The sequence below is a fragment of the Triticum urartu genome, chromosome 7A (genome assembly GCF_056163025.1).
Source record: "Triticum urartu cultivar PI428250 chromosome 7A, HENAU_Tu73, whole genome shotgun sequence".
NCBI lineage: Eukaryota > Viridiplantae > Streptophyta > Magnoliopsida > Poales > Poaceae > Triticum > Triticum urartu.
In genome coordinates, this window is record NC_141879.1 from 305648585 (window position 1) to 305720673 (window position 72089).

Here is a 72089-nt window from a genome sequence, read left to right on the forward strand (position 1 = left end):
GGGCCGCTAGTTCAAACCGGTGGGGGGGTACTTTTGTAACACACCCTACATTTTGGACAAGCGCGTACCTATGTCATGCTTCACCCCCTCCCATCGCCCCCTTTTCGCCATTCGAAATCCCAGGCCGCCATAACCTCTCCGCTCCAGCTGCGAAACCCCACCCTCCTCTGTCCGCCACGTGACCGCTGCCTAGCAGGAGCCTCTTCCCCGACGACATCGTCCACCGCAATAGCTCGACGTACCTTGTCCACCTCCCCAGATGAGGATCCGTCGTCCATCTCGCCGTCCCACCGGTTCAGCCGCCCCGTCCTCCACCTCCAAGGAGCTGCTCCAACGATCGCCTCGTCTATTGCGGCTGCTCCATCCCCACAGCGCCGCCTTAACCTGCTCCACCGGAACCACAACATCCTCACCGACTCCTCGGACGAAGCCGAGGCCTCCTCGGCGCCACCAAAGAGGTTGTACACTCATCGCATCGCACCTTCTCCTTAACTCGACCTCCCGGCGCCGACGGTGCTCCATCCCGCACCCCCATGGAGCGGCTACCTTGAAGCCGGCGCCGCGGGCGACATCTCCACGGCGGCTCTCCCCCAGTGCGAGGCCCCTTTGGCGGCGGTGTCCATACCAGCCGGATCTGCTGCTGCTGCTCCGGCTCTTGCTCGCTCGCTCACGCTGCTGCTACTGCTCCGGCTCTCGCTCGATCGCTGTAGGATCGAAAGTATGTCTAGAGGGGGGTGATTAGACTACTTGACCAAATAAAAACTTAACCTTTTCCCAATTTTAGTTCTTGGCAGATTTTAGCTATTGTAGGACAAGTCAAGCAATCATCACACAATTCAAGCAAGCATGCAAAGAGTATATTGGCAGCGGAAAGTAAAGCATGCAACTTGCAAGAATGTAAAGGGAAGGGTTTGGAGAATTCAAACGCAATTGGAGACACGGATGTTTTTCCCGTGGTTCGGATAGGTGGTGCTATCCTACATCCACGTTGATGGAGACTTCAACCCACGAAGGGTAACGGTTGCGCAAGTCCACGAAGGGCTCCACCCACAAAGGGTAACGGTTGCGCGAGTACATGAAGGGCTCCACCCATGAAGGGTCCACGAAGAAGCAACCACCCATAAAGGGTCCACGAAGTAGCAACCTTGTCTATCCCACCATGGCCATCGCCCACAAAGGACTTGCCTCACTAGCGGTAGATCTTCACGAAGTAGGCGATCTCCTTGCCCTTACAAACTCCTTGGTTCAACTCCACAATCTTGTCGGAGGCTCCCAAGTGACACCTAGCCAATCTAGGAGACACCACTCTCCAAGAAGTAACAAATGGTGTGTAGGTAATGAACTCCTTGCTCTTGTGCTTCAAATGATAGTCTCCCCAACACTCAACTCTCTCTCATAGGATTTGGATTTGGTGGAAAGAAGATTTGAGTGGAAAGCAACTTGGGAAGGCTAGAGATGAAGATTCATATGGTAGGAATGGAATATCTTGGTCTCAACACATGAGTAGGTGGTTCTCTCTCAGAACATATGAGTTGGAGTTGTGTATGTGTTCTGATGGCTCTCTGCACGAATGAAGAGGAGGTGGAGGGGTATATATAGCCTCCACACAAAATCCAACCATTACACATAGTTTTCCAATCTCGGTGGGACCAAATCAACAAACTCGGTCGGACCGAAAAGGTAAACCTAGTGAACGTTAGAGATTTTCGGTGGGACTGACATGCAACTCGGTAGGACCGATATGGTTAGGGTTTGGGCATAACATAATCTCGGTGAGACCGATTACACAAACTCGGTGAGACCGATTTTGGTAATTAGCTAACCAGAGAGTTGGTCAGGCAAACTCGGTGGGACCGATTTGCTCTTTCGGTGAGACCGAAAAGTTACAAAAAGGGGACACTGAATTTACATTGCAATCTCGGTGGGACCGATTCGCTCTTTCGGTGAGACCGAAAAGTTACGAAAGGGAAACAGAGAGTTTGCAATCCCATCTCGGTGAGACCGAGATCCCTATCGGTAGAACCGAATTGCTAGGGTTTGGCAGTGGCTTATGACAAGTGAAACTCGGTGGCACCGGATAGAAAGAATTGGTATGACCGAGTTTGGCTTAGGGTTTAGGTCATAAGTGGATATGGGAAAGTAGTTGAGGGTTTTGGAGGATATCACTAAGCACATGAAGCAAGAGGCTCATTAAGCAACACCTCATCCCTCCTTGGTAGTATTGGCTTTTCCTAAAGACTCAATGTGATCTTGGATCACTAAAATATAAAATGAAGAGTCTTGAGCTTTTGAGCTTGAGCCAATCCTTTGTCCTTAGCATTTTGAGGGTTCCACTTTCACATCCATACCATGCCAATCATTGAGCTTTCCTGAAATAATCATCTTGGAAGAGCATTAGCTCAATGAGCTATATGTTGTTATGAATTACCAAAACCACCTAGGGATAGTTGCACTTTCAGTCTCCCCCTTTTTGGTAATTGATGACAACATATAGATCAAAGCTTTGACAAATGATAATAAGCATGAAATATATCGTCGCTTTGAGAAGTATGTGACAAGTAAGAGCTCCCCCTAAATTTGTGCATATTTAAAATTTGCTTTGGACTGCAAATGCACAAGGAGTTAGAGTCATGGGTTACTCTTCCATGTCACATACATCTTGGTGGAGCGCTTAAAATGATAAGAATGAAATACATGCACTCATCACCAAGAATAGTGAATGATCACATAAGATAGATAAGATAATAGCATTAAGCAAGCATTAAGTGTAGCTTATGATCAAACACATGATCATCAATGTCTCACAAGCAATGACATAGTATCTCAAGCACTCAAAAGCAAACAAAGTTCGAAAAACCACCAAATAAAGCAAGAGAGAAAAAAGCAACACTCTCTCTCTCTCGAAGCCTATGATCTATACATTTTCTCCCCCTTTGGCAACAAGTTACCAAAAAGTTCCTAGAAAATGCATAGTGCTAGATCGACGCTCAGGCTTGATCTTCAGGTGGTGGTGGAGTCCGGATCACTCCAAGGACGAAGGCTTCTGTAGACGCTGAAGTAGACGCTGGAGTTGGAGCTGAAGTAGACGCTGGAGCAGGTTGGGTTGGTGCTACGGCTGGAGCTAAGGCAGTTGCTCTTGTGTCAGGAACTAGCACTGCAGACGACCTCGGACCTCGTGGCACTCTGGCAAAGGCATCAGTGGTTGTCTTCCCTTTCCTCTCCTGCATATCATCTTGGAGCTGCTCCACTGCAGTCTGAATCTCTGTCACCTTGACATCCAAGTCATAGAACTTTTGTTCCATGATTCTCTCTAGGCTTGCCTGGTTCTGAGTTAGGGTGGCTAGTATTTTCTCAATCCGCAGGGTGGATGCAATCAGGTAACCAAGCTGCTCTTGTTTGGTTTTCAAGAAATATTCAGATGCCTTCTCTTGAGTTGGCATCTTGGCAGCTTTCTCCTTCCTCGCCTTCTCCTTCTTTGCTTGTGCTTGTGCAGACGATGGTTCATTCTCAGTCATCACAACTTGATTGTCCTCAAAATCTGGATGGATGGGCAGGTGTTCCTTGTCCAATAAGTATATGCCTGTGCCCATCTTGGAGTTGATGAGCTCCTGAATTTGTGGGGCATAACCACAACTCCTCTTCTGATCAGCTGCTGTCCTCTTAATGGTCTCTACCATGAGGCTCATCACCTTGAACTTCTGTGGCACATCAAAGATATGTAGCAAGTTGATTGCATGGCCTCTGATCATCTTGTGATCACCTGACTTGGGCAAGAGAGTGTGCCTCAAAATCCAATTGATGGTTGGCAGCCCTGACAGAAGGTAATGTACTGAGCCAAACTTGAAAGTTTCAAGAGCTTCATTTGGAATTTCCTTGTACATGTTTGACATTGAGTTATGGTCCATCTTATTCTTGGCATATATGTCCAAGTCATCATCATGCTCCTCTGGGGCATTAATGAGCTGTGCCCACTCAGCAACTGTAGATTGGTACCTTGTACCCTCAGACATCCATGTGATCCTCCCATCTGGATAAAAATGTGTTGTGGAGTAGAACTGCATTATAAGCTCCTCATTCCACTTTGTGAGCTTCTGCCCAACAAAGTCAGCTACTCCACAAGCTATGAAGCTGTCATACACTCCAGGGTAGTGTTCCTCATTTTCTTTCATGTAGGTCCAGTCGACCCATCTCATGTCACAAACAATGGGCTTCTTGTCCAACAAAACTGTCTCATAGAAGTCCTGTTGGTCCTTAGTGTGGAACCTGTAGTCAATAGCATTCCTCCTCCTTGAAGCATACGGATCTGCTTCTCTCCACTTCCTCAGCCCTGAGTCTCTTCTGAGCTTCATGTCCTCAGCCACAGGATGATCATCATTGTGGTCTGGGATCTTGAGCTTGAGCTTTCTGAGTACTTGCTCTTCATCATCTTCTTCTGCAGCTTCGGGCACCGGGGCCTTGTTCTTCTCAGTTGCAGGTATGCTCCTTGTATTTCTCTTTGGTGCAGACGTGGGCTTGGAGGCAGCTTTGGGTGCTTCTTTGGGCTTAGATGTGGCAGCCCCTGTCCTGATAGCATCACCCATAAGCTTAGGTGCCTTAGGTGCTGGTGCAGCAACCTCTTCTTCTTCTTCCTCTTCCATGATGGAAGCCTTTCCAAGCACTCTGGCTACGGTCTTCTTGACCCTTTCCTTCCTTTTCTTTCCTTCAGCAGCAACTGGCTCTTTGGGTGCAGGCTTTTCAGTTGAAGCCCTAGCCTTTGACATAGGCTGCCTGCCTGCTGGCCTTTTGATTTTCATCCCTGGCTTTGTGCCTTGTGCTGGCTCGACTCTCTTTGATGTGGCTTCCTCTTCTGCCACATAATCTTCATCCTCAGAATCTGAAGTTCTCTTCTTCCTTTGTCTGGTGGCAGCTTTTGGCAGATTGCTAGGAGTACTTCTGCTGCCATCATCTGAAGAGCTTGAGGGACTAGTGCCCTCACTCATCTGCACTTGCTTTTCTGACATGTTCTCGCTATCACTCTGGTCTGACATGATGAACAAGCTGACTGCTGACCCTGTGAACAGTTTATAGATGAGGTAGAATAGATGAGCATCACAAAATGCAGAGATTTTTGCAAAAGAATGATCCAAAAACTTAGTTTTAGTTTCCCACTGAAAGCATCTCGGATCTACCGATTTTCAAACTCGATGATACCGAAGCAGTTTTTGGAACCTAAACTAGTGAACTCGGTCAGACCGAGTCACAGTTCGGTGGCACCGAGACTGCTAGGGTTTCACAGAGTTCCAAAATCGGTCACACCGATAAGTAATTCTCGGTCAGACCGAGTCTCACTTGTGCAATGGCATAAGCCAAATCGGTGGGACCGAGTTTTTCAACTCGGTGGGTCCGAGATGGTTTCGGCGGAAACCTAAACCTAGAATTTTCGAATCAAACCTAATCTGTGAGTTCATTGACTGGATAGAAGTTTATCAAACGTGGCTAGAATCAATATGATCACAATGTGCTAGGAATCGGATTGGGGAATAGCACAAAGATCGAGTCCATGCCCTAGTTTGGCGGAGACTCGCTACGGCGGCAACGGCGGGGTAGAATTCCCGTTGACGGCGACGGAGACCAGCGACTGGAGGCGGCTGGCGGTGAGAAGACGATCCGGAGACCACGTTGGCAGAGCAGGCTATCGCGCGGGCGAAGGGGTTCGGAGAAATTTCCAAATTTTGCCCGTGACTATATATAGCCTGACCCTGTCGGTGTGACCGAGTGGAACGACTCGGTGGCACCGAGATGCAAAACTGTATACAGTTGTTGCAACTCGGTGTGACCGAAAGGTTCAAATCGGTTGCACCGAGATCGAAAACCTAGATCAACTTAATGATCTCGGTAGGACCGAAAGTAGGGTATCGGTCAGACCGAGAATCATAAAGAGGTTTTGGAAGTTTAAGTCGGGACTCCGAGCGCTCCTCACACAGAGTGGTTCGAATCTGACTTGATCAAATTTTGTGATGTAGCATGAATAGAGTTTGAGACGAGAAAAGCATAGATAGCTAGAGGAGGTTCTTAGGCATTCTTGTCCATCCACTTGGCAAAAGGAAATAAAACCAAACAATCAAAACAACAAGTGGATGTCCTCGAATGAGTAAAATATGCAACCAGCATGCTCACACAATAACATGGCAAATGAAATATGTGACAAGGCATGCACAACCAATTCTAGCATCTACCAAGCAATTTGCGATGACAAGGTCATCTATATATGAGTATATTGACTTAGGAGTCAAGTGAGAACACTTGATCATAGGTCATACTCATCGTTTAAGCTCAAGTGGGGTTACCACTTTTACATAAAGCATTGTTGTGTTCACATCTTTAGAGTTGCTTTAGCTCAAGTCTTAGAGTAAAGCTCCCCCTAGATGTGATATCCCCCCTTAGAGGGATGAACTAACCTCAGGTTTTGTCGATGATGACTTCATGTAGATGTTGAAGATGTGGATGCTCAATGTTGATGTAGATCACTTGGAGCTATCCATTTGAGTGAATTGCACTTTCAATACCTACATGGGTTAGTCCCACAAGGAACAAACAAGGATATCCATAGACATAGAGTGATGCACACACAAGATGATGTCCATGAAAACTTTTAGGTTACCTTGTCCCTTGTCTTACCAACAAGAGGGTTTGTGACTCCTTGAACTAGTGCAAGATGTGGAAGTTGATTGCACTTGTTCTTGCCAAAATGATAAGAGTGAAGTATGTTGGCGGAGTCACCCTCAAGAACTCTCTAGTTCTTCTTCTTTTGGATCCACACCATCTTGATGGGAATCCTTGGAATTGTAGTCGTACTTGATGAAGTGGAACTTGAAGTAGTCTTGGGAATCCACTTGACTAAGGTCTTAGGAGCTTCTTCAAATGCATCAATTTCCTCTTGAAGCTTGTCCTTGCCTTTTTGCTTGTAGTCTTGTGGTGGAAGATCATCTTGAGCTTGTGTCCCCTTGAAAGAAGCATCATACTTCTTTTGTTGAGGAACAAACTTTGTCTTGGGGTATTGATCTTCTTCCCACTCAACTCCATTGGCATTGAACTTTCGTTCAAAACCAACACCTTGATTCTTCCGGTGCATTCCTTGCTTGCGCACAATTTCCTCGAATTGCTTACTCCCGGCAAGGCTTTTGTACACTCCTTTCTCTACAATTCCCTTCAATAAGATATTTTCTTGCTCAAGTGTAACTTGGCTAAGAGAATCATTAGTGGAATCAAGAGAACTACTAGAAGCAACAATATTGGATTTAGCATGATCATTGTTACTGCTAGAGGAAGAATCTTTCTTGTTCTTGTTACTAGACTTGACTTGAGGCATGTAAGTGGATAAGAGTAAACGCTTGGCAATGTAAGAAGAACTTTTCTTGCGGAGATCATCATTGATTGCTTTTAAGAACTCATGCTCTTGCTCAAGATTGAGCTTTTCAAAGCGTAATTTCTCATGAGCTCTTAAAAGTTCTCGATGATCTTCGAAGATAGTTTCATGAGCTAACTTAAGAGTGTTTAGTTCTTTAGTTAGAGCCTCAATCTTCTCCTTATCATTGTCATTCGTTTTATCTTGATTAGCATGTTTAATTGACGTTTCATCATAGTATTCATCACTAGAGTTGTCAACAAGCAAATCATCACCTAACAAGTCATCTTCATCACTATTGAAATCAACATACTCGGGGTGTGTTACCTTAGGACCTTTGGCCATGAAGCATCTTCCAATTCCTTCATTTGGTGAGTCAAATATGTCGTAGGAGTTGGTTGACACAAGTGCTAGACCGGCAACACCTTCATATTGAGTATCTTCGGAGTCGGAGTAATAACTTCTCTCGGAGTGACTGTCGGAGTCAGAGCCGGATACCCATTCACCAACATGAGCTTGATGTCTTCGTTTTGTGTAGCTCCTTGATGATTTTTCCTTCCTTTCCGAATCCTTGCTTCTCCGTGAGTATCTTCGTTCATAACGATCATCTCTACTCCTTCTCTCTCTTGGTGGTGATTCTTTGCTTCTTCTTTTTGGAGAATCTTCTCTTCTCTTGTAGGGAGCCGTACACTCATTGGAATAGTGTCTGGGTCTTCCAAAACTGTAGCAGTTTCGCTCTCGACTAGAAGATCTTTTGTCATTGTAGGACCTTGACTTGAAGCTTCTATCTTTGCTTCTACTCTTGTAGAACTTGTTGAAGTTCTTCACCATTAAGCTCAATTCTTCATTGAAGTTTTATTTCTCACTTGATGATGTAGGGGCTTCACATGAGGCTTTGTAGGCACCACTTGATTTGTTGTGAAGTTCCTCTTTATCCTTAAGTGACATCTCATGAGCAACAATTCTTCCAATCACCTCCGTTGGCTTGAGATCTTTGTAATTGGGCATCATTTGGATCAATGTGCACACGGTATCATATTTTCCATCCAAGGCTCTTAGAATCTTCTTGATGATGAATCTATCGGTCATCTCTTCACTTCCTAAGCCGGCAATCTCATTTGTGATGAGAGCAATCCTAGAGTACATTTCAGCGACACCTTCACCATCCTTCATTTTGAACTTGTCAAGTTGACTTTGAAGCACATCCAACTTGGATTTCTTGACGGAGTCGGTACCTTCGTGCATATCAATCAAAGTGTCCCAAATTTCCTTTGCATTCTCAAGACGGCTGATTTTGTTAAATTCTTCGGGGCACAATCCGTTGAAGAGAATATCACAAGCTTGAGCATTGTATTGCAACATCTTTAACTCATCCGCGGTAGCTTCACGGTTTGGTTCTTTCCCATCAAAGAAGTCACCTTGCAAACCAACACACACAATAGCCCAAACGGTGGGGTTATGTCCAAGAATATGCATTTTCATTTTATGCTTCCAACTAGCAAAATTAGTACCATCAAAGTAAGGACCTCTACGGTGATAATTTCCCTCGCTAGACGCCATACTCTCCTAGGTTGTGAAACCAAGGCTATGACCACCAAAAGCTATGGAGATCAAAGCAAATGGAGACCAAGGCTCTGATACCACTTGTAGGATCGAAAGTATGTCTAGAGGGGGGGTGATTAGACTACTTGACCAAATAAAAACTTAACCTTTTCCCAATTTTAGTTCTTGGCAGATTTTAGCTATTGTAGGACAAGTCAAGCAATCATCACACAATTCAAGCAAGCATGCAAAGAGTATATTGGCAGCGGAAAGTAAAGCATGCAACTTGCAAGAATGTAAAGGGAAGGGTTTGGAGAATTCAAACGCAATTGGAGACACGGATGTTTTTCCCGTGGTTCGGGTAGGTGGTGCTATCCTACATCCACGTTGATGGAGACTTCAACCCACGAAGGGTAACGGTTGCGCGAGTCCACAAAGGGCTCCACCCACAAAGGGTAACGGTTGCGCGAGTCCACAAAGGGCTCCACCCACGAAGGATCCACGAAGAAGCAACCACCCACAAAGGGTCCACGAAGTAGCAACCTTGTCTATCCCACCATGGCCATCGCCCACAAAGGACTTGCCTCACTAGCGGTAGATCTTCACGAAGTAGGCGATCTCCTTGCCCTTACAAACTCCTTGGTTCAACTCCACAATCTTGTCGGAGGCTCCCAAGTGACACCTAGCCAATCTAGGAGACACCACTCTCCAAGAAGTAACAAATGGTGTGTAGGTAATGAACTCCTTGCTCTTGTGCTTCAAATGATAGTCTCCCCAACACTCAACTCTCTCTCATAGGATTTGGATTTGGTGGAAAGAAGATTTGAGTGGAAAGCAACTTGGGAAGGCTAGAGATCAAGATTCATATGGTAGGAATGGAATATCTTGGTCTCAACACATGAGTAGGTGGTTCTCTCTCAGAACATATGAGTTGGAGTTGTGTATGTGTTCTGATGGCTCTCTGCACGAATGAAGAGGAGGTGGAGGGGTATATATAGCCTCCACACAAAATCCAACCGTTACACACAGTTTTCCAATCTCGGTGGGACCGAATCAACAAACTCGGTCGGACCGAAAAGGTAAACCTAGTGACCGTTAGAGATTTTCGGTGGGACTGACATGCAACTCGGTAGGACCGATATGGTTAGGGTTTGGGCATAACGTAATCTCGGTGAGACCGATTACACAAACTCGGTGAGACCGATTTTGGTAATTAGCTAACCAGAGAGTTGGTCAGGCAAACTCGGTGGGACCGATTTGCTCTTTCGGTGAGACTGAAAAGTTACAAAATGGAAACACTGAATTTACATTGCAATCTCGGTGGGACCGATTCGCTCTTTCGGTGAGACCGAAAAGTTACGGAAGGGAAACAGAGAGTTTGCAATCCCATCTCGGTGAGACCGAGATCCCTATGGGTAGAACCGAATTGCTAGGGTTTGGCAGTGGCTTATGACAAGTGAAACTCGGTGGCGCCGGATAGAAAGAATCGGTATGACCGAGTTTGGCTTAGGGTTTAGGTCATAAGTGGATATGGGAAAGTAGTTGAGGGTTTTGGAGCATATCACTAAGCACATGAAGCAAGAGGCTCATTAAGCAACACCTCATCCCTCCTTGATAGTATTGGCTTTTCCTAAAGACTCAATGTGATCTTGGATCACTAAAATATAAAATGAAGAGTCTTGAGCTTTTGAGCTTGAGCCAATCCTTTGTCCTTAGCATTTTGAGGGTTCCACTTTCACATCCATACCATGCCAATCATTGAGCTTTCCTGAAATAATCATCTTGGAATAGCATTAGCTCAATGAGCTATATGTTGTTATGAATTACCAAAACCACCTAGGGATAGTTGCACTTTCACTCGCCCAGCTGCTGCTGCTGCTCTCCCCCTCGCTCGTGCTGCTGCTCTGCTCCGATTAAGCCACACTTCAGTCGACTGAATCGACTTTTGGGTCAGTCGATTTTCAAGAGTTGGGGGGCTCGCAGGAGTTAAGGAAGAACCACCCGCAGCGGGGACGGGGGCTCACCAGAGAGGTACCCCACTGTCTATCTTAGGGCTCAGGGTGGGGGCGGGGGCCTAGAGGGCTGGCCGGGGTGGCCGTGGCGAGTTGTTTCGGGGCGACGAGGCGGCGCTGGGGCCGGCGGTTCGGCCGGTGGTGGCTGGCGGCTCAGGGGGGTGCGGGTTGAAGATGAACTGCAGGCCTCCCTAAACTACATGTCAAGTGCCTCTCTGCTACCATTGCGTTCAGTTTCGACAGTAGCATTCAGATTCCACAGTAAATTTCAGTTTCAACAGTTATGTTCAGAGTCAACAGTTTTTACCTCATTTGTTGTAGTCAGGTGGTTTATGGTGATGTTAATTTTACATCCATTTTACATCATCTATTGGAGATGCTATTAGAATCCCACTTGAGATTGACGATGTCTGTCTTGTGCTGCTTCAGCCTTGACGTCTTACGGCTCACCGGAGCTGCTCCAACGACAGAACGATCGATCACAACAGAGCAGTGCCCTGGACGCCGTCTACAGATTCCTCAGATCTTCCTCCACACCTTCGACAGCCACCTCTGCCTCAACTGCTTCAGCGACCAACCTAATGATGCTGAGGTCGACACGGCTACAGCAAAGAGGTTGTACACTTGTTGCATCACTTATTGCTATACATTCACGTCGATCCATTAGGGCTATTTTGGTTCAACGGAAAAACGTCGATCCACTGGTTGTTACCATCACTCAAAATTTCTGCATGCTCTCCTTACATAATCTCACCATATTTTTTCGTATGCATGTCAGATATTGTACACAGTCATGCTAAACATGTAGAGAAAAAGAGAAGAGTTTTGTGCGGCAATACAATGTCATGCAGACATCGCTCCATGGTGGGTTCAATGGCAAACCCTCCCCACCCCTCTCCAGATTGTAATCCAGAGGAAGATATTTGTTCTGAGGCGGATTCAGACGCCGCTGACCACTCCTATTTACCCCCAAGGTGTTTGCTCTACCTTCGCATGATGATGTTAGTCATATCATGCATATGTTGCCTTGCAGTGCGTACTTTTGACATTGTATATGTCATCTGCTTAGTTTAGACATGTTTTGTAATGCCACTTGTTTAGTTTCTATATCATATATGGGAATTATGCAGTCTCATGTCTTTTAGCCAGCCATAATATATGTGAAATGTGCAATGCCATCCTGTTTAACCAGGCATCATATATTTGAATGATATCTTGCCCATCCTTTTCTTCATTCCATTTCCATTTGTCGACAATGTTTGTACATTAAACTACTCTTCCTGTGAATCAACCATTTGGGTGGGAGATGGAAAAATCTGGAGTGAAAACAAGGCCTTCAGAGCAGACAGTGCTACCTGTCGAAGCAGATCTCTTGTTGGGTCCCGATAGCTCATCAGAGATGGATTCAGAGACAGATGACCAGTCCTATTCCCCCACTGAGGTGTATGCTCTAACTTGGCACGGTTATACTACTCATATCATGCATACAGTGTCTTGCATTGCATAGTTTAGACATCATATACACAATATTCAACACCATGTTCTTAGTTCAGACATCATATCGAATGCCCTCTGTTTAGCATATAAATCACATATGTGAATTAAATGATGCGATCCTGATTACTTAGATAACATGTAGGTGAATTATGTCATGCGATCCTGTTTAGTTATTCATCATATCTTTGAATTATGTTATGCTATGCTATCCAGTTTAGATAGACATGATATATGTGAAATTATGTCATGCTATCCGTTTTAGTTAAACAATATACATGTCAACTATTTCATGCCCTCTTTTTTCCACACTATTGCATCTGTCTCTCATACAATGTCTGTACATTCAACTATGTTTCCTGTTTATCAGCCATTTGAATTGGAGCGGGTGATGCCAGTATCTAGCGGACTAAAAACACGATCTTCAAATAAAACAGTGCTACCTCTTGGTGGAGATAGCACCCCGGTTGTACATGCACAAGAACCAGCCCTACCACACATAACCCAAACTCTCGCAGATTGTACCCCTACCGCGATGGACAGAGAACCAGCTTCACCCAATCTAATCCCAACCCCAGCCGATAGTAACCCAGTTCCTGTTGACACAGCACCATTCCACCACAGAGCTCCCAAACAAGAGCAGTTAGTAAGGCAGCTCCAGTGCCCAAAGGGCCAGTACTATCACGGCGAACCCCAACTCCACCAGTTAGTACGCCTATTCCTGTGGAGGAGGCACAACCAGCTAGTCGTAGTTTAGCATCTATCGCATTTGATGTTGTTAAATCGTATTTGCGTATCTTCCCATCTTGGAAATATTATACTGAAGATGAAGGAAAATGCCAGTTGCAGGTGTTTGTCCACGAGTTATGTGTAAGTAATGTTATTCATGGCAATTACTTTGCTTCGTCCCATACATCCTACCTCCATGATGGTTATAATACAGCAAATTTTCCCATTTTTCTCTATAGAGAAGGACCGATTTGGAAACTCAGGATGAGGTAACCTGTGCTAATACCTCTGCTATCTTCAAGAATGCTTGGTGGCAGTATCGGAATTACCTGAAGAAAACGTACTTCACCGGCAAACAAACTCATCAAATTCCCTTACGTTCTCCTGAGACACATTTACTAGACGATGACTGGAAACGCCTTATTCTGTACTGGTCCCGAACCAAGAATGTGGTAAGGTCTATGAGCTCATTTTCTATTTTAAGTATTATATTCTTGCGTCTTACTGTACTCTGTTCATGTAGAACAAGTTGACACGTCTCCGTCGTATCTATAATTTTGATTGTTCCATGCCAATATTATTCAACTTTCATATACTTTTGGCAACTTTTTATACTATTTTTGGGACTAACATATTGATCCAGTGCCCAGTGCCCCTTCCTGTTTGTTGCATGTTTTTTTCCGTAGAATATCCATATCAAACGGAGTCCAAACGGGATAAAAACTGACAGAGATTTTTTTTGGAATATATATGATTTTTGGGAAGAAAAATCCACGCGAGACGGTGCCCGAGGTGGCCACGAGGCAGGGGGGCTTTCCCCTGACCCTCGTGGGCCACCCGTAAGGCGGTTGATGCCCTTCTTTCGCCGCAAGAAAGCTAATATCTGGATAGAGATCGTGTCAAAATTTCAGCCCAATCGGAGTTACGGATCTCCGGGAATATAAGAAACTGTGAAAGGGAAGAATCTAAGAACGCATAAACAGAGAGAGACAGAGAGACAGATCCAATCTCGGAGGGGCTCTCGCCCCTCCCGTGCCATGGAGGCCATGGACCAGAGGGTAAACCCTTCTCCCATCTAGGGAGGAGGTCAAGGAAGAAGAAAAAGGAGGGGGCTCTCTCCCCCTCGCTTCCGGTGGCGCCGGAACGCCGCCGGGGGCCATCATCATCACCGCGATCTACACCAACACCTCCGCCATCTTCACCAACATCTCCATCACCTTCCCCCTCTATCTACAGCGGTCCACTCTCCCGCAACCCGCTGTACCCTCTACTTGAACATGGTACTTTATGCTTCATATTATTATCCAATGATGTGTTGCCATCCTATGATGTCTGAGTAGATTTTCGTTGTCCTATCGGTGGTTAATGAATTGCTATGATTGATTTAATTTGCTTGTGGTTATGTTGCTGTCCTTTGGTGCCCATCATATGATTGCGTGCGTGGATCACACCCTAGGGTTAGTTGTATGTTGATAGGACTATGTATTGGAGGGCAAGAGTGACAGAAGCTTCAACCTAGCATAGAAATTGATGCATACGGGATTGAAGGGGGACCAATATATCTTAATGCTATGGTTGGGTTTTACCTTAATGAACATTAGTAGTTGCAGACGCTTGCTAATAGTTCCAATCATAAGTGCATAGAATTCCAAGTCAGGGATGACATGCTAGCAGTGGCCTCTCCCACATAATACTTGCTATCGGTCTAGTAAAGTAGTCAATTGCTTAGGGGCAATTTCGCAACTCCTACCACCACTTTTCCACACTCGCTATATTTACTTTATTGTTTCTTTATCTAAACAGCCCCTACTTTTTATTTACGTACTCTTTATTATCTTGCAAACCTATCCAACAACACCTACAAATCACTTCTAGTTTCATACTTGTTCTAGGTAAAGCCAACATCAAGCGTGCGTAGAGTTGTATCGGTGGTTGATAGAACTTGAGGGAATATTTGTTCTACCTTTAGCTCCTCGTTGGGTTCGACACTCTTACTTATCGAAAACTGTTGCGATCCCCTATACTTGTGGGTTATCACAAGTGCCTAAACCTGAGGAACAACTATTCTAATTTAAGATTCCATTGCTATCATAGTTCAAAAAAGCGCTAGGCGTTAATTGTGCGTTTTGCCACCGCCTTGCGCTTTACTGACCAAAGTGCATGCTTATGCGCAGTTATGCACAGATTATGCGTAGTTATGCACAATGCGTTTTGCCAACGCCTAGAGCCTAGGCGCGCTTAAGCGCTCGCTTAGGCACGCCTTTTTTTAACTATGATTGCTTTGCTCTTTTATCACTGTATTTACTCATACAAACTTATTTTTAAATTGAAGGATCCAATCGAAACTCCAATGGCACAGCAGGTATGTTCACGCATGTTTCTTTAACAGGTTTGCTCTTATCAATAGCTCTGTTGATTTCAATTTCAATTGTGTATACAGTTGACTTTCATATCATGCACATTACTAGCATCACAACAGAGCCAATAGTGTTGTTGTACATGTAGACCCGTGGTACCCATCTGAAATCTTGTTATGCCGTGTAGTTTCCCACGCTTTGTATTCTTTCACTGCTGCTTTGTCTTGAACTGATATGATTTGAACCGTGTCTCTATTTTGATTTGGCAAGACAATGCAGTGACCATAGGACATAGATATATGTTTGTTTGATTCTTTTATTATGTACTAGTACTTGGCAATAGAAGACTTGGTAGTTTAATCCTGTCCACCTTACTAATGAACTGGTTCACCGAAATGAGTTTCATATACTAGTACATGCTAAACTTGTTATGTGTCTACTTGTTTCTTCTTTTAGAATGCTGACAGAATATTGGGGAAGAGTGCCTTATTAAGCAATGGTAAAGGAAGTAATGCAGATAAGGTTCAGGATAGTGACACCTCCTTGTTGGTCTCCAACAAAGCTGATAAAACAGCTAAGGAAGACTATCTTGAAGACAGCGAGACAACCCCAAAGTCCTGTCTTGGTTTAGTGTTCGAGTTACTGGCCACTATCGCTTGCACAAGCTATTCAAACTCACTGCTGAATCAGTTTGATTTCTTGAGTCTCAACTACAAGCTGAAAGACATCGACCAGCTGTGCTGCGACAAGAAGCGGAAGGACTGCGGAAGTCCCTGGAGCATTCAGATGCATACTTTCTGGTGCAACAGCAAGCGTTGGAGGATTTTAGCGCCAAACAGGACAAAGCTAATCAGCTTGGTAAGCTTATTGCCAGCATAGTGGATACCCAGGATAACATTTCTTGAGCTCTTCTGAAGTTGTTTCGATTATGCTCTTGTTTTGCTGCCGTGTTTATTTGCACCGGTGGCCAATTTTGATGGCCAGTGTATTTAATGTGCTGCTTTGTTCCCTATATTTGCACTGGTGGCGAACTTTGATGCCCAGTGGATGTAATATGTGTAATAGCGGCAATAGGCTAGCGTTAATTGCTTGCTTATTTATTTCCTTATTGTCTTGTTTAGTTGTTTGCTTGTAGTCATTGCAGTTCTTTTTCTGTTTTTTTCTAGTGGCCACAATAGCCTATTTTTGGTAACTAGGCCAAAATAATCATGGGCCTTCTACGGGCCGTATGATCCATGGGCCTTCGTCCGGCCGTAGGATCCATCGGCCTTCTATACGGGCCTTAGGGTCCATGGGCCTTCTACGGGCCGTAGGGTCCATGGGCCTTCTACAGGCTGTACGATCCATGGGCCTTCTACGGGCCGTACTATCCATGGGCCCCATACGGGCCGTAGGATCCATGGGCCTTCTACGGGGCATATCATCATTTCGCCCATCATGGGTCGTACTATTCGTGGACCATAACGGGCTGTTAATAGGCCGTATTTGATAACTCTACGAAAACAGCCCAACGTGTTTTTTTACATGAAAACGGCCCAACGTATTAACGGTCCGCAAACGGGCCGACTGTAACGACGGGCTGAATTTGGCCCACAAGCAGAAAATGACAGTAACGGGCCATATGTAATCGAATGCTGCAAATGAGCCCAAGAATCAATGGGCCCTGAGAAGGCCGAAAGATAACTTGGGCTGGAAACGGCCCAATGGAATAACATGCCGTTAATGGGTATAAAGTGATACACTGTTCATTCTGGGCCAGTTTCACCACGGGCCATTAATGGGCCAAGAGTTACAAAGGTCCTCATATGGGCCGAAAGAAGTCATAGGCCACACATGGGACGGAAGTTAAAACGGGCTGAATCATATTGGACGGCCCAGATGACGCTACTGGGCCTAATTCGGAAAGGGCGTAACGGGCCCTGGGTTAACGGGTTGTAAATGGGCTATATGAGAATAGGCCGTTAACAGGCTTTCCGTGGGCCGGCCCGCCACCTTTTGACCAAGTCAAACAGGTCGGCCTTTTCACAGGAATGGGCCTCTGTTGGGCCGTGCCACGTGTCGCCGTATCATAGGCGCCTTCGGTCCAATGAGCGGATGACATCTGTCCCAACGGTGAGCCGACACGTGTTTTCTCCAGCCAACGATGATTTTACACGTGGAAAATCCCCATTGGTCGGGGCTGTTAACGGGTTATTGGATCCAAAACCCGACCCGATAGCTTAACGGCGTTCCGTTACAGTGGATGCCACGTGTCGGCCACCCTTGACGAAAGCACTTCTGTGACGTGCGATTTATCGTCATGGAAGTGGACACTTCTGTGATGATAATTTTGGTAATGTCATGGGGCACTTCTATGATAGCACAAGTATAACTATCTTGATTCTGTCATAAATTTGTCATGGATGTACATGCATGACAAAAAACGCGACCTACTGTGACAAACACGTATCATCACAGAAGTGTATTTTTTTGTAGTGTAATAAACTTTCGCAATAAGTATGTGAGTTCTTTATGACTAATGTGAGTCCATGGATTATACACACTCTCACCTTTCCTCCATTTGCTAGCCTCTCCGGTACCGTGCATTGCCCTTTCTCACCTCGAGATGTGGTGCAAACTTCGCCGACGCATCCAAACTTTGTGATATGATACACTCTATCACACATAAGCCTCCTTATATCTTCCACAAAACAGTCACCATACCTACCTATTATGGCATTTTTATAGCCATTCTGAGATATATTGCCATGCAACTTCTGCCGTTCCGTTATTATCACACATATCATCATTGTCATATTGCTTTGCATGATCATATAGCTGACATAGTATTTGTGGCTCAGCCACCGTTCATCATTTTTCATACATGTTACGCTAGATCATTGCACATCCTGGTACACCACTAGAGGCATTCATATAGGGTCATATTTTGTTCTAGTATCGAGTTGTAACTTTGAGTTGTAAGTAAATAGAAATGTGACGATCATCATTATTCATTACTAGAGCATTGTCCCAAGTGAGGAAATAAAAAGAAGGAGGCCAAAAGGAGCCCAGAAAAAGAGAGGCCAAAAAGAGCCTAAAAGAGGAAAAAATGAGAGAAAAAGAGAGAAGGGGCAATGTTACTATCCTTTTCTACACTTGTGCTTTAAAGTAGCACCATGTTTTCATATAGAGAGTCTCCTATGCTTTCCTTTTCATATACTAGTGGGAATTTTTCATTATAGAACTTGGCTTGTATATTCCAATGATGGGCTTCCTCAAATGTTCGAGGTCTTCATGAGCAAGCAAGTTGGATGCACACCCACTTAGTTTTTTTTTTGAGATTTCATAAACTTATAGCTCTTAGTGTATCCATTGCATGCCAATCCCTACTCCTTGCAATGACATCAATTTATGGGCATTTCCATAGCCCGTTGATTAGCCTCGTCGATGTAAGACTTTCTCCTTATTTTTTGTCTTCTCCATATCATCTCTACCACCATACTCTATTCCATCCATAGTGCTATATCCATGGTTTGCGCTCATGTATTGCACAGGGGTTGAAAAAGCTGAAGCAGGTTAAAAAGTGTGAATCAATTGCTTGGTTGACACTGGGGTAGTGCATGATTTATATTTCATGTTAACAATATGGAGCATGATAGGGCTATATGATTTTGTAGGGATAGCGTTCTTTAGCATTGTTATTTTGAAAGACATTATTGTTTGTTGGTATGCCTGAGTATTGATGTCTTTATGTCAAATTATAGACTATTGCTTTGAATCATTCGGATCTAAATATTTATATGACAAAAGAGATTACATGATGAATATGATAGGTAGCATTTCACATAAAAAATTCTATTTTTATCATTTACCTACTTGAGGACGAGTAGGAATTAATCTTGGGGATGCTAATAGGTCTCCAACGTACGTATCCATAATTTTTTATTGTTCCATGCTATTATAGTATTAATCTTGGATGTTTATTATGGAATTATATGCAATTATATATAATTTTTGGGACTAACCTATTAACCTAGTGCCCAATGCTAGTTGCTGTTTTTTCCTTGTTTTTGGTTTTTCAAAAAATCAGTTCGAAACGGAGTCCAAACGCTACGAAATATTTTGGCAATTTTTTCTGGACCAGAAGGGACCCTAGAAGCTTCGGGAGAAGACCTACAGAGCCACAAGGGAGCGTCAAGCCCGCAGGGCGCGCCCCCAAGACTTGTGGGCCCCTTGCTACGTCTTGAGCTTGTATTGGTTTTCCCCGAAGAGGAAGGGATGATGCAGCAGAGTAGCGTAAGTATTTCCCTCAGTTTTTGAGAACCAAGGTATCAATCCAGTAGGAGGCCATGCTCAAGTCCCTCGTACCTGCACAAAGCGATAGCTACTCGCAACCAACGCGATTAGGGGTTGTCAATCCCTTCACGGTCACTTACGAGAGTGAGATCTGATAGATATAATATTTTTTGGTATTTTTGGTATAAAGATGCAAAGTAAAAAGTAAAAGCAAAGTAAAAAAGCAAAGCAAGATTAAAGTGATGGAGATTGATATGATGAGAATAGACCCGGGGGCCATAGGTTTCACTAGTGGCTTCTCTCAAGAGCATAAGTATTCTACGGTGGGTGAACAAATTACTGTTGAGCAATTGACATAATTGAGCATAGTTATGAGAATATCTAGGCATGATCATGTATATAGGCATCACGTCCGTGACAAGTAGACCGAAACGATTCTGCATCTACTACTATTACTCCACTCATCGACCGCTATCCAGCATGCATCTAGAGTATTAAGTTAAAAACAGAGTAATGCCTTAAGAAAGATGACATGATGTAGAGAGATAAATTCATGCAATATGAAATAAACCCCATCTTGTTATCCTCGATGGCAACGATACAATACGTGCCTTGCTGCCCCTTCTGTCACTGGGTAAGGACACCGCAAGATCGAACCCAAAGCTAAGCACTTCTCCCATGGCAAGAACTACCAATCTAGTTGGCCAAACCAAACGGATAATTCGAAGAGACTTGCAAATATAACCAATCATACATAAAAGAATTCAGAGAAGATTCAAATATTATTCATAGATAGACTTGATCATAAACCCATAATTCATCGGTCTCAACAAACACACCACAAAAAGAAGATTACATCGAATAGATCTCCACAAGAGAGGGGGAGAACTTTGTATTGAGATTCAAAGAGAGAGAGGGAGCCATCTAGCTACTAACTATGGACCCGAAGGTCTGAGGTAAACTACTCACACTTCATCGGAGGGCTAGGATGATGTAGAAGCCCTCCGTGATGACGACCCTCTCCGGCGGAGCTCCGGAACAGGCCCCAAGATGGGATCTCGTGGATACAGAAAGTTGCGATGGTGGAATTAGGATTTTGGCTCCTGTTCTGATCGTTTGGGGGTACGTGTGTATATATAGGAGGAAGAAGTACGTCGGTGGAGCACCGAGGGGCCCACGAGGCAGGGGGCGTGCCCTAGGGGGGGCGCCCCCACCCTCGTGACCTCCTCTTTGACTCCTTGGAGTAGGGTCCAAGTCTCCTGGATCACGTTCGGTGAGAAAATCACGTTTCCAAAGATTTTATTCCGTTTGGACTCCATTTGATATTCTGTTTCTCCGAAACACTGAAATAGGCAAAAAAACAACAATTCTGGGCTAGGCCTCCGGTTAATAGGTTAGTCCCCAAATAATATAAAAGTGGAAAATAAAGCCTAATGTAGTCCAAAATAGTAGATAATATAGCATGGAGCAATCAAAAATTATAGATACGTTGGAGACGTATCAGGCATCCCCAAGTTTAATTCCTGCTCGTCCTCGAGTAGGTAAATGATAAAAAGAGAATTTTTGATGCGGAGTGCTACTTGGCATAATTTCAATGCAAATCTTCTTAATTGTGGTATGAATATTCAGATTCGAAAGATTCAAGACAAAAGTTTATATTGACATAAAAATAATAATACTTCAATCATATTAATAAAGCAATTTGAGGACGTCCATCATTGGAATATACAAGCCAAGTTCTATAATGTAAAATTCCCACTAGTATATGAAAGTGATAACATGAGAGACTCTCTACTATGAAGATCATGGTGCTACTTTGAAGCACAAGTGTGGTAAAAGGATAGTAGCATTGCCCCTTTTTTCAATTTTGTTTGGCCTTTCCTTTTTTTTATCATGCCTTTCCCTTTTTTTCATTTGGCCTTTCTCTTTTTTCTGGCTTTTCTTTTTTTTATTTGGGACGATGCTCTATTAAATGATGATCATCATACTTTTATTTATTTACAACTCAATGATTACAACTCGATTACTAGAACAAAGTATGACTCTATATGAATGCCTCTGGCGGTGTACCGGGATATGCAATGAATCAAGAGTGACAAGTATGAAAAAATCATGAACGGTGGCTTTGCCACAAATACTATGTCAACTACATGATCATGCTAAGAAATATGACAATGATGAATGTGTCATGATGAACTAGATGGTGGAAAGTTGCATGGCAATATATCTCGGAATGGCTATGGAAATGCCATAATAGGTAGGTATGGTGGCTGTTTTGAGGAAGGTATATGGTAGGTGTATGATATCGGTGAAAGGTGCGCGGTATTAGAGAGGCTAGCAAAGGTGGAAGGGTGAGAGTGCGTATGATCCATGGAATCAACATTAGTCATAAAGAACTCATATACTTATTGCAAAAATCTAGAAGTTATCAAAGCAAAGTATTACGCGCATGCTCCTAGGGGGATAGATTGGTAGGAAAAGACCATCGCTCGTCCCCGACCGCCACTCATAAGGAAGACAATCAATAAATAAATCATGCTCCGACTTCATCACATAACGGTTCACCATACGTGCATGCTACGGGAATCACAAACTTTAACATAAGTATTCTACGGTGGGTGAACAAATTATTGTTGAGCAATTGACAGAATTGAGCATTGTTATGAGAATATCTAGGCATGATCATGTATATAGGCATCACGTCCGTGAGAAGTAGATCGAAATGATTCAGCATCTACTACTATTACTCCACTCATCGACCGGTATCCAGCATGCATCTAGAGTATTAAGTTAAAAACAGAGTAACGCCTTAAGCAAGATGACATGATGTAGAGAGATAAATTCATGCAATATGAAATAAACCCCATCTTGTTATCCTCGATGGCAACGATACAATACGTGCCTTGCTACCCCTTCTGTCACTGGGTAAGGACACCGGAAGATCGAACCCAAAGCTAAGCACTTCTCCCATGGCAAGAACTACCAATCTAGTTGGCCAAACCAAACGGATAATTCGAAGAGACTTGCAAAGATAACCAATCATACATAAAATAATTCAGAGAAGATTCAAATATTATTCATAGATAGACTTGATCATAAACCCAGAATTCATCGGTCTCAACAAACACACCGCAAAAATAAGATTACATCGAATAGATCTCGACAAGAGAGGGGGAGACCTTTGTATTGAGATTCGAAGAGAGAGAAGAAGCCATTTAGCTACTAACTATGGACCCGAAGGCCTGAGGTAAACTACTCACATTTCATCGGAGGGGCTAGGATGATGTAGAAGCCCTCCGTGATGACGGCCCTCTTCCGGCGGAGCTCCTGAACAGGCCCCAAGATGGGATCTCGTGGATACAGAAAGTTGCGGCGGTGGAATTAGATTTTTGGCTCATGTTCTGATCGTTTGCGGTATGTGTGTATATATAGGAGGAAGAAGTACGTCGGTGGAGCACCGAGGGGCCCATGAGGCAGGGGGCGCGCCCTAGGGGGGGGCACCCTCGTGACCTCCTCTTTGACCCCCTGGAGTAGGGTCCAAGTCTCCTGGATCACGTTCGGTGAGAAAATCACGTTCCCGAAGATTTTATTCCGGTTGGACTCCGTTTGATATTCTGTTTATCCGAAACACTGAAATAGGCAAAAAAAACAACAATTCTGGGCTGGGCCTCCGGTTAATAGGTTAGTCCCAAAAATAATATAAAAGTGGAAAATAAAGCCCAATATAGTCCAAAACAGTAGATAATATAGCATGGAGCAATCAAAAATTATAGATACGTTGGAGACGTATCAGGCATCCCCAAGCTTAATTCCTGCTCGTCCTCGATTAGGTAAATGATAAAGAGAGAATTTTTGATGCGGAGTGCTACTTGGCATAATTTCAATGCAAATCTTCTTAATTGTGGTATGAATATTCAGATTAGAAAGATTCAAGAAAAAAGTTTATATTGACATAAAAATAATAATACTTCAATCATACTAACAAAGCAATTATGTCTTCTCAAAATAACATGGCCAAAGGAAGTTAGCCCTACAAAATCATATAGTCTGGCTATGCTCCATCTTCACCACACAAAGTATTTAAATCATGCACAACCCCGATGACAAGCCAAGCAATTGTTTCATACTCTAACTTTTTCAAAACTTTTTCAATCTTCACGCAATACATGAGCGTGAGCCATGGATATAGCACTATAGGTGGAATAGAAGGGTGGTTGTGGAGAAGACAAAAAGGAGGAGAAGATAGTCTCACATCAACTAGGCGTATCAACGGGCTATGGAGATGCCCATCAATAGATATCAATGTGAGTGAGTAGGGATTGCCATGCAACGGATGCACTAGAGCTATAAATGTATGAAAGCTCAACAAAAGAAACTAAGTGGGTGTGCATCCAACTTGCTTGCTCACGAAGACCTAGGGCAATTTTGAGGAAGCCCATCATTGGAATATACAAGCCAAGTTCTATAATGAAAAATTCCCACTAGTATATGAAAGTGACAACATATGGGACTCTCTATATGAAGGACATGGTGCTACTTTGAAGCACAATATATGAGACTCGCTATATCATGGTGCTACTTTGAAGCACAAGTGTGGAAAAAAGGATAGTAGCATTGCCCCTTTTTATTTATTTTCTTTTTTTGGGGCCTTCTTTTTTTTCTTTGTCCTTTCTCTTTTTTTTATTTGGGACAATGCTCTATTGAATGATGATCATCACACTTTTATTTATTTACAACTCAATGATTACAAGTTGATTCTAAAACAAAGTATGACTCTATATGGATGCCTCCGGTGGTGTACCGGGATATGCAATGAATCAAGAGTGACAAGTATGAAAAAAATTATGAACGGTGGCTTTGCCACAAATACTATGTCAACTACATGATCATTCTAGGCAATATGACAATGATGAATGTGTCATGACGAACTAGATGGTGGAAAGTTGCATGGCAATATATCTCAGAATGGCTATGGAAATGCCATAATAGGTAGGTATGGTGGATGTTTTGAGGAAGGTATATGGTAGGTGTATGATACCGGCGAAAGCTGCGTGGTATTAGAGAGGCTAGCAAAGGTGGAAGGGTGAGAGTGCGTATAATCCATGGACTCAACATTAGTCATAAAGAACTCATATACTTATTGCAAAAATCTAGAAGTTATCAAAGCAAAGTATTACGCGCATGCTCCTAGGGGGATAGATTGGTAGGAAAAGACCATCGCTCGTCCCCGACCGCCACTCATAAGGAAGACAATCAATAAATAAATCATGCTCTGACTTCATCACATAACGGTTCACCATACGTGCATGCTACGGGAATCACAAACTTTAACACAAGTATTCTTTAAATTCACAACTACTCAACTAGCATGACTTTAATATTATCACCTCCATATCTCAAAACAATTATCATGTTTCAATCTTTTCTTAGTATTCAACACACTCAAAAGAAAGTTTCACAAATCTTGAATACCAAGCATATTATTATTAAGCAAAAATTACCATGCTATTAAGAGACTCTCAAAATAATTTAAGTGAACCATGAGAGATCAATAGTTTCTTTAAAACAAATCCACCACCATGCTCTAAAAGATCTAAGTGAAGCACATAGAGCAAAATTATAACACTCAAAAGATATAAGTGAAGCACATAGAGAAAAATTATAACGCTCAAAAGATATAAGTGAAGCACATAGAGCAAAACTACTTAGCTCAAAAGATATAAGTGAAGCACATAGAGTATTCTATCAAATTTTAATTCATGTATGGCTCTCTCAAAAGGTGTGTACAGCAAGGATGATTGTGGTATACTAAGACACAAAGACACAAATAATACAAGACGCTCCAAGCAAAACACATATCATGTTGGTGAATAAAAATAAAGCTCCAAGTAAATTACCGATGGAAGTGGACGAAAGATGGGATGCCTTCTGGGGCATCCCCAAGCTTTGACTTTTTGGTGTCCTTGGATTATCTTGGGGGTTCCATGGGCATCCCCAAGATTAGGCTCTTTCCACTCCTTGTTCCATGATCCATCAAAATAATTCACCCAAAACTTGAAAACTTCACAACACAAAACTCAAAATAGAAAACTCGTGAGGTCCGTTAGCAAAAGAAAACAAAAGACCACTTCAAGGTACTGTAATGAACTCATTATTTATTTATATTGGTGTTAAACCTACTGTATTCCAACTTCTCTATGGGTTATAAACTATTTTACTAGCCATAGATTCATCAAAATAAGCAAACAACACACGAAAAACAAAATCTATCAAAAACAGAACAGTCTGTAGTAATCTGTAGCTAGCGCAAGATCTGGAACCCCAAAAATTCTAAAATAAATTTCTGGACGTGAGGAATTTATCTATTAATCATATGCAAAAAGAATTAACTAAATATCACTCTTCAAATAAAAATGACAGCAATTCTCTTGAGCGCTAAAGTTTCTATTTTTTACAGCAAGTTCAACAAGACTTTCCCCAAGTCTTCCCAACGGTTCTACTTGGCACAAACACTAATTAAACACAAAAAACACAACCAAAACAGAGGCTAGATAATTTATTTATTACTAAGCAGGAGCAAAAAGCAAGGAATAAAAATAAAATTGGGTTGCCTCCCAACAAGCGCTATCGTTTAACGCCCCTAGCTAGGCATAAAAGCGAGGATAGATCTAGGTATTGCCATCTTTGGTAGGCAATCCATAAGTGTCTCTCATGATAGTTTCATATGGTAATTTTATTTTCTTTCTTGGAAAGTGTTCCATGCCCTTTTTTAATGGAAATTGAAATCTAATATTCCCTTCCTTCATATCAATATTCGCACCAACCGTTCTAAGGAAAGGTCTACCAAGAATAATAGGGCAAGAAGGATTGCAATCTATATCAAGAACAATGAAATCTATGGGCACATAATTCCTATTTGAAACAATAAGAACATCATTAATTCTTCCCATAGGTTTCTTAATAGTGGAATCCGCAAGATGCAAGTTTAGAGAGCAATCATCAAAATTACGGAAATCTAGCAAATCACACAAAGTTTTGGGAATAGTAGAGACACTAGCACCCAAATCACACAAAGCATAAAACTCATGATCTTTAATTTTAATTTTAATAGTTGGTTCCCACTCATCATAGAGTTTTCTAGGGATAGAAACTTTCAACTCAAGTTTTTCTTCATAAGATTGCATCAAGGCATCAACAATATGTTCGGTGAAGGCTTTATTTCGACTATAAGCATGTGGAGAATTTAGCACGGATTTCAACAAGGAAATACAATCAACTAAAGAACAACTTTCATAATTAAATTCCTTGAAATCCAATATAGTGGGTTTAGCAACATCTAGATTTTTATTTCTTTCAATCCCACTTTCATCAATTTCATCATTAAGATCTAAATACTCCGCATTTTTAGAACGCCTTCTAGGTAAAGGAAGATCATATTCAGTTTCATCAAGATTCATATTTCAAAACAAAGATTTAATAGGGGACACATCAATAACTTTTAGATCTTCATCTTGATTTTCATAAGAATTGGAGGAACACGCTTTAATAAAGGCATCTTTGGAAGCACGCATCCTAGCGGTTCTTTCCTTGCACTCATCAATGGAAATTCTCATGGCTTTAAGAGACTCATTGATATCATGCTTAGGAGGAATAGATCTAAGTTTCAAAGAATCAACATCAACAGAAATTCTATCAACGTTCCTAGCCAACTCATCAATCTTAAGCAATTTTTCTTCAATCAAAGCATTGAAATTCTTTTGCGAGGTAATAAATTGTTTAATATTAGATCTAAGCTTTAAAGAATCAATCTCGAGAAAAATCCTATCAACGTTCCTAGCCAAATCATCAACTTTAAGCAATTTCTCCTCAAGCAAAGCTTTAAAAATTTTTTGTGAATTCATGCATTCTTTAACACTATTCTCAAATTCAGAGGGCATCTTATTATAATTTCCATAAGAGTTGTTGTAGGAACTCCCATAATTATTAGAAGGATTACTAGGATATGGCCTAGGATTAAAATTCCCTCTATAAGCGTTGTTACCAAAATTATTCCTACCAACAAAATTCACATCCATAGATTCATTGTTATTCTCAATCAAAGTAGACAAAGGCATATCATTAGGATCAGAAGAAACACTCTTAGTATCAAATAATTTCATAAGTTCATCCATCTTTCCACTCAACACATTAATTTCTTCTATCGCATGCACTTTTTAATTAGAAGATCTTTCAGTATGCCATTGAAAATAATTAACCATAATACTATCTAGGAGTTTAGTAGCATCTCCTAAAGTGATTTCCATAAAAGTGCCTCCCGCGGCCGAATCTAAAAGATTTCTAGAAGCAAAATTCAATCCGGCATAAATTTTTTGTATAATCATCCACAAATTCAAACCATGAGTAGGGCAATTACGTATCATTAATTTCATTCTCTCCCAAGCTTGTGCAACATGTTCATGATCAAGTTGCTTAAAATTCATAATATCGTTTCTAAGAGAGATGATCTTAGCGGGAGGAAAATACTTAGAGATAAAAGCATCTTTGCACTTGTTCCATGAATCAATACTATTTTTAGGCAAAGACAAAAACCAAGCTTTAGCACGATCTCTAAGCAAAAAAGGAAATAGCTTCAATTTAACGACATCATTATTGACATCTTTTTTCTTTTGCATATCACATAAATCAATGAAGCTATTCAGATGAGTAGCGGCATCTTCACTAGGAAGGCCGGCGAATTGATCTTTCATAACAAGATTCAACAAAGCAGTATTAATTTCACAAGATTCAGTATCGGTAAGAGGAGCAATCGGAGTGCTAAGGAAATCATTATTATTGGTATTGGTGAAGTCACAAAATTTGGTAGTATCTTGAGCCATCGCGACAAACAAGCAATCTAACACACGAGCAAACAAAAAGCAAACAGACAAAAGAGGCAAATAGAGAGGGAGGATAGAAAGAGAGATAGGGCGAATAAAACAGCAAGGGTGAATTGGGGGGAGAGGCAAACGGAAAATAATGTAGTGCGAGAGATAGGGATTGTGATGGGTACTTGGTATGTTGACTTTTTGCGTAGACTCCCCGGCAACGGCTCCAGAAATCCTTCTTGCTACGTCTTGAGCTTGTGTTGGTTTTCCCCGAAGAGGAAGGGATGATGCAGCAGAGTAGCGTAAGTATTTCCCTCAGTTTTTGAGAACCAAGGTATCAATCCAGTAGGAGGCCACGTTCAAGTCCCTCGTACCTGCACAAAGCGATAGCTACTCGCAACCAACGCGATTAGGGGTTGTCAATCCCTTCACGGTCACTTACGAGAGTGAGATCTGATAGATATAATATTTTTTGGTATTTTTGGTATAAAGATGCAAAGTAAAAAGTAAAAGCAAAGTAAAAAGCAAAGCAGGATTAAAGTGATGGAGATTGATATGATGAGAATAGACCTGAGGGCCATAGGTTTCACTAGTGGCTTCTCTCAAGAGCATAAGTATTCTACGGTGGGTGAACAAATTACTGTTGAGCAATTGACAGAACTGAGCATAGTTATGAGAATATCTAGGCATGATCATGTATATAGGAATCACATCCGTGACAAGTACATCGAAACGATTCTGCATCTACTACTATTACTCCACTCATCGACCGCTATCCAGCATGCATTTAGAGTATTAAGTTAAAAACAGAGTAACGCCTCAAGCAAGATGACATGATGTAGAGAGATAAATTCATGCAATATGAAATAAACCCCATCTTGTTATCCTCGATGGCAACAATACAATACGTGCCTTGCTGCCCCTTCTGTCACTGGGTAAGGACACCGCAAGATTGAACCCAAAGCTAAGCACTTCTCCCGTGGCAAGAACTACCAATCTAGTTGGCCAAACCAAATGGATAATTCGAAGAGACTTGCAAAGATAACCAATCATACATAAAAGAATTCAGAGAAGATTCAAATATTATTCATAGATAGACTTGATCATAAACCCACAATTCATCGGTCTCAACAAACACACCGCAAAAAGAAGATTACATCGAATAGATCTCCACAAGAGAGGGCAAGAACTTTGTATTGAGATTCAAAGAGAGAGAAGAAGCCATCTAGATACTAACTATGGACCCGAAGGTCTGAGGTAAACTACTCACACTTCATCGGAGGGGCTAGGATGATGTAGAAGCCCTCCGTGATGACGGCCCTCTTCCAGCAGAGCTCCGGAACAGGCCCCAAGATGGGATCTCGTGGATACAGAAAGTTGCGGTGGTGGAATTAGGTTTTTGGCTCCTGTTCTGATCATTTGGGGGTACGTGTGTATACATTGGAGGAAGAAGTACGTCGGTGGAGCACCGAGGGGCCCACGAGGCAAGGGGGCGCGCCCTAGGGTGGGGGCGCCCCCCACCCTCGTGACCTCCTCTTTGACCCCCTGGAGTAGGGTCCAAGTCTCGTGGATCACGTTCGGTGAGAAAATCACGTTCCCGAAGATTTTGTTCCGTTTGGACTCCGTTTGATATTCTGTTTATCCGAAACACGGAAATAGGCAAAAAACAGCAATTCTGGGCTGGGCCTCCGGTTAATAGGTTAGTCCCAAAAATAATATAAAAGTGGAAAATAAAGCCCAATATAGTCCAAAACAGTAGATAATATAGCATGGAGCAATCAAAAATTATAGACCTAATTCCAGCTCTATAAATTCCCAAATATTCCCAATACATCAGAGAGCCACCCAAAAATACTTTTTCCGCCGCCGCAAGTTTCTGTTCTTCGGAGATCCCATTTGGAGACCTTTCCCAGTACTCTGGCGGAGGGGGAATCGATCACGGAGGGCCTCTACATCAACCTTGTTGTCATTCCGATAGTGTGTGAATAGTTTACCACAGACCTACGGGTCCATAGCTAGTAGCTAGATGGCTTGTACTCTTCCTTTGATCTTCAATACAATGTTCTCCTCGATGTTCTTGGAGATCTATTCGATGTAATCCTTTTTTGCGGTGTGTTTGTTGGGATCCGATGAATTGTGGGTTTTTATGATCAGATTATTCATGAATATTATTTGAATCTTTTCTGAATTCTTATACGCATGATTGTTATAGCTTTGTATTTCTCTCTGATCTATCCGTTTGGTTTGGCCAACTAGATTGATTTATCTTGCAATGGGAGAGGTGCTTTGTGATGGGCTCGATCTTGCGGTGCTCAATCCGAGTGATAGAAAGGGACATAACACATATTTGTATCATTGCCATGAAGGATAAAAAGATGACATTTATTCATATTGATTTGGTTTACTTTGGCTACATCATGTCATCTTGCTTAAGGCGTTACTCCTTTCTTTATGAACTTAATACTCTAGATGGATTGCTGGATAGCGGTCGATGTGTGGAGTAATAGTAGTAGATACAGGCAGGAGTCGGTCTACTTGTCTCGGACGTGATGCCTATATACATGACCATTGCCTTAAATATAGTCAAAACTATGCGCTTTCTATCAATTGCCCAACAGTAATTTGTTTACCCACCATATGATATGTTTAAGAGAGAAGTCTCTAGTGAAAACTATGGCCTTCGGGTCTATCTTTATTATATATTAAAATTAAAAAAACACCTTGCCGCAATTTATTTACTGTTATTTTATTTAGTGTTTTTGTTTATCTATCTATCACTATGAGATTTGATCCTAGCAATTAACCACCAAGGGATTGACAACCCCTTATTTGCGTTGGGTGCAAGTATTTGTTCTTTTGTGTGTGTGTGTGCTGTTCACGAGGTCTTGCGTGGTTCTTTCACTGGATTGATAACCTTGGTTCTTAACTAAGCGAAATACTTATCTCTACTGCACCGCATCATCCTCTCCTTTTCAAGGAAATCCCAACACAACTCACAAGTAGCACTGCCTATGGCAGCGGTGGATCTGGCGTGCGGTGCCCCCCTGCAGCGAGGGCTGGGAGCGACGTGATCAGGCATCCCTGGGTCGTCGTGTGGGGGCAGCTGGCGGCGACTTTCTCGCGGGCATAGGGAGGTGGAGCAGTGGGTAGTGGGTGGAGACCTGGGCCTTGATCAGTGGTGGCCGGGTGTGCGTGGGGAGCCGATAGGAGATGGGGTTGGCATGGGTGTGGTGCGCGTGCCCGGCGACCGGCGTTGCTGGCTGCCATGGGCGACCTCCCATCTGGATCTGGGCTCCGATCTAATGGGGTGGCACCCACCTCTCCTGCTGTATTGACTGGCAGTGGGCTGGCAACACGGACTAGCCATCTATGTGGGAGTTTGACGTGGTCCTCCTGCCCGGGGTTCGTTGCTCCTCGCACAAGTTCCGACGCTTGGTTGCCCTGGAGTCGGTGCTCGACTCTAGCTCGTGTCCGGCTCGGGCAAGGTGGGAGCTTGCGGTTCAATCGGAGGGCGTATTCACATTATGGCATCGGTGAAGGTCCGTGGCGGTGGTGGTCGTGATAGAGCTAAGCCGGCAGTCGGATCGATGTTGATGGTCGTGGACTTGGCGTTGTTTGAGCTGTGGGCTTAGCGATGGCCGTCGGCAGCCTTTCGGTCATGTACCCCCTAGTCCATCGGGATTGGAGGGGACTTCAGGCATTGGTGCCCCTACGGTGGTGGCACCGACCCTGTCTCAGGGGTTGGGGTTCTCCAGTTGCGGTCTGTGCATTGTGAAGCGGGCGGTTGGCTATGTCTCGTGGCTTGGATCGGGGGAGGGGGAGCTTGGAAAGGTGGTCCACATTTTTGTCCCTCCGGTGAGCCCCATGGTGGTGGCGGCGGTGGTGCCTCTTGGTCATGTGGGCGGCGAGAGGCATGGCGGAGTGGCTCAGGAGCGCTCTCTATCTCTGGCAGTGGAGGTGCCCCGTTCCAGATTTGGTGGGTTCTGATCTCGTCGTGTTCCTCCTGAAGACCTCGTGGTGGCACACGGGAGCTACCCGGCGAAAGCTTTGCGCTCTGGCACCGACGACGGTGACGCTCGCGGGCGCCTTTCTTTTCTTGAAGATGTCATTGTGGTGCTTCCCTTCGTGTCCGGATTCTGGGCGAAAACCTTTTTGTTCATTGTGGACCCGGTAGCGGCGACGTTTTTCGTCGGTTTCTCTTCTAAGGGTGTTGTTGTGGAGATTAGGTGTACTAGGACATGGCATGTCGTTGTACTCAGTTCCTCTTGGCTTAACTTTCGATAGTGTAGTCGCTTTCGGTGTGTGTGGTGATTATCTTAGGATCAGCTTCGAAAAGTGCTACTTCTCCATCTTGTATCATTTGGCTGTATACTTTATTCGATTGTTGCTTATACATTTTTCGTCTTAATAAGAATGTTTTTGACACTTACACTTGTATTGGGAGTTCAGTTTGGTTATATACCGAAAAAGGCTTTCGCCCCTGAGGGAGTCCTGGATTAGGGGGTCCTCGGACAGCCGGACTATATCCTTTGGCTGGACTGTTGGACTATGAAGATACAAGATTGAAGACTTCGTCCCGTGTCTGGGTGGGACTCTCCTTTGCGTGGAAGGCAAGCTTGGCAATTCGGATATGTAGATCTCCTCCCTTGTAACCGACTCTGTGTAACCCTAGCCCCCTCCGGTGTCTATATAAACCGGAGGGTTTAGTCCGTAGGACAAGAACAATCATAATCATAGGCTAGCTTCTAGGGTTTAGCCTCTACGATCTCGTGGTAGATCAACTCTTGTAATACTCATATCATCAAGATCAATCAAGCAGGAAGTAGGGTATTACCTCCATCGAGAGGGCCCGAACCTGGGTAAACATTGTGTCCCCTGCCTCCTGTTACCATCCGCCTTAGACGCACAGTTCGGGACCCCCTACCCGAGATCCACCGGTTTTGACACCGACATTGGTGCTTTCATTGAGAGTCCCACTGTGTCGTCACCATAAGGCTTGATGGCTCCTTCGATCATCGGCAACGATGCGATCCAGGGTGAAGTTTTTCTCCCCGGACAGATCTTCGTATTCGGCAGCTTCGCACTGCGGGCCAACTCGCTTGGACATCTGGAGCAGATCGAGAGCTACGCCCCTGGCCGTCAGGTCAGGTTTGGAAACTTAAACTATACTACAGACATCCGCGGAGACATGATCTTCGACGGATTCGAGCCCGTGTCAGGTGCGCCGCACAGTCACGACAAGCATGACTTAGCTCTGCCGCCAGACAGTGTTCGGGAGATCACACCTGTGGCTACTCTGGCCCTCAATCCGGAGCAGACCACGCCGTCCGAGGACGGGTGGATGGACCCCGCCACGGAGGCCGCACACCCAACGGTGATAGAGCCAAATACTGACTTCACCTCCTATGAGACCTGTGTTGCTGGACCCTTGGATTCATCCCCGGCCACAAACTCTGAACCGCCTGCGTTCGTGCCTATCGAATCTGATTGGGCACCGATCATGGAGTTTACCTCCACGGATATCTTTCAGCACTCGCCCTTAGGCGACATGCTAAATTCATTAAGGTCTCTCTCCTTGTCAGGAGACCCTTGGTCGAACTATGTCTGGCTTGAGTGGGAAGCGGACGACGAAGAAATTCGTTCCCCACCCACCACCCACTTAATAGCCACTGTCGACAATTTAACCGACATGCTCGATTTCGACTCCAAAGACATCGACGGTATGGACGATGATGCAGGAGAGGAACAAGAACCACCGCCCACAGGGCGCTGGACATCCACTTCATCACACGATATATACATGGTGGATACTCCCAAAGAAAACAATGACGAGGAACGGAAGGATGCAACAGAGGATAATCCCCTTGAGAAGCAACCAAAGCGGCGACGTAGGCGCCGCTCCAAATCTTGCCTCGGTAAAAACAACGATAACAGCGCTGGAGAGAATAATACCCCGATCGACTCCCAAGGAAACGACGACCACATGGACCCAGCAACAGAGCATGATGAACCAGCGGACGGCGAACATAGTACGGAGCCGCTGCCCGATCACGGCGACGCCAAGGGTAAAGCTAATCAACCTATCTCCGGAGAGGAGAACAGTCCGGACGATGATGCACACATCATCCCAGAAAGGCACTCGGAGCAAGAGAACCTCCATAGAAGGCTTATTGCCACCGCGAGGAGTCTGAAGAAGCAGAAGCAAAGGCTTAAAGCTGCACAAAATACACTCAATAGTAGATGGAACAAAGTGCTCGACACTGAAGAAAAGTACGGTGGCAGTCGCCACACAAAGAGCTATCCAAAGCGCAATCTGCTACCTGAATTCGATGACGAGGCTTTGGAGCCTACACAGCCGAAAAATAAAACGGCCGATCAGCCAGATCGACCACCCCGTGGCCGCGATAGGGAGGCTAACGATGTTGAACTTAAGTCAGTACACGATTTACGTGAGGACTTGCACCAAAAAGCCAGTCTGACCAGGTCCATCTACGGATCTAGGAAGCGCGCTCCGGCACAGAATCAAAACTGAACACTACAGCCGTCAGAACGCAATGACACGTCCAAATACAGGGGTGCCATGCACCCCCTTTGCTTCACCGATGAGGTACTGGATCACGAATTTCCCGAGGGATTCAAGCCCGTGAACATAGAGGCATACGACAGAACGACAGACCCTGGGGTCTGGATTGAGGACTTTATCCTTCATATCCACATGGCTTGCGGAGATGATCTCCACGCCATCAAATACTTACCCCTCAAGTTGAAAGGACCAGCTCGGCACTGGCTGAAGAGCCTCCCCAAAAACTCAATTGGAAGTTGGGAAGAGCTTGAGGATGCTTTTAGGGCTAATTTTCAAGGGACCTATGTCCTACCTCCGGATGCAGACGACTTAAGTCACATAATTCAACAGCCCGGAGAGTCAGCCCGAAAGCTTTGGAACAGATTCCTCACTAAGAAGAATCAAATTGTTTACTGCCCGGACGCCGAAGCCTTAGCGGCTTTCAAACACAGTGTCCGGGACGAATGGCTCGCCAGACACCTCGGCCAGGAAAAACCGAGGACAATGGCAGCCCTAACAAGCCTGATGACCCGCTTTTGCGCGGGAAAAGACAGTTGGCTGGCCCGCAACGGTACTAGCGACCCAGGCACATCCGAAGTCAGGGATGGCAATGGAAAACCACGACGCAATAAAAGCAAGCGTCTAAACAATGAAGACATCCCAGACAACACGGCGGTAAATGCCGGATTCAGAGCTCTCGACCCGGTCAACGGAAAAAGCCATTCAAAGGCAGCAGAGATGGACCGTCCAGCCTAAACAAGATTCTAGACAGATTATGTCAGATTCATGGCACCTCCGACAAACCTGCAAATCACACCAACAGAGAATGCTGGGTCTTCAAGCAGGCCGGCAAGCTAAACGCCGAACACAAAGGGAGGGATACACCAAGCGAAGACGAGGATGAGCCTCGCCAGCCGAACACTGGGGGACAGAAAAAATTCCCACCAGAGGTCAAAACAGTGAACATGATTCACGTAACGAAAAGGAGGAGCAAATGCGCACTCCGAGACGTATGCACCGTAGAGCCCGTCACCCCCAAGTTCAACCCATGGTCGTCCTGCCCGATTACTATCGATCGCAGGGATCACCCGACTAGTATCCGGCATGGAGTATCGGCTGCCTTGGTACTAGACCCAATAATTGACGGATACCATCTCACCCGAGTCCATATGGATGGTGGTAGTAGTCTTAATCTGATATATCAAGACACAGTCCGCAAAATGGGGATAGACCCGACAAGAATCAGCCAAAGAAATACTACCTTTAAAGGAGTAATACCAGGCCCAGAGGCCCACTGTACGGGCTCTCTAGTACTAGAAGTTGTATTTGGTTCTCCCGACAACTTCTGAAGTGAAAAGTAAACCTTCAACATCGCTCCATTCCGAAGCGGCTATCAAGCACTACTCGGAAGAACAGCCTTCGCTCGTTTTAATGCAATACCGCATTACGCGTATCTTATGCTTAAGATGCCCGGTCCACGTGGCATCATCATAGTTAGCGGAAACATAGAGCGTTCCTTACGTGCGGAAGAATGTGTGGTGGCTTTAGCAGCCGAACACTGAACGACCTCTACAACCAGAATAAATGATCGGTCGTCAAGACCGCGGACATGGCTAGACGAGTCCGGTGCACCCCTAGTTGTAACAGCTCAGATAAACCTGAGATTGGGCTGAGGGGTATACCCCCATAGGTGGTGCTAGGGGCTTCCCGCATGTAAAAAGGCCTACAGTTCTGCTTGACCTTATTTAGATTAAATTTTAATGGTTTATTTAGAATAACCATTTTTTCGCACGAAGACTTTCACCTGGGTTTTTCTCTTTTACAGATGATAATCGTGCTACACCCTTCCAGGATATGGCACAACGGAGACATAGGCGCACACGTGCAGCAGGGCCCCGCTCAAAGGTTTCTTTTTAGATAAAGACCCTGTTGATACGTCCATTTTGCATCATGCTTTTATATCAATATTTATTGCATTATGGGTTGTTATTACACATTATGTCACAATAATTATGCCTATTCTCTCTTATTTTACAAGGTTTACATAAAGAGGGAGAATGCCGGCAGCTGGGATTCTGGGCTGGAAAAGGAGCAAATATTAGAGACCTATTCTGCATAGCTCCAAAAGTCCTGAAACTTCACGGAAGATGTTTTCCAAATATATAAAAAATACTCAATGGAAGAAACTCACCAGGGGGGCCACACCCTGCCCACAAGGGTGGGGGCGCGCCCTACCCCCCTGGGCGTGCCCCCTACCTCGTGGGCCCCCTAGTGGCCCTCCGGTGGCCATCTTCTCCTATATGGAGTCTTTTGATGGAAAAAAATTCATAAGCCATCTTCTCGGACGAAACTCCGCCGCCACGAGGCGGAACCTTGGCGGAATCAATCTAGGGCTCTGGCAGAGCTGTTCTGCTGGGGAAACTTCCCTCCCGGAGGGGGAAATCATCGCCATCGTCATCACCAACGCTCCTCTCATCGGGAGAGGGCAATCTCCATCAACATCTTCATTAGCACCATCTCATCTCAAAACCCTAGTTCATCTCTTGTATCCAATTCTTGTCTCCAAGTCCGGGATTGGTGCTAGTAGGTTGCTAGTAGTGTTAATTACTCCTTGTAGGTGATGCTAGTTGGTTTAATTGGTGGAAGATCATATGTTCAGATCCTATATGCATATTAATACCCCTCTGATTATGAACATGTTTATGCTTTGTGAGTAGTTACTTTTGTTCCTGATGACATGGGAGAAGTCTTGCTATTAGTAGTCATGTGAATTTGGTATTCGTTCGATATTTTGATGAGATGTATGTTGTCTCTCCTCTAGTGGTGTTATGCGAACGTCGACTACATGACACTTTACCATTATTTGGGCCTAGAGGAAGGCATTGGGAAGTAATAAGTAGATGATGGGTTTCCAGAGTGAAAGAAGCTTAAACCCTAGTTTATGTGTTGCTTCGTAAGGGGCTGATTTGGATCCATATGTTTCATGCTATGGTTAGGTTTACCTTAATACTTTTGTTGTATTTGTGGATGCTTGCAATAGAGGTTAATCATAAGTGGGATGCTTGTCCAAGTAAGGGAAGCACCCAAGCACTGGTCCACCCACATACCAAATTATCAAAGTACCGAACGCGAATCATATGAACGTGATGAAAACTAGCTTGACGATATTCCCATGTGTCCTCGGGAGCGCTTTACATCATATAAGAGTTTGTCCAGGCTTGTCCTTTGCTACAAAAAGGATTGGGCCACCTTGCTGCACTTTATTTACTTTTGTTACTTGTTGCTTGTTACAAATTATCCTATCACAAAACTATCTGTTACCACTTATTTCAGTACTTGCAGAGAATACCTTGCTGGAAATCGCTTATCATTTCCTTCTGCTCCTCGTTGGGTTCGACACTCTTACTTATAGGAAGGACTACGATAGATCCCCTATACTTGTGGGTCATCAAGACTCTTTTCTGGAGCCGTTGCCGGGGAGTGAAGCGCCTTTGGTAGGTGGAATTTGGTAAGGAAAAATTTATATAGTGTGCTGAAATTTACTGTCACCTGTTACCATGGAAGGTAATCCTCTGAGGGGCTTGTTCGGGGTATCTTCACCCCGACCAGTAGAGCAAAGAGTTGCTCCTCAACCTACTGAACCTACTGAAAATGAATATGAAAATGAAAATGCTTGCTTTGAAGTTCCTTCGGGTATGATAGAAAAACTGCTAGCTAATCCTTTTCTAGGAGATGGAACAAAACATCCTGATGAACATCTGATATATGTGGATCAAGTTTGTGGATTATTTAAGCTTGTAGGTGTACCCGGAGATGTTGTTAAGAAGAAGGTCTTTCCCTTATCTTTGAGGGGAGATTCATCGACATGGTATAGGCTATGTGATGATATGAGGTCTTGGAACTACAAACGATTGAAATTGGAATTTCATCAGAAGTTTTATCCTATGCATCTTGTTCATCGTGATCGCAATTATATATATAATTTTTGGCCTCGCGAAGGAGAAAGCGTCGCTCAAGCTTGGGGGAGGCTTAAATCAATGTTATATTCATGCCCCAATCATGAGCTCTCAAGAGAAATGATTATTCAAAAAATTTATGCTCGGCTTTCTGGTAACAATCGCACCATGCTTGATACTTCTTGTGTTGGCTCTTTTATGATGAAGACTATTGAGTTCAAATGGGATTTATTGGAAAGAATTAAACGCAACTCTGAAGATTGGGACCTCGACAATGGTAAGGAGTTAGGTATGACACCTAGTTTTGATTGTGTTAAATCTTTTATGGATACCGATATTTTTCGTAAATTTAGCACTAAATATGGACTTGACTCTGAGATAGTAGCTTCTTTCTGTGAATCTTTTCCTACTTATGTTGATCTCCCCAAGGAGAAGTGGTTTAAATATCATCCTCCCATAGAAGTAAAAGTAGTTGCACCTATTAAAGTTGAAGAAAAGACTATTACTTATAATGATCCTATTATTCCTACTTCTTATGTTCAGAAACCACCTTTCCCTGTTAGGATAAAGGATCATGCTAAAGCTTCAACTATGGTTTGTAAAAGCAATATTAAAACATATACACCTCCTGAGCAAGTTAAAGTTGAACCTAATATTGCTATTGTTAAAGATCTCTTGTCTGATAATATTGATGGGCATGTTATTTATTTTTGTAATGAAACTGCTAGAATTGCTAAACCCCATGATAAAGATAAACCTAGACCTGTAGTAGGCATGCCTGTTATTTCTGTTAAAATAGGAGATCATTGTTATCATGGCTTATGTGATATGGGTGCTAGTGTTAGTGCAATACCTTATTCCTTATACAAAGAAGTTATGCATGATATTGCACCTGCTGAGATGGAAGATATTGATGTCACAATTAAACTTGCCAATAGAGATACTATTTCACCAATGGGAATTGTTAGATATGTTGAAGGCTTGTGTGGGAAAACTAAATATACTGCTGATTTTCTTGTTCTTGGTTCCCCACAAGATAGCTTTTGTCCCATTATATTTGGTAGACCCTTCTTAAATACTGTTAATGCTACCATAGATTGCAAAAGAGATGTTGTTACTGTCGGTTTAGATGATATGACTCATGAATTTAATTTTTCTAAATTTAGTAGAAAACCCCATGAAGAAGAGTTACCTAGTAAGGATGAAATTATTGGTCTTGCTTCTATTGCCGTACCTCCTAGTGATCCTTTAGAACAATATTTGCTAGAGCATGAAAACGATATGTTTATGAATGAAAGAAGGGAATTAGATGAAGTATTCTTTAAACAGGAACCTATGATGAAAAACAATTTACCTGTTTAAATCCTAGGGGATCCTCCTCCACCCAAGGGTGATCCCGTGTTTGAGCTTAAACCGTTACCTGATACCCTTAAATATGCTTATCTTGATGAGAAAAAGATATATCCTGTTATTATTAGTGCTAACCTTTCAGAGCATGAAGAAGAGAGATTATTGAAAACTCTGAAGAAGCACTGTGCTGCTATTGGGTATACTCTTGATGATCTTAAGGGCATTAGTCCCACTCTATGTCAACATAAAATTAATTTGGAAGAAGATGCTAAACCAGTTTGTGATCATCAACGCCGGCTGAATCCTAAAATGAAAGAAGTGGTAAGAAAGGAGATACTAAAGCTCCTTGAGGCAGGTATAATTTATCCCATTGCTGATAGTCAGTGGGTAAGCCCTGTCCATTGTGTCCCTAAGAAAGGAGGTATTACTGTTGTTCCTAATGATAAAGATGAATTGATTCCTCAAAGAATTATTACAGGTTATAGGATGGTAATTTATTTCCGCAAATTAAATAAGGCTACTAAAAAGGATCATTACCCCTTACCTTTTATCGATCAAATGCTAGAAAGATTATCTAAACATACACAATTTTGCTTTCTAGATGGTTATTCTGGTTTCTCTCAAATACCTGTGTCAGCCAAGATCAATCAAAGACTACTTTTACATGCCCTTTTGGTACTTTTGCTTATAGACGTATGCCTTTTGGTTTATGTAATGCACCTGCTACCTTTCAAAGATGCATGATGGCTATATTCTTTGACTTCTGTGAAAAGATTTGTGAGGTTTTCATGGACGAATTTTCCGTCTATGGATCTTCTTTTGATGATTGCTTGAGCAACCTTGATCGAGTTTTGCAGAGATGTGAAGAAACTAATCTTGTCTTGAATTGGGAAAAGTGCCACTTTATGGTTAATGAAGGTATTGTCTTGGGGCATAAAGTTTCTGAAAGAGGTATTGAAGTTGATAAAGCTAAGGTTGATGCTATTGAAAACATGCCATGTCCCAAGGACATCAAAGGTATAAGAAGCTTCCTTGGTCATGCCGGTTTTTATAGGAGGTTCATTAAGGACTTCTCGAAAATCTCTCGGCCTCTGACTAATTTATTACAAAAAGATATACCATTTGTCTTTGATGATGATTGTGTAGAAGCATTTGAAATACTTAAGAAAGCATTGATCTCTGCACCTATTGTTCAGCCACCTGATTGGAATTTACCCTTTGAAATTATGTGTGATGCTAGTGATTATGCTGTAGGTGTTGTTCTAGGACAAAGAGTTGATAAGAAACTAAATGTTATTCAATATGCTAGTAAAACTCTAGACAATGCTCAAAGAAATTATGCTACCACTGAAAAAGAATTCTTAGCAGTTGTATTTGCTTGTGATAAGTTTAGACCTTATATTGTTGATTCTAAAGTAACTATTCACACTGATCATGCTGCTATTAAATATCTTATGGAAAAGAAAGATGCTAAACCTAGGCTTATTAGATGGGTTCTCTTGCTACAAGAATTTGATTTGCATATTGATAGAAAAGGAGCTGAGAACCCCGTTGCAGACAACTTGTCTAGGTTAGAAAATGTGCTTGATGACCCACTACCTATTGATGATAGTTTTCCTGATGAGCAACTAAATGTCATAAATGCTTCTCATACTGCTCCATGGTATGCTGATTATGCTAATTATATTGTTGCTAAGTTTATACCACCTAGTTTCACATAACAACAAAAGAAAAAGTTCTTCTATGATTTGAGGCATTACTTTTGGGATGACCCACATCTTTATAAAGAAGGAGTAGATGGTGTTATTAGACGTTGTGTACCTGAGCATGAACTGGAACATATCCTACACAAGTGTCACTCCGAAGCTTATGGAGGACACCATGCTGGAGATAGAACTGCACATAAGGTACTGCATTCTGGTTTTTATTGGCCTACTCTCTTCAAGGATGCCTGTAAGTTTGTCTTATCTTGTGATGAATGTCAAAGAATTGGTAATATCAGTAGACGTCAAGAAATGCCTATGAGTTATTCACTTGTTATTGAACCATCTGATGTTTGGGGCTTTGACTATATGGGACCTTTTCCTTCCTCTAATGGTTATACACATATTTTAATTGTTGTTGATTATGTTACTAAGTGGGTAGAAGCTATTCCAACTAGTAGTGCTGATCATAACACTTCTATTAAAATGCTTAAAGAAGTTATTTTTCCAAGATTTGGAGTCCCTAGATATTTAATGACTGATGGTGGTTCACATTTTATTCATGGTGCTTTCCGTAAAATGCTTGCTAAATATGATGTTAATCATAGAATTGCATCTCCTTATCACCCTCAGTCTAGTGGTCAAGTAGAATTGAGTAATAGAGAACTCAAATTAATTTTGCAAAAGACTGTTAATAGGTCTAGAAAGAATTGGTCCAAGAAACTTGATGATGCATTATGGGCCTACATAACTGCATACAGAAATCTTATGGGTATGTCTCCGTATAAAATGGTCTATGGAAAAGCATGTCACTTACCTCTCGAACTAGAACACAAGGCTTATTGGGCTATTAAAGAACTTAATTATGATTTTAAACTTGCCGGTGAGAAGAGGTTATTTGATATTAGCTCACTTGATGAATGGAGAACCCAAGCCTACAAAAATGCCAAGTTGTTTAAAGAAAAAGTTAAAAGATGGCATGACAAAAGGATACAAAAGCGTGAGTTTAATGTAGGTGATTATGTATTGCTATACAACTCTCGTCTAAGATTTTTTGCAGGAAAATTTCTCTCTAAATGGAAAGGCCCTTATGTTATCGAGGAGGTCTACCGTTCCGGTACCATAAAAATCAAAAACTTCGAAGGCACCAATCCGAAGGTGGTGAACGGTCAAAGAATCAAACACTATATCTCAGGTAATCCCATAAATGTTGAAACCAATGTTATTGAAACCGCAACCCTGGAGGAATACATAAGGGACACTTTCTGGAATGTTTCAGACTCCGAAAAGGAATAGGTATGTGGTATGGTAAGTAAACCGACTCCAAAACAATTTTAAGGCAACATTTCTCCGTTTTGGAATATTTAGAAAAATAGAAAAATAAGAAGCAGTCCGGGAAGGACACGAGGCCTCCACGAGGGTGGAGGACGCGCCCTACCCTACTGGGCGTGCCCCCTACCTCGTGGGCACTTTGTGTGCTCTCTGGACTCCGTTTTCATGCACGACACGTATTTTGGTTGGTAAAAATTCATTATATAATATCCCGGGGGTTTTGACTCCCGTATCACGCAAAAATCTCTTGTCTTCATTTCGAGCTATTTTTCTGACAGATCTAGATTATCATGGCGTCTCCAAGTGCTCCCAAGGACAAGTTCTTTGAGAAGGTCATCAACCCTTACCTCGCGGAGGTGCAGCGACACCCTCAAACCATTGAGATGCGTGATGGGTTGCTGCACATCTGTGATGCTGAGGGACCGAAGGGGACCGGAAGCGTAGAGACGAGGCTCGAAGCAATGGAGCAAAAAGTTTTCAAGTGTCAGGGGATGGTGGAGCGTGGACTCAACTCCAACCACATGATGATCGCAGAATTCACCAACAAACACAAGCTGGATGCCGACAACATCGGGGAGACCATCTTCAAGCTTCATGAGAAAATTGAGCACCTTCAAGCTCAAATCTATGACCTGCAAAACCAAAACTGTGAGTATGAATATAGATTCAAAAGGATGAGTTTGGCTGCATATTTGAGGATCGCGGAGACTCGCTCATCTTTCTATGATGGTAAGCCTATGCCTTGGAAGAAGGACGACAAGCCTACGCCATCAACAAAATCACCACTGTCTCCACCAACAAAGAAGAATTGAGTATCTGGTATGGGCACTCCACTTGGCAACTGCCAAGCTTGGGGGAGTGGCCCGGTATCGTATCATCATCACCTTTATCTTTACCGTTTTTCTTAGTTCGATCCTTTTGGTAATATCTTGATCCAATAGAATAAAAGTTCTTAGTATGATCTAGTCGTGAGTTTTGCTTTATTATCCTTCTATGTAATCGAGTCCGTGAGTTATATAATAAAGATTAGTGTTGAGTCAAGGGCTTGATTATTTTGCCATGATCTTAAGTGAATAAAAGAAAAAGAGAAAGAAATAAAAAGAAACAAAGAGATCATACGAGTCTTATGGAGAGTAATGAGCTCACATAGAAAGAGTATGATGAATAAAAGTTGTTGAGGGTTGACAAACACAGTTTTGGTCATCGTTGCAATTAATAGGAAGTAATAAAGAAAGAGAGGTCTTCACATATAAATATACTATCTTGGACATCTTTTATAATTGTGAGCACTCATTAAAATATGACATGCTAAAGAGTTGACATTGGACAAGGAAGACAACGTAATGGGTTATGTTTTCTTACATCTAAGAAAAATTATATTGTCTTGGATCTTCCAACATGATGAGCTTGCCTTTCCCCCTCATGCTAGCCAAATTCATTGCACCAAGTAGAGATACTACTTGTGCTTCCAAACACCCTTAAACCAGTCTTGCCATAAGAGTCCACCATATCTACCTATGGATTGAGTAAGATCCATCAAGTAAGTTGTCATCGGTGCAAGCAATAAAAATTGCTCTCAAAATATGTATGATTGATTGGTGTGGAGGAAATAAGCTTTATACGAGCGTGTGATATGGAAGTAATAAAAGCGACAGACTACATAATAAAGGTCCATATCACAAGTGGCAATATAAAGTGACGTTCTTTCGCATTAAGATTTTGTGCATCCAACCCATAAAAGCGCATGACAACCTCTGCTTCCCTCTGCGAAGGGCCTATCTTTTACTTTTATCTCCTACATTGCATAAGAGTCATGGTGATCTTCACCCTTCCTTTTTACATTTTATCCTTTGGCAAGCACAATATGTTGGAAAGATCCTGGTATATATGGCTAATTGGATGTGAGTTTTCATGAACTATTACTGTTGACATTACCCTTGAGGTAAAACATTGGGAGGCAAAACTATAAGCCCCTATCTTTCTCTGTGTACGATTAAAACTCCATACCCATAAGTGTTGCGTGAGTGTCAGCAATTGTGAAACATTATATGATAGTTGAGTATGTGGACTTGCTGAAAAGCTCTTATACATTGACTCTTTCCTATGTTATGATAAATTGCAATTGCTTCAATGACCGGGATTGTAGTTTATAAGTTTTCAATGAAGTTTACGATTCATACTTGATATTGTGATTGAATTATTACTCTAGCATCAAATATTATATGACAAAGAATTATGTAAGTTGCTGTTCTAAGAATGATCATGATGCCCTCATGTCCGTATTTTTATTTTTATCGACACCTCTATCTCTAAACATGTGGATATATTTTTCGATTTCGGCTTTTCGCTTGAGGACAAGCGAGGTCTAACTTGGGGGAGTTGATACGTCCATTTTGCATCATGCTTTTATATCAATATTTATTGCATTATGGGCTGTTATTACACATTATGTCACAATACTTATGCCTATTCTCTCTTATTTTACAAAGTTTACATAAAGAGGGAGGATGCCGGGAGCTGGGATTCTGGGCTGGAAAAGGAGCAAATATTAGAGACCTTTTCTGCACAGCTCCAAAAGTCCTGAAACATCACGGAAGATGTTTTCCAAATATATAAAAAAATACTCAGCGGAAGAAACTCACCAGGGGGGCACCCCCTGCCCACGAGGGTGGGGGGCGCGCCCTACCCCGCTGGGCGCGCCCCCTACCTCATGGGCCCCCTGGTGGCCCTCCGATGGCCATCTTCTGCTATATAGAGTCTTTCAATGGGAAAAAATTCATAAGCCATCTTCTCGGACGAAACTCCGCCGCCACGAGGCGGAATCAATCTAGGGCTCTGGGGAGCTGTTCTGCCGGGGAAACTTCCCTCCCGAAGGGTGAAATCATCGCCATCGTCATCACCAACGCTCCTCTCATTGGGAGAGGGCAATCTCCATCAACATCTTCATCAGCACCATCTCATCTCAAAACCCTAGTTCATCTCTTGTATCCAATTCTTGTGTCCAATTCCGGGATTGGTGCTAGTAGGTTGCTAGTAGTGTTAATTACTCCTTGTAGTTGATGCTAGTTGGTTTAATTGGTGGAAGATCCTATATGCATATTAATACCCCTGTGATTATGAACATGTTTATGCTTTGTGAGTAGTTACTTTTGTTCCTGAGGACATGGGAGAAGTGTTGCTATTAGTAGTCATGTGAATTTGGTATTCGTTCGATATTTCGATGAGATGTATGTTGTCTCTCCTCTAGTGGTGTTATGTGAACATCGACTACATGACACTTTACCATTATTTGGGCCTAGAGGAAGGCATTGGGAAGTAATAAGTAGATGATGGGTTGCTAGAGTGACAGAAGCTTAAACCCTAGTTTATGTGTTGCTTCGTAAGGGGCTGATTTGGATCCATATGTTTCATGCTATGGTTAGGTTTACCTTAATACTTTTGTTGTATTTGCAGATGCTTGCAAGAGAGGTTAATCATAAGTGGGATGCTTGTCCAAGTAAGGGCAGCACCCAAGCACCGGTCCACCCACATACCAAATTATCAAAGTACCGAACGCGAATCATATGAACATGATGAAAACTAGCTTGACGATATTCCCACGTGTCCTCGGGAGCGCTTTACATCATATAAGAGTTTGTCCAGGCTTGTCCTTTGCTACAAAAAGGATTGGGCCACCTTGTTGCACTTTATTTACTTTTGTTACTTGTTGCTCGTTACAAATTATCGTATCACAAAACTATCTGTTGCCACTTATTTCAGTACTTACAGAGAATACCTTGCTGGAAACCGCTTATCATTTCCTTCTGCTCCTCGTTGGGTTCGACACTCTTACTTATCGAAAGGACTATGATAGATCCCCTATACTTGTGGGTCATCACCTGTGTAAACCTTTTTTACTGTCTCTTGTTGCTTCACACCCTCCGGATACTCAACATAACCAAGAGGGATGCTGGCGTTCTTGACATTTCGTCACATCAGACTAATGCACGTACCTGGAAATTCAGGGCTTATTATCGAGGGCGTTACTCAGCCCAGTATATGTTGTAAAGACCGAATACCTTAGGGAGTGTCCGGTGTCGCGAGTTTGGCCTTATATGCATCAACTCTGAATCATGTCTTTGGTCAATAGTTGGGTTTGCCCAGCTCCCGTGTTTTGCTACCTTATGTTCCGCTCTATCGGCTAAGGTGGCACCGGGAGAACTACTGCGATTGTGCACTGGTTCATATGGATGAGCACCTCAGTAGAGAAAGCCGAAAACTGACTGTCATGATAAAGCGCGAGACTGGTCAACCACTCGAGGACCCAGCGGAATCTTCATGATTCCTTCGCATTAACGAAGGACCGGTTTCCCGGTCATGTATGTACGCGCACCTTATTTGGATAAGCGCGGAAGTACCAGGGGCTATATAGTAGCCCCATTGTCAAACTCCTATGGCTAAGTGAAAGTGTTAAAGCAATATAGTCTGATTGCCTTGTTCGCCGTGCTAACACCTCCTTCATGGACCAAGATGTTGGATCAAGTGTGAATACGCGCTTTTCCGAACACCCCCGCATTATATGCGTGGGGGCTGAAGCCGACGACTGCAAACTTTCAGGTTATACACATACATAAAACGGCCGCACAGGAGGCATCATAATACTTTCAGGCAAAAGTATAAACATAGCCTTTATAAATCCAAACAGTATTGTTTTTACAATTGGGATACATGTCACTCGAACATGACACTTGTAACACCCCCAGTATCATGCTACAGTAATCTCATGCCTGATGATGTCATGCCATCATAATGAAGTTGCTAATCCTCACTTTGTTTCAAACCAAACTCAAATTCAAATTTAAAATGCAAATCAAATATTTATTTCTTCAAGTAGTAAAACAAAAATGTTCACATTGTCCTATAAATTCCCCTGATCATTTGTCATGTTGAACCAACATCATTTGACTCACCAATTAATCCCTAATAAAATATAAAGTGGTCCGACAGCAACAAAATTAACCATTTCAAAATAAACAAATGTTTATGTAGTTCCAATTGACTTGAGACTTTGTGTGCCTCTCCAAAATAATAACGAATATTTATGTGACAAGTTTCATAGTCAACTAAATTTATTTGGTATGAAATTTAAATGCAAAACATTGATGAAAAAGTAAAACAGAAGTTAGAAAGTATAAAAGGAAAAGGCCGCAGTGCAGCCAGACCTTAGTGCAAAGTGGAGCCCAGCCCACTTCCACCTCTCCTTCAATCTCGCTACAGGAGCAGGGGAGGTTGTGGCGGGCATCCACGCCATGGCCGCGCCCCTGGGTGACGTGCCGGCGATCCCACGGCTTTCTGAGAGGATAAGAGCATCCCCAGAGCCTCCCTCAACCAAACCCTAGGTCACCCATTCCCCTCCCTCGCTTGCCCCCTTCGTTTACTTCATGCCCGCGCCACCGTCGTATGCGCAGCCACCGCACGCCCTTCGCCGCCTCTCCATGCCCAGAAGCTCTGTGGGGGTCGACTTCATCGACTACAACTCCGGATCGGAACTGGGAGACCGCCACCACGTCGTCGTCTGCATATTCTTCCCCAACTACGACCGCCACTGAACTCCGTCGATTTGCCCTGCTCCGCCTCGTCCCGGGCCTCCCCGACCACACCTTCGAGCTCGCGGTGAGATCCTCCCTCGGATCCTCCTTTCCCCCCTTAGATTTGAATAGCGTAGGGCGCCGTCACCGTCGTGCCCGAACTCGGGAGTACGCGTACATGCGTGTAGTTGATGCTCTGCTTCGTTGCGCTGCTACTCACGTGCCACCGCTGCCGGGTACTGCCGCCACCGCCAATACACCCCGTTGCTGCCGCTTCTCCCTACTGCTACTGCTGTTGCTCCCTGCGCTGCCCACCGCAACTGCTCTATGCCCGCCTCCGGCTGCCACTCCTCACCGGGGCCGCCCCGCAACGGCCTTGCGCCCGCGCAGTCCGCTCGCCGGCAGCCCCCGCCCGCACTCGCCCCGGCCAGCCACCGCTGCCTAGCGCCGCCACCGCCCCAGCCTACCTTCCGCCACACGCATAGCCGCCCCCTCTCACCGCACCTGCCCAGCCACCTTCACCGGCAGCGCCCGCCGCTGTCCTCTGGTCTGGCCACGGCGCCGTGCTGTCGCGCGTGCGCGTACACAGCCACGCTATGGCTGGCCCAGGGTCACTGCCCTGTGGGCCTCCCCTAGATTAGTGGAGCTAATCTCCCCATAATTTAGTTTTAGCAAAAAAATGTTTTAGTTAAATAATTTAGCCCTGAGTCACTTACACATGGGGCCCGCAGCACTATTCACCATGGATCGGCCCACAGTCAACTGCTGACTGTGCATTGACCTGGACCCACCAGTCAGCCATTGACTGGGTACACAGCTGGGTACACTTAGCCTTTTTAGGAATAACTGAATTATTACTAATTCTAGTTTATTGTTTAAATCTTTGAAAATTCATAACTAATAAACCGTAACTCGGATGAAAAAGTTTTATACATGAAAGTTGCTCAGAACGACAAGATGAATCCGAATATGCGATCTGTTAGTCCGCCACATGCCCCTAACATGCTGAACATGGAACATCCCTCCTCCGGTCATCTGTCTGACACAGGTCCGGAACCGGGAAAACATTCCCAGTTGACTTCCCCCTTCGCCGGTGTCGTGTTGCACTACATTAGAACACCCCTAGCACCGGTTATCGCCATGTCAAGCTTTTGTGTGCCTTGTATTTACTGTTTCTTCCCCCTCTTCTCCTTCAGTAGACCCCGAGACCGCTGATGATGCCGCTGTGATCGACTACGCCACCAACGACCCTTCCTTCTTGTCTGAGCAACCAGGCAAGCAAACCCTCCTTGAGCATTTCGATATCGCCCATTTCTTTCCCTCTCATGCTTGCATTAGAACTACTACTGCTTTCTGTATGATCCTACTCTAATGCATAGCCTGTTTTTGTTACCTGCTTATTGTTACCTTGCCTGCTTATCTTAAACTGTTTAGTATAGGTTGGTTAGAGATCCATCAGTGACCCCCACCTTGTCCCAGTTGCCCCGCTTTATGTTCGATGACTCGATCAACGTGATCGACGTCCAGGCCCCGACACCGCACATCACTTTCCGCTTTTGTTGCTTGACTCTTCAGAGTTACCATCGAGTGCCGAGGGTGGAACCTCTTACATCACTCCTGATGAGATCTCTGTAGTGTAGCTATACGGTCGAGGTCAACGAGGGTGATTTCCTCCTTAACCACTTCCGTTACGGCTCTGTCGTGCAACCCCTGAAGTGTGAACCTCGAGGGTGTATCCTCTTATGTTCACCTTGAGGATAACATCGAGTGGAATTCACCGGGGGTGATTCCTCGGGTTTTCCCCTTGGTGTTAGACACACAGTTACTATGGTTACTATGACTTTACACCGAACCATGTTACTAAAGACGGGTCGGCCCCGAGGGGTACCCGCGCGAGCTTAATAGCGAGTGATGTGGAGTCGGGTTGACCTGGAAGGTGTCCGCGAGATACTTACGAGGCATGGCCGGGCATTCTTAGCCCTCGCCGCAAGTACTCGAGATGGGGGGTGGGGTCACATCGATCATGAGTCTCTGCTCGTTACCACTTGCGCCTTATCCACTACGATTTGGATATTTGATCCGAGGGGCCTCTGGCCTGATAGCACTAATCATCACGTGGGCATTGTATGGGCGTTCTGCGTCGTATGCATCAACCGAAGCTTAATAGACGTCAGCGACTGATGAAGCTACGTACCTAGGGTAGGGTCATAGACCTGACCTAGACATCCTCCCCTAGGACAGCACCCTAAAGCCAGGATCATCCAAAGGGTACCATCATCCACTCGACCAGAAACGTTTCACTCGGAAGAATTGATGCCACTCGACCGTCGCAGAAGTCACTCGACGGGCAGAAGAGCTAAAGCCACTCTGCATATGCAATGGTCGAGCATTTACTTATAGACTTAATTGACATTTACAGCACTTTAATGTGAGCGTTACCAGTAACGTTCTCTCTTCAATGTTGAAAGTGCAACTATCCCTAGGTGGTTTTGGTAATTCCTAACAACATATAGCTCATTGAGCTAATGCTATTCCAAGATTAATCTTTCAGGAAAACCTCAATGAATGGCATGGCATGGATGAGGAAAGTGGACTCCTCAAAATACTAAGGACAAAAAGATTGGCTCAAGCTCAAAGCTCAAGACTCTACACTTTATATTTTAGTGACCCAAGATCACATTGAGTCTATAGGAAAAGCCAATACTATCAAGGAGGGATGAGGTGTTGTTTAATGAGGTTCTTACTTCATGGTGCTTAGTGATATGCTCCAAAACCCTCAACTACCTTCCCACATCCACATATGACCTAAACCAAAATTCAAACTCAGCCCTACCGATTCTTTCTATCCGGCGCCACCGAGTTTCAAATGTCATAGCCACTGCCACAAACCCTAGGCAAATCGGTCTCACCGATAGGGATCTCGGTCACACCAAGATGGGGTTGTAATCTCTCTGTTTCCCTTCGTAACATTTTGGTCCTACCGAGATGAGCGATCGGTCCCACCGAGATTGCAATGTAAACTCTCTATTTCTCTTTCGTAACATTTCGGTCCCACCGAAATGAGCGATCGGTCCCACCGAGTTTACCTGACCAGCTCTCTGGTTAGCTTATTACCAAAATCGGTCCCATCGAGTTTGTGTAATCGGTCACACCGAGATTACGTTGTGCCCTAACCCTAACCATATCGGTCCTACCGAGTTGCATCTCAGTCCCACCGAAAATCCTAACGGTCACTAGGTTTGCTGAATCGGTCTGACCGAGTTTCTCCATTCGGTCTCACCGAGATTGGTAAATTATGTGTAACAATTAGTTTTTGTGTGGAGGCTATATATACCCCTCCACCCACTCTTCATTCATGGAGAGAGCTATCAGAACATACCTACACTTCCAACCTATATTTCCTGAGAGAGAACCACCTACACTTGTGTTGAGACCAAGATATTCCATTCCTACCATATGAATCTTGATCTCTAGCCTTCCCCAAGTTGCTTTCTACTCAAATCATCTTTCCACCAAATCCATATCCCGTGAGAGAGATTTGAGTGTTGGGGAGACTATCATTTGAAGCACAAGAGCAAGGAGTTCATCATCAACACACCATTTGTTACTTCTTGGAGAGTGGTGTCTCCTAGATTGGCTAGGTGTCACTTGGGAGCCTCCGAAAAAGATTATGGAGTTGAACCAAGGAGTTTGTAAGGGCAAGGAGATCGCCTACTTTGTGAAGATCTACCGCTAGTGAGGCAAGTCCTTCATGGGCGATGGCCATGATGGGATAGACAAGGTTGCTTCTTCGTGGACCCTTTGTGGGTGGAGCCCTCCGTGGACTCGCGCAACCGTTACCCTCCGTGGGTTGAAGTCTCCATCAACGTGGATGTACGATAGCACCACCTATCGGAACCACGACAAAAACATCCGTGTCTCCAATTGCGTTTGAATTCTCCAAACCCTTCCCTTTACATTCTTGCAAGTTGCATGCTTTATTTTCCACTGCTCATAGACTCTTTGCATGCTTGCTTGAATTGTGTTAAGATTGCTTGACTTGTGCTAAGATAGCTAAAATCTGCCAAAGACTAAAATTGGGAAAAGGATAGACTTTTATTTGGTCAAGTAGTCTAATCACCCCCCTCTAGACATACTTTCAGTCCTACAAGTGGCATCAGAGCTTTGGTCTCCATTTGCTTTGATTTCCATAGCTTTTGGTGGTCATAGCCTTGGTTTCACAACCTATGAGAGTATGGCATCTAGCGAGGGAAATTATCACCATAGAGGTCCTTACTTTGATGGTACTAATTTTGCTAGTTGGAAGCATAAGATGAAAATGCATATTCTTGGACATAACCCCACCGTTTGGGCTATTGTGTGTGTTGGCTTGCAAGGTGAATTCTTTGATGGGAGAGAACCGAATCGTGAAGCTACCGCAGATGAGTTGAAGATGCTACAGTACAATGCTCAAGCTTGCGATATCCTCTTCAACGGATTATGCCTCGAAGAATTCAACAAAATCAGCCGTCTTGAGAATGCAAAGGAAATTTGGGATACTTTTATTGACATGCATGAAGGTACCGACTCCGTCAAGGAATCCAAGTTGGATGTGCTTCAAAGTCAACTTGACAAGTTCAAAATGAAGGATGGTGAAGGCGTCGCTGAAATGTACTCTAGGCTTGCTCTTATCACAAATGAGATTGTCGGCTTAGGAAGTGAAGAGATGACCAACAAATTCATCATCAAGAAGATCCTAAGAGCCTTGGATGGAAAATACGATACCGTATGCACATTGATCCAAATGATGCCAAATTACAAAGATCTCAAGCCAACGGAAGTCATTGGAAGAATTGTTGCTCATGAGATGTCACTCAAGGATAAGGAGGAGCTCCATAACAAGTCAAGTGGTGCTTACAAAGCCTCATGTGAAGCTCCCACATCATCAAGTGAGCAACAAACCTTCAATGAAGAATTGAGCCTAATGGTGAAGAACTTCAACAAGTTCTACAAGAGCAGAAGCAAGGAAAGAAGTTCCAAGTCAAGGTCCTACAATGACAAAAGATCTTCTAGTCGAGAGCGAAACTGCTACAATTGTGGAAGACCTGGACACTACTCCAATGAGTGTACGACACCCCACAAGAGAAGAGAAGATTCTCCCAAAAGAAGAAGTAGAAGAGAAGAATCACCATCAAGGGAGAGAAGGAGTAGGGATGATCGATATGAATGAAGACACCCTCGGAGAAGCAAGGATTCAGAAAGGAAGGACAAGTCATCAAGGAGCTACACAAAACGAAGACATCAAGCTCATGTTGGTGAATGGGTATCCGGCTCCGACTCCGACAATGACTCCGAGAGAAGCTATCACTCCGACTCCGAATATACTCAAGATGAAGGTGTTGCCAGACTAGCACTTGTGTCAACCAACTCCTACGACATATTTGATTCACCTAATGAAGGAATTGGAAGATGCTTCATGGCCAAAGGTTCAAAGGTATCACACCCCGAGTATGTTGATTTCAATAATGATGAAGATGACTTGTTAGGTGATGATGAGTTACTTGTTGACAACTATAGTGATGAATACTATGATGAAACGAATGACAATGATAAGGAGAAGATTGAGTCTCTAACTAAAGAACTAAACACTCTTAAGTTAACTCATGAAACTATCTTAGGAGATCATCGAGAACTTTTAAGGACTCATGAGAAATTACATTTTGAAAAGCTCAACCTTGAGCAAGAGCATGAGTTCTTAAAGGCAATCAATGATGATCTTTGCAAGAAAAGTTCTTCTTACATTGCCAAGCGTTTACTCTTATCCACTTACATGCCGCAAGTCAAGTCTAGTAACAAGAACAAGAAAGATTCTTCCTCTAGTAGTAACAATAATAATGCTAAATCCAATGTTGTTTCTTCTAGTAGTTCTCTTGATTCCACTAATGATTCTCTTAGCCAAGTTACACTTGAGCAAGAAAATAGCTTATTGAAGGGAATTATAGAGAAAGGTGTTTACAAGAGCCTTGCCGGGAGCAAGCAATTCGAGGAAACTGTACGCAAGCAAGGAAGGCACTGGAAGAATCAAGGTATTGGTTTTGAATGAAAGTTCAATGCCAATGGAGTTGAGTGGGAAGAAGATCAATACCCCAAGACGAAGTTTGTTCCTCAACAAGAGAAGTATGATCCTACTTCATCCAAAGGAACACAAGCTCAAGATGATATTCCACCACGAGACCACAAGCAAAAAGGCAAGGACAAGATTCAAGAGGAAATTGATGCATTTGAAGAAGCTCCTAAGGCCTTGGTCAAGTGGGTTCCCAAGACTACATCAAGTTCCACTTCATCAAGTACAACTACAACTCCAAGGATTCCCATCAAGATGGTGTGGATCCCAAAGAAGGAGAACTAGAGAGTTCTTGAATGTGACTCCGCCAATATACTTCACTCTTATCATTTTGGCAAGAACAAGTGCAATCAACTTCCACATCTTGCAATAGTTCAAGGAGTCACAAACCCTCTTGTTGGTAAGACAAGGGACAAGGTAACCTAAAGCTTTCATAGACATCATCTTGTGTGTGCATCACTCTATGTCTATGGATATCCTTGTTTGTTCCTTGTGGGACTAACCCATGTAGGTATTGAAAGTGCAACTCAGTCCAAAGGATAGCTTCAAATGATCTACATCAACATAGAGCATCCACATCTTCAACACCTACATGAAGTCATCATCGACAAAACCCAAGGTTAGTTCATCCCTATTAGGGGGATCTCACATCTAGGGGGAGCTTTACTCTAACAATTGAGTTAAAGAAACTCTAATGGTGTGAACACAGCAACGCTTTATGTAAAAGTGGTAACCCCAGTTGTGCTTAAACGATGAGTATAACCTATGATCAAATGTTCTCATTTGACTCCTAAGTCAATATACTCATATATAGATGACCTAGTCATCGCCAATTGCTTGATAGATGCTAGAATTGTTTGTGCATGCCTTGCCACATATTTCATTTGCCATTTTATTGTGTGAGCATGTTGGTTGCATAATTTACTCATTCGAGGACATCCACTTGCTGTTTTGATTGATTGGTTTCCTTTTCTTTTGGCCAAGTGGATGGACAAGAATGCCTAAGAACCTTCTCTAGCTATCAATGCTTTTCTCATCTCAAACTCTATTCATGTTGCATCACAAAATTTGATCAAGTCAGATTCGAACCACTCTGTGTGAGGAGCACTCGGAGTCCCCGATTCGTCATAGACTTAAACTTCCAAAACTTCTTTGTGCATTTCGGTCTGACCGATTCACCCATTTCGGTCATACCGAGATCACTAAGTCAATCTAGGTTTTCAACCTCGGTGCAACCGATTCGAACTTTTCGGTCACACCGAGTTTCAGTAACCGCCTGCAGTTATGAATCTCGGTGCCACCGAGTTGTTCCACTCGGTCACACCGACAGGGTCGGGCTATATATACCCACGGGTCAAATTTTGGAAAACTTTCCAAACCTCCTCGACCCGCGCTTAGCCCGCTCTGCCTCCAGGGTCTCCGGATCGTCTTCCTCGTCGCCAGCCGCCTCCTGTCGCTGGTCTCCGCCACCGTCAACGGGAATCAACCCCGCTGTTGCCGCCGTAGCGAGTTCATCACCAAACTAGGGTATGAACTCAATCACTGTGATGTTCTATCTCCGATTCCCCAGCACATTGCTTTGCCATGTATCTAGCCACGATTGAGATCATTCTATCCAGTCAAAACACTCCATAGTTTAGTCGTGAATTAAGAATTTAGGGTTAGGTTTCCGCCGAAACCATCTCGGACCCACCGAGTTGTGGAACTCGGTACCACCGATTCGGCTCAGGCCATTGCACATGTAATTTTTGGTCTGACCGAGAATTGCAAATCGGTGTGACCGAGTTTAGGACTTTGTGAAACCCTAGCAGTCTCGGTGCCACCGAACTGTGACTCGGTCTGACCAAGTTCACTAGTTTAGGTTCCAAAAGCTACTTCGGTATCATCGAGTTTACAAATCGGTTGATCCGAAATGCTTTCTGTGGAAAACTAAAACTAAGTTTTTGATTCATTCTTTTGCAAAAACCTCTACATGTTGTGATGCTTATCCACTCTAGCTCATCTATATCTATTCATAGGGTCTGCTGTCAGTGTTTGCATTATGTCTGATCAGAGTGACAGCCAGAACAAGTCAGAGGAGCAGGTTAACATGAGTGAGGGCACTAGTCCCTCTAGCAGCTCAGATGATGGCAGCAAGAGCACCCCAAGCAACTTACCCAAAGCTGCCAGCAGGGCCAGCAAGAAAAGAACTTGAGAGTCAGAGGATGAGGACTATGTGGCTGAGGAAGAAGAAACCACCTCAAAGAGAAAAGTCCCGAAGAAGGAATATGGCACTGCTGCTGCCACCAAGCCAGGCATGAAGCAAAAGGTTCCTGCCAAGAGAGCTCCAATGTATAAGGCCAGAGCATCCACTCAAGAGACTTTGAGATCTGCACCCAAAGAGCAGGTTGTGGCAGAGAAGAAGAGGAAAGAGAGGGTCAAGAAGACCACTGCCAGAGTGCTTGGGAGATCCTCTATCACGAGAGATTCTGAAGAGGAAGAGGAAGAAGATGTTGCACCAGCACCCAAAGCTCAGAAGCTTATGGGTGATGCCATCAGGGTAGGGGCTGTTCCATCTAAGCCTAGGACTGCTCCAAAGGCTGCTGCTCCAGCTCCAAAGCCAAAACCAAAGAGGAGCACCAGGAACATCCCTGCTGAGGAAAAGAACAAGGCCCCGGTGCCTGAAGCTGAAATGGAAGAAGAAGATGATGAGTCACATGTCTTGAGGAAGCTGAAGCAAAAAATCCCATATCACAATGATGCTCATCCAGTTGCTGAGAACATGAAGATCAGGAAGGACTCAGATCTGAGGCTATGGATAGAGTCTGATCCATATGCCACCAGGAGAAGGACTGCTGTGGACTACAGGTTCCATACAAAGGAACATCAAGACTTCTATGAGACAGTGTTGCTTGACAAGAAGCCCATAGTGTGCGACATGAGATGGGTCGACTGGGACTACATCAAGGAGAATGAGGATCACTATCCAGGTGTACATGACAGTTTCAAGGCTTGTGGAGTCGATGAGTTTGTGGCTCAGAAGCTCACAAAATGGAATGATGAGCTTATCATGCAGTTCTACTCCACAGCTCATTTCTACCCCGATGGAAGGATTGTCTGGATGTCTGAATGTACGAGGTACCAGTCCACGGTTGCTGAATGGGCGAAGTTGATCAATGCCCCAAAAGAGAGTGAAGATGACTTGGATGTCTATGCCAACAAGAAGAAGGATCACAACACCATGGCACACATGTACAAGGAGATCCCAGATGCTGCTCTTGAGACACATAAGTTTGGATCTGTACATTACCTTCTGTCAGGCTTGCCAACCATCAACTGGATCCTCAGGCACACTCTCTTGCCAAAGTCAGGTGATCACAAGATGATCAGAGGCCATGCAATAAACTTGCTTCATATCTTTGATGTCCCACAGAAGTTCAAAGTCATGAGCCTTATAGTTGAAACTATCAAGAGGACAGCTGCAGATCAGAAGAGGAGTTGTGGATATGCCCCACATATCCAAGAGCTGATCAACTCCAAGATGGGCACTGGTACATATCTGCTGGACAAGGAGCACATGCCTATCTATCCAGACTTCAAGGACAACACTGTAGTGATGGATGAAGATGAACCATCTTCTGTGCACGCACAAGCCAAGAAGGAGAAGGCAAAGGCTGAGAAAGCTGCAAGGATGCCAACTACTGAAGAAGCATCTCAGTATCTCCTGAAGAGCAAGCAAGATTAGCTTGGATACCTCATTGCATCCACTCTAAGGATTGAGAAGGGACTGGCCACCCTGACTCAAAACCAGGAGAGCTTGGAAAGAATCGTGGAGCAAAAGTTCTATGACTTGGATGTGAAGGTAACTGAGATCCAGTCTGTTGTGGAGCAACTTCAAGATGATATGCAGGAGAGGAAGGGCAAGACAACCACTGATGCATTTGCCAGAGTGCCTAGAGCTCAGAGGTCTGCTGCAGTGCCTGTTCCAGACACCAGAGCCACTTCATCTACACCAGCTACAGCTTCAGTGCCACCAGCTCCAACACCTACTCCATCAGCTCCATCTACTTCGACTGAAGCCTTCGTTCTAGGAGTTATCCGGACACCACCACTTGAAGACCAAGCCTGAGAGACGATTTAGTGCTATGCATTTTCTAGGAACTTTTTGGTAACGTGTTGCCAAAGGGGAAGAAAAATGTATAAATCATAGGCTTCGAGAGAGAGCATTGCCTTTTATTCTCTCTTGCTTTGGTGGTTGAACTTTATTTGCTTTGCTTGTTTGAGATACCTTTTTGTCTGTGCGATACTTGGATGATCATGTGTTTGATCATATGCTACCTTAATGCTTGTTGGATGACATTATCATTTTATCCCTATATGATCATTCACTTTGCTTGGTGATGAGTGCATGTATTTAATTATTATCATTTTGAGTGCTCCACCAAGATGTATGTGACATGGAAGAGTAACCCATGAGCCTAATTCTCTGTGCATTTGCAGTCCAAAGCAACACATAAACTATGAACAAATTTAGGGGGAGCTCTTGCTTTTCACATACTTCTCAAAGCGACAATGTTTTTCACTCTTATTATCATTTGTCGAAGCTTTGATATATATGTTGTCATCAATTACCAAAAAGGGGGATATTGAAAGTGCAACTATCCCTAGGTGGTTTTGGTAATTCCTAACAACATATAGCTCATTGAGCTAATGCTATTCCAAGATTAATCTTTCAGGAAAAGCTCAATGAACAGCATGGCATGGATGAGGAAAGTGGACCCCTCAAAATACTAAGGACAAAAAGATTGGCTCAAGCTCAAAGCTCAAGACTCTACACTTCATATTTAGTGATCCAAGATCACATTGAGTCTATAGGAAAAGCCAATACTATCAAGGAGGGATGAGGTGTTGTTTAATGAGGTTCTTGCTTCATAGTGCTTAGTGATATGCTCCAAAACCCTCAACTACCTTCCCACATCCACATATGACCTAAACCAACAGTCAAACTCGGCCCTACCGATTCTTTCTATCCGGCGCCACCGAGTTTCAAATGTCATAGCCACTGCCACAAACCGTAGGCAAATCGGTCTCACTGATAGGGATCTCGGTCACACCGAGATGGGGTTGTAATCTCTCTATTTCCCTTTGTAATGTTTCGGACCTACCGAGATGAGCAATCGGTCCCACCGAGATTGCAATGTAAACTCTCTGTTTCTCTTTCGTAACATTTCGGTCCCACCAAAATGAGCGATCGGTCCCACCGAGTTTACCTGACCAACTCTCTGGTTAGCTAATTACCAAAATCAGTCCCACCGAGTTGGTGTAATCGGTCACACCGAGATTATGTTATGCCCTAACCCTAACCATATCGGTCCTACCGAGTTGCATCTCAGTCCCACCGAAAATCCTAACGGTCACTAGGTTTGCTGAATCGGTCTGACCGAGTTTCTCCATTTGGTCTCACCGAGATTGGTAAATTATGTGTAACGGTTAGTTTTTGTGTGGAGGCTATATATACCCCTCCACCCACTCTTCATTCGTGGAGAGAGCCATCAGAACATACCTACACTTCCAACCTATATTTTCTGAGAGAGAACCACCTACACTTGTGTTGAGACCAAGATATTCCATTCCTACCATATGAATCTTGATCTCTAGCCTTCCCCAAGTTGCTTTCCACTCAAATCATCTTTCCACCAAATCCATATCCTGTGAGAGAGAGTTGAGTGTTGGGGAGACTATCATTTGAAGCACAAGAGCAAGGAGTTCATCATCAACACACCATTTGTTACTTCTTGGAGAGTGGTGTCTCCTAGATTGTCTAGGTGTCACTTGGGAGCCTCCGACAAAGATTGTGGAGTTGAACCAAGGAGTTTGTAAGGGCAAGGAGATCGTCTACTTCGTGAAGATCTACCGCTAGTGAGGCAAGTCCTTCGTGGGCGATGGCCATGAAGGGATAGACAAGGTTGCTTCTTCGTGGACCCTTTGTGGGTGGAGCCCTCCATGGACTCGCGCAACCGTTACCCTCCGTGGGTTGAAGTCTCCATCAACGTGGATGTACGATAGCACCACCTATCAGAACCACGACAAAAACATCCATGTCTCCAATTGCGTTTGAATTCTCCAAACCCTTCCCTTTACATTCTTGCAAGTTGCATGCTTTATTTTCCACTGCTCATAGACTCTTTGCATGCCTGCTTGAATTGTGTTAAGATTGCTTGACTTGTGCCAAGATAGCTAAAATCTGCCAAAGACTAAAATTGGGAAAAGGATAGACTTTTATTTGGTCAAGTAGTCTAATCACCCCCCCTCTAGACATACTTTCGATCCTTCAAATGTACCTTAAACCCTCTGTGTCGTGGGCTAGCTGGGGTCTTGGCGCACTCTATGTAAGCCACCCCCCTCCACAAGCACAAGGGTTCGCACCCCCTGTAACACACACGCACCAGTCGACCGCCTCCGGGCTCCGAGACGTAGGGCTGTTACTTCCTCTGAGAAGGGCCTGAACTCGTAAAACTCGTGTGTACAACTCCACCATAGCTAGGATCTTGCCTCTACATCTCTACCCCCCATTCTACTGTCAGACTTAGAACCACGACAGTTGGCGCCCACCTTGGGGCAGGTGTCTTAGCGACTTGTTGGAGAAGTTGCGATTTTTCCGATCCCCATCAACATGGTTTCGCGCGGAGGTTTGGCCGAGGGCCGCGAGATCCGTCTTGGTGCGCTCGTATTCGTCGCCGACGACCCCGCTTGGCTCCAAGAAGCGCCACTTGACGTCGAGGCGCTCCCTGTCCGTGGGGCAACGCACTTTCACGCGTGCGTCCGTGGCGTCCTCCTACGGCAGCCGTCGACTCAGTATCGGTCGGCTCCTGTACTGACCTCCCTCCTTGCAGCCGACCGGAGCAAGCGTTCCGGACGATCGAGGCTTCTGCGGTGGGTGAGGCATGCGGTGGCTCGCCAGTCGGCCACCCCCCAAGTCGCGGCAATCGAGCCCGACAAAACTCTCTACGGCATGTTCGACTGGCTCCGTAGAGACTGCATCCGAGTGCGACAGCAGCGACTCCGCGGCGGAAGCTTTGATGGTCAATGGACTACGCAGTCCTCCTGGCTTCACTCGTGAAGACGGAGGCGATAGGGGCGGCGATCCGTCGCGTGTTCATGAAGAGTACCGCCCCGAACCCCTCTCTTCGCAGCGAAGGGAAGAACTTCGCCGCCAGAACATGGATGCGCTTCACACTCCTATCGTTGGAGAAACCCCTGAGGCCCAGGCCTTGGAGGAAGCGCGCCTGGCCAACTTGGCTGAGTGCACTCGACTAGAGAACCTCCAGAGCGCACTCAACGAGCATGCTCGGTAGCGTATCCCCGAGTCCAGTCGACGCCAACTTTTTCCGCCTCTAACTCAGGTATACCGAACTCCGATCCAGAATCTCGCAGCTGTGGCCCGAATAGCGGAGTCAATCCAACCTTCCCAGTCAGAAGCTAGTCGAGGTCTGGTGCAGATCCGGGCTTTGCTCCATGCGGCGGTAGAGCAGAATACATCAGTATCTCAGTCACGGAATATGATCCATAGCAGATTCGTGGTTGCAGACACAGTCCAGTCGGCTCACAGCCCGAGATCGCCCCCGAGGAGTGAAGGACGTGAGGACCGGCAAGATCAATATAGAAACCGCGAGCAGTATGATCACTGACTCGATCACGATGATCGTCCTCGAGTGCCCACGCCTCCCCCAAGGAGTGGGTCATACGTGCCTCGGCAGCATGATGGCAGACGTCCTCACAGTGGTGGGCGAAGGATTCCAGTCGAGCCTAGAGAGCCGGGCTTTGATGCGAGATCTATTCTCGTTCAGGGTCTGGTCGACAGAAACAGATCTCACAGAGAGGGTCACGACAAAGATTTCCCAACCAGCAGCAGGGTACATGTCTCAGGTCCAGAGTGCTTTAGCAGAGCCATCAGGGCTGCGGTGATTCCTCCCAACTTCAGGTTGGTGACCGAAGTCAGTAAGTTCACTAGCGAGTCCAAGCCTTACACTTGGCTTGAGGATTATCGAGTGGTTGTACAGATTGGTGGTGGCAACAATGAAGTGGCCATGAAGCACCTTCCTTTGATGTTGGAGAGCTCAGCGAGAGCGTGGCTGAATCAGTTAGCGCCTGGTAGTATTTATACTTGGGAAGATCTTGCCCGAGTATTTGTCAGAACATTTGAAGGTACTTGCAAACGGCCAGCAGGGCTGACAGAATTGCAGTGTTGCGTTCATAAACCGAACGAAACTTTGAGAGATTATATCCAGAGATGGATCACGTTGCACCACACAGTGGAGAATGTGTCGGATCACCAGGCAATTTGTGCCTTCAAAGAAGGCGTTAAGTATCGGGAGTTGAATCTGAAATTCAGTCGGACAGGAGATATGACTCTGAATCGGATGATGGAGATTTCCACCAAGTACGCCAATGGTGGAGAAGAAGACTGACTCCGGAGTGGCAAGCACAAAACAATCGCCTATGAAACCGGAGGAGGGAACTCCAGTCGAAAGCAGAAGCGCAAAGCCGAGCCAGCAGCTCCTGGTGAAGCCTTAGCCATGACTCAAGGAAAGTTCAAAGGGAAACCCAAAGGGACGTGGAACCCCAAGAAAGTAAAAGATCAAGATGGAAATGATGTGCTAGATTTACCATGCCACATTCACACCAAAAAAGATGCAGAGGGTAATTTCATTTACCCGAAGCATACCACTCGACAGTGTCGACTCCTAATCCAGCAATTCCGAGAGAAACAGCCCAAGGAAAAGGAGAAGGAAGCGGACAAAATTGAGGATGAGGAGCAGGACGATGATGGTGACCCCCACGTCAATTCCACTCTGATGATTTTCACTGATGTTGAGACTAAGAGTCGACTGAAAGTCATCAACAGAGAAGTGAACATGGTTGCTCTGGTGACACCCAGTTATTTGAAGTGGTCTCAGACTGCCATTACATTCGACCAGTCCGATCACCCAGCGCACATAGCCACCCCTGGGAGGCAAGCGCTGGTGGTCGACCCAGTAGTCGAAGGCACTTGGTTGACTAAGGTTCTGATGGATGGTGGCAGTGGTCTGAATATACTATATGCAGAGACGTTGAAAGGAATGGGCATTCCGATGTCCAGACTCAGCGAAAGTAATATGAGTTTCCATGGAGTTATTCCTCGCAAGAAGGCTGCGTCACTTGGTCAGATCCCCTTGATGTAGTTTTCAGCGATTCCAAGAATTACCGCAAAGAAAAGTTGACATTTGAAGTTGTGTATTTCCAAAGTGCTTATCATGCTATCCTAGGCAGGCCAGCTTATGCATGTTTTATGGCTCGACCATTTTACGTGTACCTCAAATTGAAGATGCCTGGTCCTAAAGGGGTGATCGCTATCACTGGCAGTCGATAGAAGGTAGAAGAGTGCTTCCAGAAGGGCTCAAAGATCGCCGATGCACAGATGGCAATAGTGGAGCTGCAAGAGTATCAAAAAATGCAGATCCGAGTGATTTGTTACGAGCTAAGAAGCCTGCCACAGATTCAGCATTCCAGTCATCTGGTGAAACAAAGCCGATTCATATTCATCCAACGGATCCCAATGCTGCTCCGACTCACATTTCAACAACACTCGACTCCAAATAGGAAGAAGCGCTCATCCAGTTCCTCCGTGAGAACTAGGACATCTTTGCATGGAAACCTTCTGACATGCCAGGTGTTCCCAGGGGACTAGCTAAGCATCATTTGCGAGTCAACCCAAAGGTGAAACCAGTCAAAGAACATCTTCGACAGTCTGCCGTACAGAAGAGGAAGGCAATCGGTGAAGAAGTGGCTCGGCTTCTGGCAGCTGAGTTTATCCGAGAGATTTACCACTCCGAGTGGTTAGCTAATGTTGTCATGGTCCCAAAAGAAGGACGACTCACTTTGCATGTGCATTGACTTCAAACATATCAATCGGGCCTGCCCGAAAGATCACTTTCCTCTCCCTCGCGTCGACCAAATAGTCGACTCGACTGCGGGGTGTGAGCATTTGTCCTTTTTGGACACTTATTTCAGGTATCATCAGATCCGTCTGTATGGACCCGATGAGATAAAAACAGCTTTCATCACCCCATTTGGGTGCTTCTGTTATGTCACTATGCCATTCGGTTTGAAGAACGTTGGAGCCACATTCATGCGGATGATTCAGAAGTGCTTGCTCACTCAGATCAGTCGGAATGTGGAAGCATACATGGATGACATTATGGTCAAGTCACGAAAAGTTTCCGACCTACTGACTGACCTTGCTGAAACATTTGCCAACCTCAGAAGTTATGATATCAAGCTCAATCCATCAAAGTGCACGTTTGGAGTTCCAGGCGGAAAATTACTTGGTTTTCTCGTTTCCGAACGAGGGATCAACGCTAACCCAGAGAAAGTGGGTGCCATACTCCAGATGAAACGCCCTGTGTGTGTGCATAATGTCCAGAAGCTTACTGGTTGTTTGGCCGCCCTAAGTCGATTCATTGCTCGCCTCGGTGAAAAGGCACTGCCTCTTTACCGATTGATGAAGAAGTCAGATAAGTTCGAGTGGACTCCTGAAGCTGATGCAACATTTGTAGAGCTCAAAGCCCTGCTTTCCACCCAGCCGGTGCTCGCTGCTCCAATCGGCAAAGAGCCTTTACTACTTTACATTGTAGCCATTTGACAAGTCGTCAGTACAGTACTTACGGTCGAACGGGAAGAAGAAGGAAAAGCCTACAAAGTTCAGCGCCCAGTATACTATGTCTCTGAAGTTTTGACTCCATCAAAGCAAAGATATCCACATTATCAGAAGCTTGTTTATGGGATTTATATGACCATGAATAAGGTTGCACATTACTTCTCTGATCACTCTATTACAGTCGTCAGTGACGCTCCATTATTAGAGATTCTGAACAACAGAGATGCAACTGGTCGAGTGACAAAGTGGGCGATTGAACTCCTTCCCTTAGACATCAAGTTTGAGGCAAAGAAAGCTATCAAGTCCCAAGCAATAGCGGATTTCCTCGCCGAATGGATTGAACAACAACTGCCGACTCAAGTTCACTCGGAGCACTGGACCATGTTCTTTGATGGTTCCAAGATGCTGAATGGTTCCGGTGCTGGGGTGGTACTGGTATCCCCCCGAGGAGACAAGCTCAGATATGTCCTCCAGATTCACTTTGATTCCTCCAATAACGAAGCAGAATATGAGCACTCATGTATGGGTTGCGTATGACCATCTCACTCGGCGTCCGTCGCCTCATGGTCTATGGCGACTCAGATTTGGTAGTTAATCAAGTGATGAAGGAGTGGGACGTCAGAAGCCTAGCCATGACTGGTTACTACAACATGGTGAGGAAGATGGAAAAGAAGTTTGAGGGGTTAGAGCTCCATCATATACCCCCACTGAAAAATCAAGTAGCAGATGATTTAGCAAAGATAGGCTCCAAGAGAGAAGCTATTCCCAGTAATGTGTTCCTAGAGCATATTCATGCACCTTCAGTTCAAGAAGATCCCTTCGCTGAAGAGCCCCCGCGGCCTAAGAGTGCCACAGATCCGACTGAAGTCGAGGTCCCAGACGTGGTCGACTTGATCATGGAGGTGTTAGTCATCACTCCCGACTGGACGGTGCCATACATTGCATATATCCTTAGGAAAGAGCTCCCAGAGGATGAAGAAGAGGCTCGACAGATCGTCCGTCGATCCAAGGCCTTTACTTTAATAAGAGGACAACTGTTCAGAGAAAGTGCAACAGGAGTCAGCCAGAAATGCATAACGCCAGAAGAAGGTTGAGTGATCCTCCACGACATCCATTCGGGGACCTGTGGTCACCATGCGTCCTCTCGGACCATTGTGGCTAAAGCATGCCGAGCTGGATTTTATTGGCCACGAGCAAATGAAATGGCGAAAGATATAGTCGACAGATGTGAAGGCTGCCAGTTCTACTCCAATATGTCACACAAACCTGCATCATCCCTGAAGACCATTCCACTCGTCTGGCCCTTTGCTGTTTGGGGATTGGACATGGTTGGTCCACTGAAGACTGGTAGGAGTGGCTTCACTCACGTGCTTGTAGCAGTCGACAAGTTTACCAAATGGATCGAAGCCAAGCCTATTAAGAATCTTAAGGCTAGTACTGCTGTCAGCTTCATCAGAGAGTTGACATTCAGGTATGGGGTTCCGCACAACATCATCACTGACAACGGATCGTACTTCGATTCTGATGAGTTCAGAACCTTCTGCGCCTCACAAGGCACATGAGTCGACTATGCTTCAGTCGCCCATCCCCAGTCGAATGGGCAAGCAGAAAGAGCAAATGGCCTGATTCTCAAAGGACTAAAACCCCGACTGATGCGAGATCTCAAGCACGCAGCGGGCACCTGGGTTGATGAACTTCCATCAGTTCTTTGGGGATTGAGGACAACTCCCAATCGGTCGACTGGCCGAACTCCATTTTTCTTAGTCTATGGGGCTGAAGTTGTTCTACCGAGTGACTTGCTTCATAATGCACCACGAGTTGAGCTCTTCTCTGAAGATGAAGCAAAACAAGCTCGGCAAGACGCAATCGACCTCCTAGAGGAGGAAAGAGAGATGGCTTTGATCCGGTCGACCATTTATCAGCAAGACTTGTGTCGATTCCATGCTAGACACGTGAAGGGTCGAGCCTTTCAAGAGGGTGACTTGGTTCTTCGAGTGGATCAGCAGAAACCACACAAGATCGCCCCGGCTTGGGAAGGTCCCTTCATTGTCACCAGAGTGCTCCACAATGGAGCATACCACCTTTACGATGTCGAGCATAAGAAGGACGAGCCACGGGCTTGGAATGCGGAGCTGCTCCGCCCCTTTTATACTTAAGTACTCGTTTGAATAAAATTTAATAAGAAATACCTTTGTAATTTGTTTATCAAAGACAAGAGCTTTACAGTCCTCTTGAACGATTTTTGTTGCTTTTATTTGCGTCTGAAATCCCCCAGTGGGTGACTTAGCTGTGAATCCGTTTCGCCTAAGTTTAAAAAATCCTACCGAGTGGTGAGCAAGCCTCTCACTCAGAGGCTTAGCTGCAATCTAGTACTCGCCTAAGTTTGTAAAATCCTATCGAGTGGTGAGCAAGCCTCTCACTCGGGGGCTTAGCTGCAGTCCAGTACTCGCCTAAGTTTGTAAAATCCTACCGAGTGGTGAGCAAGCCTCCCGCTCGGGGGCTTAGCTGCAGTCCAGTACTCGCCTAAGTTTGTAAAATCCTACCGAGTGGTGAGCAACCCTCCCACTCGGGGTCTTAGCTGCAGTCCAGTACTCGCCTAAGTTTGTAAAATCCTACCGAGTGGTGAGCAACCGTCCCACTCGGGGGCTTGGCCGCAGTCCAGTACTCGCCTAAGTTTGTAAAATCCTACCGAGTGGTGAGCAAGCCTCCCGCTCGGGGGCTTAGCTGCAGTCCAGTACTTGCCTAAGTTTGTAAAATCCTACCGAGTGGTGAGCAAGCCTCTCCCTCGGGGGCTTAGCTGCAGTCTAGTACTCGCCTAAGTTTGTAAAATCCTACCGAGTGGTGAGCAACCCTCCCACTCAGGGGCTTAGCTGCAGTCCAATACTCGCCTAAGTTTGTAAAATCCTACCGAGTGGTGAGCAAGCCTCCCACTCGGGGGCTTAGCTGCAGTCCAGTACTCGCCTAAGTTTGTAAAATCCTACCGAGTGGTGAGCAACCCTCCCACTCGGGGTCTTAGCTGCAGTCCAGTACTCGCCTAAGTTTGTAAAATCCTACCGAGTGGTGAGCAACCGTCCCACTCGGGGGCTTGGCCGCAGTCCAGTACTCGCCTAAGTTTGTAAAATCCTACCGAGTGGTGAGCAACCCTCCCACTCGGGGGCTTAGCTGCAGTCCAGTACTCGCCTAAGTTTGTAAAATCCTACCGAGTGGTGAGAAACCGTCCCACTCGGGGGCTTGGCCGCAGTCCAGTACTCGCCTAAGTTTGTAAAATCCTACCGAGTGGTGAGCAACCCTCCCACTCGGGGGCTTAGCTGCGAATCCGTTTTACCTAAGTTTGAAAAATCCTACCGAGTGGTGAGCAACCCTCCCACTCGGGGGCTTAGCTGCGAATCCGTTTCACCTAAGTTTGAAAAATCCTACCGAGTGGTGAGCAAGCCTCCCACTCGGGGGCTTAGCTGCAGTCCAGTACTCGCCTAAGTTTGTAAAATCCTACCGAGTGGTGAGCAACCCTCCCACTCGGGGTCTTAGCTGCAGTCCAGTACTCGCCTAAGTTTGTAAAATCCTACCGAGTGGTGAGCAACCGTCCCACTCGGGGGCTTGGCCGCAGTCCAGTACTCGCCTAAGTTTGTAAAATCCTACCGAGTGGTGAGCAACCCTCCCACTCGGGGGCTTAGCTGCAGTCCAGTACTCGCCTAAGTTTGTAAAATCCTACCGAGTGGTGAGCAACCGTCCCACTCGGGGGCTTGGCCGCAGTCCAGTACTCGCCTAAGTTTGTAAAATCCTACCGAGTGGTGAGCAACCCTCCCACTCGGGGGCTTAGCTGCGAATCCGTTTTACCTAAGTTTGAAAAATCCTACCGAGTGGTGAGCAACCCTCCCACTCGGGGGCTTAGCTGCAGTCCAGTACTCACCTAAGTTTGTAAAATCCTACCGAGTGGTGAGCAACCCTCCCACTCGGGGGCTTAGCTGCGAATCCGTTTCACCTAAGTTTGAAAAATCCTACCGAGTGGTGAGCAAGTCTCTCACTCGGGAGCTTAGCTGCAGTCCAGTACTCGCCTAAGTTTGTAAAATCCTACCGAGTGGTGAGCAACCCTCCCACTCGGAGGCTTAACTGCAGTCCAGTACTCGCCTAAGTTTGTAAAATCCTACCGAGTGGTGAGCAACCCTCTCACTCGGGGGCTTAGCTGTAGTCCTGTACTCGCCTAAGTTTGTAAAATCCTACCGAGTGGTGAGCAACCCTCCCACTCGGGGGCTTAGCTGCAGTCCTGTACTCGCCTAAGTTTGTAAAATCCTACCGAGTGGTGAGCAACCCTCCCACTCGGGGGCTTAGCTGCAGTCCAGTACTCGCCTAAGTTTAAAAAATCCTACCAAGTGGTGAGCAACCCTCCCACTCGGAGGCTTAGTTGCAGTCCAGTACTCGCCTAAGATTTAAAGTCTGTCCCTATCCGCAAGGACGACGAGGTGCAGGTCGACCGCTGCCTTCTTCTCTGAGCTACGCCACAAGTACAACGTACGCTCCATCCCCATCCGCAAGGACGACGAGGTGCAGGTCAACCGCGGCCTTCTTCTCCGAGCTACGCCACAAGTACAACGTATGCTCCATCCCTATCCACAAGGACGACGAGGTGTGGGTCGACTGCGACCTCTTTTTCCGAGCTACGCCACAAGTACAACGTACGCTCCATCCCCATCCGCAAGGACGACGAGGTCTAGGTAGACCGCGGCCTTCTTCTCCGAGCTACACCACAAGTACAACGTACGCTCCATGCCTATCCGCAAGGACGACGAGGTGCGGGTCGACTGCGACCTCTTTCTCTATGCTACGCCACAAATACAACGTGCACCCCATCCCTGTCCGCAAGGACGATGAGGCGCAAGTCGATTGAACTCTCCACTTCAGGGCTACATCCCAAAGAGCAAATTCCATGCGAAGGCAAATACAAACATATTCAGAAATAAACCAAGTTCAGATAGATCATAAAAATTCCAGGCGACGGATCAAAAGTATTCGAGCATCAAGCCCGAAGGATTTTAATGGTTACAACAACCACTCGGCATCCCGAGGCAAGTTTAAGGCAAGTTTAAATCTCAAAGTTTGTTCATTTGGCAGGAGGAGGGCTGGCAGGTTCAACGAATTCGTCCAAGTCGATTCCATCTGCAATCCGAGTAGTGGCAGCTATGAAAGTCTCCATAAAGGACTGGAAATCGTGCCTTTTGGTGTTGGCGACCTTGATCGCCCCCAGCTAGTCTTCGCGAGCTTCCTTACAGTGGACTCTTACCAAGGACAACGCCATGTCAGCACCACACCGGGCAGAGGACTTCTTCCACTCTTGCACTCGACCAGGAACCTCATTGAGCCGAGTCATCAGAGATTCGAGGTCATTTTGAAGCGTCGCCCTTGGCCAGAGTGATGAGTCGATCCATGAAACGGCCACCTTCAGACGAGCGAGGTAACTTGTGACACCGGCGACATGGGATTCCAGTCGAAGCACATTCATGGCAGCCTCGTCGCCGACTGGAGAAACGATAGGGTCTAAACCTGTCTCGATCCGTCCAGTTTCCTCGTCAAAGTTTTGGCAGAATTCTGCAGTCAAAGAGTTAGTGAGTCGACTGGACAGGATTAACTCGCAAGCAGTAAAGCAGTCGGATTAAAAGGAGTACCTTCCAGCATAAGATAGAGCTTCTTGGCAAGAGTTCTCAGATAGGCTTCCACATCATTTCTCTTACGAGCCGCGGACTCCAGCTTCTCATTCAGAGCCATCTTATCCTTCTTCAGACGAGTTACCTCTCGGTTGGATTCAATGAGAGAGGACTTCAGCTTGCTTACTTCTCCTTTCAGCGCTCCGACCGAAGCCAGCTTCTGTTCTGCAAGGGCAGTCTTATCTTGAGCTTCCTTCTGCGCAGCTGCAAGGTTCAAGTCCTTCTTCTCCAGAGCCAACCTCATTTTCTCTGCAAAATAAGCAATCGGATCAAACAAGAGATCGAAGAAATATTTTAAAGGACAATCGACGTCAACAGTCGATAGGCAGTTACCTTCCATACCAGCAGCTTCATCTTGAGCTTTCTTCAACTTTTGTTGGGCCAGCTCCAAGTCAAGGTTGAGTTGCCTCTGCTTCTCCTCAAATTCGGCGAACTTATAAATGAGAGTACACGATTTCTGCAGAAGGTAAAAGACATGTCAATCGACA